General features: G+C 35.1%; 3 protein-coding genes across 6 annotated transcripts; 1 reads left to right on the top strand and 2 right to left on the bottom strand.

Moving 5' to 3' along the window:
* Positions 1 to 22,150: 22,150 nt before the first annotated feature.
* Positions 22,151 to 27,514, top strand: LOC132295101 (uncharacterized). Of its 2 annotated transcripts, none has more exons than XM_059793184.1 (2): positions 22,151 to 22,488; positions 27,047 to 27,180. In XM_059793184.1, the coding sequence occupies exons 1-2, from the start codon at positions 22,198 to 22,200 to the stop codon at positions 27,098 to 27,100; spliced, it is 345 nt and encodes a 114-aa protein (XP_059649167.1). In that variant the 5' UTR covers positions 22,151 to 22,197; the 3' UTR covers positions 27,101 to 27,180. The 2 variants fall into 2 exon arrangements, with proteins under 2 accessions (XP_059649167.1, XP_059649166.1); XM_059793183.1 differs by having other exon boundaries at positions 22,157 to 22,488; positions 27,176 to 27,514.
* A 1,750-nt stretch (positions 27,515 to 29,264) lies between these two features.
* LOC132295098 (pentatricopeptide repeat-containing protein At4g20740) lies at positions 29,265 to 34,489 on the bottom strand. Of its 2 annotated transcripts, XR_009478308.1 has the most exons (3): positions 32,199 to 34,489; positions 30,817 to 31,011; positions 29,265 to 30,636 (listed from the first exon to the last, which is right to left on the bottom strand). XR_009478308.1 is itself a non-coding variant. In XM_059793181.1 (2 exons), the coding sequence occupies exon 1, from the start codon at positions 34,391 to 34,393 to the stop codon at positions 32,213 to 32,215; it is 2,181 nt and encodes a 726-aa protein (XP_059649164.1). In that variant the 5' UTR covers positions 34,394 to 34,489; the 3' UTR covers positions 29,265 to 30,636; positions 32,199 to 32,212. The 2 variants fall into 2 exon arrangements, 1 of the variants encoding a protein (XP_059649164.1); XM_059793181.1 differs by lacking the exon at positions 30,817 to 31,011.
* A 14,674-nt stretch (positions 34,490 to 49,163) lies between these two features.
* LOC132295099 (uncharacterized) lies at positions 49,164 to 59,738 on the bottom strand. Of its 2 annotated transcripts, XR_009478309.1 has the most exons (3): positions 59,387 to 59,738; positions 54,196 to 55,607; positions 49,164 to 50,101 (listed from the first exon to the last, which is right to left on the bottom strand). XR_009478309.1 is itself a non-coding variant. In XM_059793182.1 (2 exons), exons 1-2 carry the CDS (start codon positions 59,487 to 59,489, stop codon positions 54,532 to 54,534), a joined length of 1,179 nt encoding a protein of 392 aa, XP_059649165.1. In that variant the 5' UTR covers positions 59,490 to 59,738; the 3' UTR covers positions 49,164 to 54,531. The 2 variants fall into 2 exon arrangements, 1 of the variants encoding a protein (XP_059649165.1); XM_059793182.1 differs by having other exon boundaries at positions 49,164 to 55,607.
* Between the last annotated feature and the right edge of the window lie 6,132 nt (positions 59,739 to 65,870).

The raw sequence follows: 65,870 nt of genomic DNA, 5'->3' as shown, positions 1-65,870 counted from the left end.
ATTAAATGATTAAATGTTTTATTTTATTTTATTTTATGGTTATGGTTAGTGGTAATGGGCTAACTAATTAGGTCCCATGAATTACTTGGATAGGAGGTTGGATGGGTATGGATAATTACCCATGGATAGTTGTATATGTATATATATAGATATATATGTATATATATATATATATATATATAAAGGAAAGTAATTTATTAATATTATAGTAACTTTAATATTAATAAATAATCTGATGTAGATATTTTATATATTTATATAATAAGGATATACATATATTTTATACGTAACATATTTTAAGTTACCTTTTTAATATTATGGTAACTTTAATATAAATAAATAATCTGATGTATATATTTTATTTATTTAATGAGGATACAGATAGATTATATACGTAATATGTTTTAAGTTACTTTTTAATATTATGGTAACTTTAGTATAAATAAATAATCTGATGTATATATTTTATTTATTTAATGAGGATATAGATAGATTATATACGTAACATGTTTTAAGTTACCTTTTAATATTATGGTAACTTTAGTATTAATAAATAATCTAATGTATATATTTTATTTAATTAATAAGGATATACATAGATTATATACGTAACATATTTTAAATTATCTTTTTAATATTTTTATTTTTTTATTTTTCTTTATTAAGTTGACTTAGATTGGAAAAAGGAATAGGGTTATTATTTAGCCTATAAATACACAACTATAGGTTGAAAAAGGAGTGAAAATATATCACGTAATATATTTTAGAGAGAAAGAGTTAGAGAGAGAAGGAGAAAGAGGAAGGAATGAGGAGAAAACCCTTTAGAGAGAAGATCAAGGAAGAAGAAGTTTAACTTTTAATCTGAAAGTTTAAGGCAAGTTCTTCTTCTATCTCTTTCCCTCTGATTCGTGTTTCTATACATGCCTAGAAAATTTCAGGATTTATTAAACACATAAAATTAAATAATTATGCATGTTTAATTGGATTAGAACATAAGTTTTATGAATTTGGTTCATATCTATTTTGTTTTATGAATTGATAAATGCATGATTTTGATTTGATTTCCGGTGTGAATTTTTACATGTTTAAATTATGTATATTTCATATCTGTGGAATGATAGAACGTAGAAACATGCCTAGGATTCCTGAACATTAAATAGGAACTAGGTTTGGGTTTAAATAAATTTAAATAGACTTAATCATAATGATGCTTACTATTTGAATGTTTTAAACAAACGAATTAATTTAATCTTTTAATATGTTTTAACAATTGAGATTAAATGTGTAGGATGAATTGGATATGGAGAATGCTTATTTGACAGTATAATAAAATATCATCATATGTATAAGATTCAGTTTATGTAGGATATATGATATAGGAAACTTAAATAAATAATAAGTCATTCCTATTTTGTGATAACTTGATATCATATTATCATAGTTATTTTTGGATTGTTTGATGTATTTCTTTAATCGTTACATCAATTGTTGAATTGTGTGATTTAATGCACCGGTATGGGACGGTGGCATTCTAAGAACGGATTAACTTATCAGTTAAGTCCTACCTATTTTATATAAGGGAATGAATTAACTAAAATGTTAAGTCCTACTTATATTCAAGTCAGGTCAGCTGAACAAGTTGAATGACTTATGGATGATTAATTTATTATATAAGGGAATGGATTAACTAAAATGTTAAGTCCTACTTATATTCAAGTCAGGTCAGCTGAACAAGTTGAATGACTTATGGAGGATTAATTTATACCAGATAGGATGGTTACTAGATTATATATATATAAGTATGGTGCCATGATATGAGCTTGAGTCTCAGGATCAGTGGTTAGGGTACGTATATCGCCAGGGATGTGTAGCTAGATATAGTGTTGTTATGTACCCTGGTAGGTCTAGGTATTCATGCTCACTATATGTGCGTTTTGCATGTTGCCTACTATTCAGGTTGAGACAACCCTATAGTTTAGTAAGGTTCCTTTAATGTGTATATATATATATATACGGACTACTAGTTAATGTTGGATTGACTAGGATGTATACGTGTATCGGATTTCTGCTTGGACTGTAGTAGAGTAGAACTTGTTTGTGGGCCTGACCCACCATTATTTTTCAGGTGTTTGTCAGGAGTAGAGGTTGTTCGTGCTGAGCAGGGATCAGTCTACTTCATTCTTCCGATGCTACATAGGAGTTCCTTTATGATTCAGTTTCCTGATTTAGACAGTTATTGCTGTCATTTGTTTAGTTTGGATTTTCTAGGGGTCCACACAGTATGGATTCCCGAGTTGTATTTTGGAGGATCAGTTGTATCAGAAGAGTTTATTAATTAATGGAAATATATTCTGAGGTTTATTATTAGATTATCATTTTAGTTTCTTGTCAGCATTTTATTTATTCTTCTTTATTCTTTTGTACTCTGTGTTCGTTTATTATCAATTTGTTTTGATATCCTCGGGTATTCGGGCGTGGGCCTAGCCAATCCGCATTCGGAAATCCGGGGGGGGGGGGGGTATCGCATTGTAATTGTGGAATCAATTAGGAATTATTACTCTTTTGATCGTGTCTTTACTTGTTTCATTTTTCTTTTGGTTACTTATTGTGTTTGTTCATATTTGACAAGGAGCAGTGAGTAAGAAGGCAAGCAAAGGAACATCCAAGTAAAGAAGCTAAGCAAAGAAAGGAAAAATGCTAAAAACTTAAAAATTGCCAAGATAAGCTTTAAATTTAGAGTTGAAGTGCTTAAGGACCTTTGTGAGATTTTCTTTACTCAATCCCTTAGTTAAATCGTCGGCCCGCGTAGAGGCAAGTTTTTAAATTCTTAGATAAATCGTGAGCCCGCGTAGAGGCAATTTACTTTTCTTTGCATGTTGTTCAAGCATGGGAGTGTGGGTACAATGTATATGGAGGAAATTTGTTGATGGTTGATTTGTTGCAAAGGGGGAGTGCTTGCTTGTTTTGTGGTGATTTGTGTGTCATTTGTAGTTTTGTGTAAACCTCGCCATACCATTCATACTAGGCATTCACATGGAAAATCTAGAGGGTAATCGTGGCTACTTAGACACACGTTTCATGCAAAACCCACCACTTAATCAACATGGCCCCGGAGTCCAAGCTCCAATTCCTCCAATGGTCCTTCGTGATCATTATAATCTTCATGCATACCATACACCTACTTGCATCGTGTTGCCTAATTTTGAGGCTAATCAATAAAAATCAAGCCCGAGACCATTCAAATGTGTCCACTCTTTTATGGCTTAGATGAAGAGGAACCATATAGGCATCTTAATGAATTTCTTGAACTATGTTCCACCGTGAGGTACATGAATGTCCCGGAGGAAGTTCTTAAACTACTCTTCTTCCCTTTCACACTTAAAAACAAAGCAAAGCATTGGTTCAATATTTTAAGGGTAAATTCAATCACATCTTGGGCGCAAATGCAAAATGAGTTTTTAAAAAAAATTTAACCCATAAGTTTAACCAATGTGATGTGTACTTCAATTAGAGAATTTTCTCAAAGGGAAGGAGAGTTGTTGCATGAGGCTTGGGAGAGATTGAATGACTTGCTAAGAAAATGTCCACATCATGGCACTCCAAAATGGCAAGTGGACCAATACTTCTATGAAAGCCTATCTGATATGTAAAAGGACATTGTTGATACCTCATGTGGAGGCTCATATTTTGGGAAACATGAAGACGACATTTGGCACCTCTTTGAGAAAATGAGTGAGAATTCTTTGTACAAACATTACATTTCTCGGTTCGATCATCATTCTAAGGAGGAAAGTGAAAAAGTTTGTCAAATTGAAAGTTCAAGGGAAATTGTAGCCGAAGTTAAAACTCTTTCTCAAAAACTTGATCAATTCTTGTTAAGTCAAAGACCGGCTACCAATTCATTCCCTCTTCATCATTTTTCTCAATCTTGTGAGCCTTGCATGACATGTCCAAGTGTTCTACATACTACTTCCAATTGTCCCCATGGATATGTGTTTAATGAACATTTTGAACAAGTCAATGCTACATTTGCTCGACCTTATTCAAGTGCATATGTTCCAAAGTGGAATGAGAGTCCCAGTCCTTACCCAATCAAAAATTTTTAAAGCAAATACATCCCATCTCATAAGAGGAATGGAGGGTCCCAAGGAATTGTTTCTTCTTCTCATCACCAAAGAATGAACCACTTTTCACATCCTCAAATGTATGATTCCCAAATTGACAATCATTATCCTCATGCATTCTCTAGCAATTCAACATTTGAAGAAAAGGTTTTGGTAGCTTTGGATAGCTTAGAAATGAATACCAACTTGTTGCATTCCCATTCTCAATCAATTTCAAAGCTTGAATCCCAAATCGGGACCATAGCTAATGCATTGAATGCAAGAGAGGTTAGGAAATTACCTAGTCAACCTGAGAGGAATCCAAAGGCCCAATTTTGTGTGGAAGCAAACCCTACATCGGGGTGTTCTTCCCAAGCTCAAGCGCAAGCCATCACCACTTTGAGAAGTGGCAAGCAAGTGGATAATAGGGTTGAACTACCGAAGGAAGATAGTGAATCGGTGCAACCTAAAGTTGTCACCCATCCAATTCCCAATCTCACTCCTACTTCCTTGGATGAAACTGTTCCTAACCGGAATTCTCAATCTTCTCCATCATCTTCTCAAATTACAAAGTCTTGTGAGCCAAAAGCTCTATTCCCTTATGTTTTAAAAGAAACTTCACCTTTAGGGAGGTAAGAAGGGAAAACACATGACATGATGGAATTTTTTAAGCAAGTCAAGATTAATCTTCCTTTTTTGGATGCCATTAAGCAAATCCCACCTTATGCAAAATTCTTGAAGGATCTTTGCACACAAAAGAGGAAGAGCAAGGGTCCAAGCCCTAAAAAAGTGTTCCTCACGGAGCAAGTGAGCGTCATTCTTCAACAAAACACTCCATTTAAGTTCAAAGATCCCGGTGCTCCGACTATTTCTTATGTAATTGGAACATATGAAATTCGTAGAGCTCTTCTTGACTTAGGTGCAAGTGTCAACTTGATTCCTTACTCCGTATATGTCCAATTAGGGTTAAACGATTTGAAGCCAACCTCGGTGGTACTTCAAATGGCTGATAGATCCGTCAAAACACCTAGGGGCATGGTAGAGAACATCCTTGTAAAAGTGGATAAATTCTACTTTTTTGTTTATTTTGTAGTTCTTGATACCGAGTCGGTTACCAATCCTTCCACCCACATCCCAATCATCTTGGGAAGACCATTCCTTGCCACCGCAAATGCAACAATTAATTGTAGATCTGGGATCATGGATCTTTCTTTTGGCAATATAATGGTTAAACTCAATATTTTCCATGCAAGTCGACATCCCACAGATGAAGAAGAGTGTTGTCTTGTTGATGTGTTAGATGAGGTTGTTGCGGAGTCAATTCCAACAATGATTATAAAGCAACCAATTGAGGATAGTCTTTCATCTCTTTTATCCGATGATCCTCTTGCTTCTTGTCTTCTTGAAATGTATGGAAATTGTGGATTTGATGATGAAAAATCAATGAATAAAGTAAACAATTTCATGGAATCGGTTGCAAGTTTAGATTGTCCATCTTGGAGAACTCCAATAGAATCCCTTCCTCCACTCTCTAACACTCCACCGGTCTCATCTTTAATCTTTCCACCAACTCTTGAGCTTAAAACTCTTCCTTCCAATCTCAAGTATGCATTCTTAGGTCCAAAAGAGACTCTTCCGGTTATCATTTCTTCAAGTCTTGAAAAAGATCAAAAAGAGGCACTCTTAAGTGTGCTTAAAGAAAATAAGGAAGCCATAGGATAGAGTGTGGCGGATCTTAAGGGAATTGACCCTTCTATTTGCATGCATCGCATGCTTATGGAAGATAAGACAAAACCCTTAAGGGACACCCAAAGGAGACTTAATCCAAACATGAAGGAGGTAGTCAAGAAGGAAGTAGTCAAACTCTTAGATGCCGGAATCATTTATCCAATCTCCGATAGCAAGTGGGTGAGTCCAACTCAAGTAGTTCCCAAAAAATCGGGGATTACGGTGGTTGAAAATGCAAAGGGCGAGGAAATCTCTAAGCGTACCACCAATTCATGGCGTGTATGCATTGATTACTGTAAATTGAATACCGCCACTAGAAATGATCACTTTCCTTTGCCATTCATTGATCAAATTCTAGAAAGATTGGCCGGACAACAATATTATTGCTTCCTGATGGCTATTCGGGGTACAATCAAGTAACCCTTGACCCATTAGACCAGGAGAAAATCACATTTACATGTCCATTCGGCATATTTGCTTATAGACGGATGCCTTTTGGTTTGTGCAATGCACCTGCCACATTCCAAAGGTGTATGATGTCAATTTTCTCGGACATGGTGGAAGAGTATCTAGAAGTCTTCATGGATGATTTTTCTGTTTTTGGGTCCTCATTTGATGCATGCCTTAAAAATCTAGATTTGGTGCTTAAAAGATGTCGAGAGACAAACCTTGTTCTTAGTTAGCAAAATAGTCATTTCATGGTTCAATAAGGCATTATTTTAGGTCATGTCATCTCTGAGAGCGGGATTGAGGTAGATAAGGCGAAAGTTGAGCTCATTTCTGAATTACCTCCACCTTCAACGGTGAGAGAAGTTCGCTCATTTCTAGGTCATGCCGGCTTTTATCGCCATTTCATCAAGGACTTTAGCAAAATTGTTCGACCTTTGTGCAATCTTCTTGCTAAGGAAACTCCTTTCGTCTTTGATCAAGCATGCCTAGACGCTTTTCATAAATTGCGTGAATTATTATCATCTGCTCCTATCATGCAACCTCCCAATTGGTTATTGCCATTTGAAATCATGTGTGATGCTTCTGATTATGCCATGGGGGCAATTTTGGGACAAAGAGTGGGTAAGCTTCCTTGTGCCATATACTATGCAAGTAAAACTTTCTCGGGAGCTTAATTGAATTACTCCACTACCGAGAAAGAGTTACGTGCCGTGGTATATGCCCTTGATAAATTTTGATCCTACCTCTTAGGGTCAAAAGTTGTTGTTTATTCTGATCATGCTGCTTTGAGGCATCTTTTGACAAAAAGAGAAACAAAACCTAGGTTGATTAGATGGATTCTGCTTCTTCAGGAATTTGACTTTGAAATCAAGGACAAGAAAGGCACCGAGAATATGGTTGCCGATCATCTTTCTAGGTTATCGATAGAGCCTTTCCCTAGTCTACCAATTTGTGACTCATTTCTGGATGAACAACTTTTTCAAATTTCCAATAGGAAAATGCCTTGGTTTGCCGACATTGTGAATTATTTGGCAGTGGGCAAGCTACCAACTTCTTGGTCGAAGAATGAGAAAAATCGTTTCTTTGCCAACATCCGGAATTACTATTGGGAAGACCCTGTCTTATACCGATATTGTCCGGATCAAATTGTGAGAAGATGCATTCCAGAGAGTGAGGTTCCAAGTGTCCTACTGTTTTGTCACACTCTCGCATGTGGTGGACATTTTAGTGCAAAGAAGACCGCCTTGAAGGTTCTTCAAAGTGGGCTCTTTTGGCCCACTATTCATAGAGATGCCTACAATTTTTGCAAATCATGTGAGAGATGTCAAAAGATGGGAACAATGTCTAGAAGAGATATGATGCCCTTGATCAATATACTTGTTGTTGAGATATTTGATATATGGGGCATTGATTTTATGGATCCATTTCCTATGTCCTATGGTTTTCAATACATTCTTCTTGCCGTTGATTATGTTTCTAAATGGGTGGAAGCATGTGCTACCAAAACAAATGACCACTCCGTGGTCATTCAATTTATCAAATACAATATCTTTGCTCGTTTTGGTATGCCAAGGGCTATAATAAGTAATGAGGGAAAACATTTTTGCAATCAATTCTTGAGGCACTTATTTCTTAAGTACTCCGTCACTCATAAGGTAGCCACTCCCTACCATCCTCAAACAAGTGGGCAAGTTGAAGTGTCTAACCAGGAAATTATGCATATTCTTAAGAAAACGGTTAACACTACCCGAAAGGATTGGTCAAGGAAGTTAAATGATGCTTTGTGGGCTTATCGGACGGCATATAAGACCCCCATTGGCATGTCTCCTTATAGGCTTGTATATGGGAAGCCTTGTCATCTCCCGGTTGAGTTAGAACACAAAGCCTTTTGGGCGGTTAAAAAGCTCAATTTTGACCTTGATAAAGCCGGAGAGAATAGGCTTCTTCAATTGAGTGACTTAGAAGAATTGAGACACAATGCCTATGACAATGCCAAACTCTACAAAGAGAGAACCAAAACCTTTCATGACAAGCATATTGTGAAAAAGACTTTGGAACCCGGTAAAAAAGCTTGGCTTTTCAACTCTAGACTTAAACTCTTTCCGGGGAAATTGAGAACTAAATGGGAAGGTCCTTATGAAATCATCTTTGTTGCACCTTATAGGGCGGTTGAAATCAAAAATTTGAAAAAGGGAAACATTTTTAAGGTTAATGGGCAGAGGTTGAAACCTTTCATCGAGGGTCAAGTCTTTCAAAGATATCTTGAAGCTGCACATTTAGTTGACCCGGTGTATGAGCACATAGAACATTACATTGACAAGGAACCAAAGACTCCTTTTGAACTTAATCCAACGAGTTCTTCAAAGAACCGTTTGTTGGGAAAAATTCAAAGCATTTATCACCCCAACAAGGAGGGGATGCATCACAAGATCTTTGATCCGGGCTAAGAGAGCCCAACGTCTTGCTAGAGACGTTAAAGACTAGCAAAGACATTCGTAGGGTGTCAGAACCCTATTCCTCTCCCATTTCTTTCTTTCATTCTATTCCTTGTGAAGTCTAGATACCTGTTTTTGGTTCTCACATGTATTGCAAGGAACTTTGGTGAGGATTGCATGAGCTTTTATGTCATAATTGAGCATTTGGCAAAGTTCGATCGATCTCACATCGGAGTTCGATCGATCGAACTGTGGATTGCACTCAACACTTAGAAAATTTTTTGACCTGCATCCACCTGCATCCAAAATCAGCTCTCTGTCCCATCGTTCGAACTCATTCTTAGATCGATCAGATATCTTCGATCGATCCAACTTCCAGGTTCGATCGATCTTAGGATTCAGCACTTAGAAAAATTTTGAGCCTGCATCCACCTGCATCCAAAATCAGCTCTCTGTCCCATCCTTCGAACTCATTCTTAGATCGATCAGATATCTTCGATCGATCCAACTTCCAGGTTCGATCGATCTCAGGATTCAGCACTTAGAAAAATTTTGAGCCTGCATCCACCTGCATCCAAAATCAGCTCTCGATCTCATCGTTCGAACTCATTTCATGATCGATCTAAAAAAATCTTCGATCAATCCAACTTTAAGGTTAGATCGATCTCAAGTTCCAACACTTAGCCATTTTCTGAACCAAAAACCTGCATACTCTTGCCTCTGTTGGATTGATCAAATTATTGTTTCGATCGATCTCGGTTTTGCATTTCATTATTCTGACTTTATTTTGACTTTATTTTGAGAGAGAGAAAGTTCGATCGATGCAGAACTACCTTTCGATCGATCGAACTAATGAGCAATAGTCTTTAAACAGAATTAATGATACTATTTCATTTTCTCTCTTCTTGGATCTTCCTCCTTTTCACAGTCCATCCCTCATCTCTTCGATTCACACCTTGCTTTGTTAATAATATGCTTTCAGTGTCTGATTTGTTCAAATTTTCATGAAGATTAGTGGCCATGGATGAAGCTTTAAGTCTTTCGTATACATATGTCTATATCCATCTTTATGCCATGTCCATTGTCATGAGTTTTTCTGATTTTTGGGAGTGTGGACCATTCCAGGTTTGTTGTGTACCTGGGCCCTCGAACATTTTCATGCGGGTCCCTTGCTTCCACAGTCACAGATCTGTGACTCCTTGTTTTTCACAGAACACAGTTCTATCGATCGAACTTGTGTTTTCGATCGATCGAATCTATGAGATCGATTTCACTTCTTTTCTGATCGATCGAATTTCATATACACACTTCATTCATTTGGTATTCACTTCATCCTATCATATCTATGCCCAATGCCTGTGATATTCCACATTGGAAGCAATTCATACTTATATCGCCTAGCATGCTTCACATCCCATCACTTGCATAGATTCGTGTCATCTCTATTTTGTTTATCTTATTTGACATATATGTTTCTATTGTGCTTTCAATTATTTATTCTAGCACTTAATCCCATTGCAAGATTTCCTTTTTGCAGACCATGACTAAGAATAACAATTCTTCCACTTCAGCCACACCTGAGGCTCATGACCAGATATGTCGCTTAGAGGAGCACCTCCAGAGTTTAAAGGATATGTTGGTTACTCTTAGAGCTGACATTAGTACCCTTCGTTTGAATATGATGGCTGCCATTCGAACTGACATTTCTCGCCTCCGTACAGAGATCTTGACTACCATGATGACTTAGCCAGGGAGATCCGTGGAGCTCCCTCTGCCTGAGACATATAGTCTCTTTATCTTTTTATGCTCTCTATCTATGTTTTGTGTCTGCTACACTTGTGATACTATTATTTTTGCAACCGGGTCTGTCGGCTTTGACAATCGATGTATTACACTTTATTGTTGTTTTTATCTATGATGGATGTTGTATGCTTTTATTGATACATCTGCCTTTTTAACTCCATTAGGTGCATCACAGTGACTTCAGTGAGAGAGCGCTACCCAATTTCTAGGACCACCCTTATACCTCTCTCATTTCGTTATCTGTTTATCCCATTTACACTTGTATGTTCACTGTGCACATGATTATCCCATTTTGTTATCTGATAAGTTTATCCAAGTGCCAATTTTCAGGACCACAGTTCATCCCAAGTTTGGGGGGCAATGCCACCCACTTCGGATACTTCAGTCCCGATCATGCTTGCTCAGTGGCACTGGTATACTCTTTCCTTTGTTCTCTTTGCACATTGAGGACACTATGCAATTTAAGTTTGAGGGGAATGGTGCTCTACAGTGATAGTTTTAAATTCAAACTTTTAGCATGACTCGTGTATTTGAGGGATATTTCTATGATTGGTCCATACCTAGTTATGATTTTGATCTTTTGAGGACTATATTGCTTAAAATTTAAAAATTGCTTGACTTGAGAATCCAATACTCCTTGTATGCCTTATGAATGCCATTTAGGAGTAAATTTTTCAAAAGATTGATATCTTGTTTGCATTTGTGGTCCACATCATCCTGATTTTGTGATTGTTTTGAGATTCATTCTAGGATTTTACACTAGCACAGGCGCACACTAGTATTCATTTGTGAGGTACATGCTTTATTGATTATTGAATTGGTTATATCCTAATTGGGCTAGTAGTGCATTGAAAGCTTTCATTCTTGATAAAGGTGGATAATAACCCCTTTTCATAAATAGCAAGGATTCTAGCCTCATCAAGCACTGAACTTCTCGCCCCGAAAGGTGGAGGGCCCAAACTCTAGGTTAATAATTGTTTGATTTAAAAAAAATAAAATAAAATAAAATAAAAAAAGGCAACAAAAGTGAGGACTTCTCTCAAAAATTGAGAAGTGGGAAATGATTAGATGGTTGTTGTCTTGATTTGTAGCCTAGTTGATTTGAGCTTGTAAGTTCGTAGGGGTGTTTGAACACCTAGTGCCCTAAAGCCATCTGGTTTGGGAGTCATTGACCTAACGCTCGACCTCATGAATCGCTAGAAAGCTTAATAGGTCAATACATTGTACTATGCTTCCATCTTTGATCCTCTAAAAAAAAAAAATCAAAAAAAAAAAAAATGAGTGAAAAGAATAAGCACACCTAGAACAATAAAGCTTTAATAAAAGGTCCACTTTTTGTCTTGATGATCGGTACTAGATTTGTGTGCTTGTTTGAGGGTAAGGATGTGATTAATTCTTTAGTTGGCTAAGATAGCAACACATTGATGCCGGTCTACTCAAAAGAATTTTAGAATTGTTTTGATTTGTATGATTATTTTCTTGATGTGTGGAGGACCATACTTGCTTGCTTGATGTTAAGATTTTGGGAGATTGCTTGAAAGGTTGAAAAATTGCATACTTGAGGTAGTTTTCTCCCAATACTTGTTTGCAATATTGGTACCTCTTTTGAAAAAATGAGCTTAATGTTTGTGGGTACCATTTCTGGAAACCCTCACGAGACTTCACTCGTCCACGAGGGGTAACCTAGGGGTTTAAAAGGCTTGTTGCATATGCTAAATGCAATCGTGCTCCCTACGAAAGTGGCGTTATCCATTTATTATTTTCTAGTTTATAGTTATATAGTTATTCATTTCATTCCTTTACTTTCTAGTTCATTGCTAGGGACTAGCAATATTTAAGTTTGGGGGTGTGATGAGCACTGAAAAATGCGTATTTAAACCCCTTAAGCTTAGGCATTCTAGTACCTTTATCTATCTTACTTTACCGTTTTAGATTGATTTCGTATTATTTCCATTTTCAGGCACTTATCCCGAAAATAAGCTAACTTAGCCAAATAAGAGCTTAATTGAAGCAATTCTTAGATTAAACAAAGAAAGAAGTAAAGTGGAGAAAAAAAGAAATAAAATGAAGCAAAGTAGCAAGTTCGATCGATCCAAGTCCAAGGTTCGATCGATCGAACAATGATCGATCTCAGCACTTCAAGACAGATCCAAGCCTTGACCCAAAGCACTTAAGTCCAAAAGTTCGATCGATCCAACATCATTCTTCGATCGATCGAACACCTTTGTCCTTATCCAAATGATTGATCCTATCCACAGCTGTATCACCCACTAACCACTTTTGTCCTTTTCCCATAAATATTTCCCATAAATATCCCGGATTTGTCTTTTTCCAAAAAGCTCAGCCAGTGGGATCGATCCCGCCTAAGTTCAATCGATCTCACTTACTTTCGATCGATCTTACTTCCTCTAGTGCGAAAAAGTTAAAATTCCATCTCATTGAAAGTTGTCCTTTATCCAATCATTAGGGAATATTGTGTGCACGACCCCAGCTCACTTTGGGTGTCATTTTGACTTACCTATATAAGGATAAGGATTGCTTTTTCAAGGGGAGGAGGCCAATATTATCATTTTCATATCATCTCTTGGAGAGGAAGTTTAGAGGAGGAAGAGGCTAGAGACACCATTGGAGATCTTCATCAACAAGGAGTAAACCTCTTCCATGGAGTTAGCCCTTGAGGGTTGGAGCATCATCACCATGAGTGACTAGACATCCTCTTGGGGCTAGAGTTAGCCCCAAACATGCTTTCTATATCTTAATCTTGTGTATTATTGAGGGATTAATGTTGTAATTAATGTTTTGACACTTTGATATATATAGATCTTGTTTAATCAATTATTTATTTAGTTTAATGCTTCCAATTGATCATTTCATTCTATCCATATGTCTATGTATGTTAGAATAGATTATTTATGTATGTGCTTATTTCTAGATTTTGTGTTGTTGATGCATGTCTATGTGTATTAATGCCATAAATTTAGAGGTTGTCAAAACATAGTGCTTAAAGGAATGTTCTTGTGATTCTCTAGATGGTTCATGCTCATATCTTGATGGATTGTGTCTCCTTCTTAGCTAAATTAGTTTAATTTCAATGGCTTAATTATAGTTTAGTGATAGTATAATATTAGATGGGAAGATAATCCATGCTAGTTGTTTGATGCTCCATACTTTTGAATGCAAATAGCATATGTCTCTAATTTTGTGTTATGCATGGTTTTGAGTTAAATGAAAAGGATCAATGATTTGCTAGATATATTGTGCTTTTCGCATGCTATTTAGACATTATATACTTAATTGCTAGATATATTGTGCTTTTCACATGTTGGTTAGACAATGTATGCTTAATTAGTCATCCTTGCTTGTTGAATCAACCAAATACACACACACCAATATTGCAACACCCTAATTGCCCTCATTAATCGCTTGTCAATAATATAGAAATGCATTTCTTGGTGGTGATCTATAAACTCCAAGACTTTTCTCGCTCTCTTACTTACTCTCCATTGCATTCAATTACTTAGTCTAATTTAGTTGCTCTCTAATCTAATCAACTAACCAATCAATTGTTTGATCACTCGACCTGCTAACCCTAATAGCGATTCCACAATCAACTCCAACTCCAATCCCTTTGGACGATCCCTACTCGCCCTAACTATATTTATAGTGAAAGGTAGTAGTGACTTTTACAAATGTAAAACTTGGCCCTGGGCTAAATTACACGCTTCTCCAAGCTTGTGGTCACCGCGACCTACACTATTGGAATGACCAATAGTATTGAAAATGCAATACCCCTTTCTTAGCATGAGGATATCTAACGAAAATACCAATTTGCCTCTTTGATCGAATTTACTTTTGATGTTAACATTATGGCTAAAACATAAACAACCGAAAACTCGAAGGTTTTTATAATTTGGCGGTGTGTGAAAGAGGATTTCATGTAGTGAGATGACTTGCCACCTAACAAAGGGGTGCGAAGTTTGTTAATTATATTGGCTAAAGTTAAAACACATTCACCCTAAAAGGATAATGGGGGATAAGCTTGAAAACGTATGGCATGTGCAACATTGAGTAGGTGATGGTGTTTTCTCTCTACTACATCATTTTGTTGTGGTGTAGCAACGCAATTGTGCTGATGGATGACTCCATGGGTAGTGAAATTTTTTTGCATGGTGTAGGATAAGAAATCGGTTCCATTGTTGAAGCGAAGAATTTTAATATCATTGAAGTGTTCATCTATATCACCAATTCCAGAAAATGAGCAAATTAATTTTTGAACTAAAATGAGTGCAAAACATGACAAAAACGATTGTAAGATTTTCATAGTTTCAGATTTAATATTCACTAAATATATCCATGTAGCATGCACGACTATAGTCATCAACTATATTTAAAAACAATCCAGCATTAGAATGAGATGGTAAAGAAAATGGGCCCCAAATATTGTAGTGAATCATTTGAAATGGTCTACTAGTTTTGATTAAGCTATTTGGAAAACATAAACATGTTTGCTTAGCTTGTGGAGATATAATGCAAGTGGTATTATTTGGGCAACTAATAAGATGGAATTGCTTAGTTAACATTTGCAAATAATTGATATATGCATGTCCTAATTGACAATGCCATAAATTATTGGTGGTGAAAATTTGAAATGAGAAAATGGAGGCTAATTGAAGGTAATATAGTCCGTCATGTAGGTTTCCCAATCCAATCTTCCTCTTTAATAACCGGTCCTAAAAAATACAAGAATCGTTACTGAATGTGTTAGAGACGGTTTGGGACTTGACTAATTCACTATCAGAATTCAAATTAAATTGAAAGGTGGTGACAAAATAGACAATATCAAGACACATCAATGGTAATAGAATGTCACTACCAACGTGGATATCAAATAATATGTTCCATCCAGAAGCTTAAAAGTGGAATGCTTGGAACAAATAGTATAAGTTGAAAAAAAATGTAACGATGAACTGACATAATTTGTAGCATTAAAAGATCCACAAAGAATTAGATGAGCATGAAAGAGATATGCCTGTCAAATTTTCTTGTGGTGTAGGGCTACCTAACTCAAGCATGCTCAAGATCTTGTTATATTGTTCGATAGAGAAAACAAGAAGGGTGGCCAAATAGTGAGATGTGTTAGCTCAAACAACATTAGCTTGGATTTTTTATTAGAGTGTCCATAAAGCTTGTAACATGTACCCCTATAATGTCCTACACGATTTCAATTATCGCAAAATGGGCGCAGTCTCCCACCACGCTAAATCTACTCTTGTTGTGAATTGTCGTTGTGGTTTCTAAAGAATTTGCCATTGTTTTGTGGCTCAAAATTGTGTTGAGTTGCCTTTGCACCGAAGCCTAGTTGTTAGTTCTATTATCAATGAATCGAGCACTCAAGATTGTAGCTTTAAGAACGAGATTTGAAAATGCATATATTTCATGCTGCTCCTCTTTCTGTCTAACAAGAGAGTAAATTTTGGTAACGATAGGAAAAGAGTTCATTAGTAAAATTTGACTTCGAAAAGCTAAAAAACGATAATGACCTTGCAAAAAATCCATTGCACGGTCTTCTTAAAGCAAGTTGCATTGGTGATGGATTTGTTACAAGTAAAAACAGGAACGGTAGATGAAGAGTTTAATTCATTCCATAGGGATTTAAGTAAAGTAAAATAGATAGATACCGTAGTGTTGTCTTGCTTGATCTAGGAGATTGATTGCTTGAGTTGGTAGATCTTGGTTGCATTAGTCTGAGAGAATTGATCTTAGAAGTCCTTCCAAATGTCATGAGCAGAATCCGCATAGAGAATACCATCGCATAACTCCAACATAATTGAATTGAGAATCCACGAGGCAACAAAATCGTCACATCTAGACTACATGGATTTTTCATTGGGATTAATAGGGATTTTGATTGAGCCATCTATAAAAATTATTTTATTTTTGGCTCGAAGTGCCCTTGAAATATATCGTAACCACGTATTGTAGTTGTCATCGGACAACATTGGAGAAACAAGGATGGTCTTGGGACTATCCGAGTGATAAACGAAGAAAGGATCCTCTTGCCCTGAAGTTCAGAATTATGAATATCTATTGAATCAACCATTGTAAATGGATTGAGGAATTAAGAATAGACAGATTGATAGAGAATACTAATTCAGAGTTGTGAGTAGAGGCATTTTTATCCCATGATAAACAACAGTAAGAGAGAAGAGTTGGGAAATATTTGATGTATATTTAACTTGTTACAAGAAAGAATATATAGACTTTATAAGAGAGTATCTCTCAATTACTTCCTCTATCTAAGGAAACAAATAACCACTTGAGATAGTCATGGTCAACTAATTGATTTGAGGAAACAAGTAACAACAACTTTGAATGGAAAAATCCTATGTATTGTTGGCATGTGATTTGGTGGAGTTAATATAGTGACACACAAAAATGGAACACTATCCTTTGAAAAAAATTATTCCTAATGCTTTATTGTTTCATAGTGAGGACTTAGATAGGCACCATCCATTTTACATTCAATGTTTTCTTTAAACTTATATACGCGTGCTACTTAAATATTTTAGGTTCTTAAACTATATTTGATCTAATTTTCTAATATTATGTGTTTATATGGTAGTGTATATTGGAGACTAGTGTATATGAATGAGAGCCAAAGCTTTTCAAGGAGCTGAAGAATGCTACTACATAACACCCATTATAATTGTTCTCTTTCTAACTCCAATATGCAATTGACTATTATTAATTATTCTTGTCCTTCATGTTGATGATCCCTAGTTCATATTTCATAATATTGAGTTCTGGGAAAGAGAGAAATCAAATCTTGATATGATAGTTTTATCAATTAACTTAGGAGCGAGATTAACTAAAAAGGTCTTGACTAAGATAGTACATTAAAAATCAAGAACATTGTGTGTAAGATCAAATGATCACGATTAGCCTACGACAGACATAGAGGGAGGTGCATAGGTCTACAGCAGAAACTTACGTAATTTTAATATTCAAGCAATATTTTAAACAATTTAACATTTTTAATATCACTTGTTAAGATGACATTCACTCCTATACCAATTCATAGATTTATTTGGTTCTATATATCGCCAATTTTAAATATGATATAATTCTATATCAACTTGTAAAACAATAAACAAATAAACAAATAAACTTAACAACTGAAGTTTGACTAATCTGGTAAATTATGTAAACAAACAAAAACTTATGCAGATTGATATCGATATGATAATCACATTTGAAGCATTATATCATCCATGCATAAATATAAAGTAATTTGAAGTGCAATAAAAGTAAATAGAGTTTGAGACATGCACATCAAAATATATTGTTGTGGCTAACGTTAGATGTTTGGCCTAAATTGGTCATATGATGCATGTGCACCCTAATTTTTCTCGCAACATCCTCGCATGGAGAATAGTTATGTAAATAATATGAATGAGGGTGCTATTGAGAAAATAAGACTTTAAATGCGATAAAATATAAATAAGGCCTAAAGAATGGATTAGCCACCAAACTTTGAGTTTTACTATGGTAAGTCACCTAAAGTATGCGAATGTGAGTTAAATGAGATAGCCATATCGATGACATTCATATGTTCACCTAAAGTATGTGAATATAAGTTAAATGAGATAGCCCTATGTGATGACATCCATATGGTCTAACGAACTAGATTAGTGGTTTCAAAAGTCTTATTATATACGGGGAAGGTATTAGTCACCCCATATATTCATACATATGTATGGTTGCCAATATTTTATGTGATTCTCTAAGTTTTTTTTTTTGTTGTGTAAGTGCATGTAGAACCCTGTGAGGTTCTTTATTATCTTAGCCTTATTTGATATGAGATTAGACCTATTATGAAGACCGAATCCAATTGCACTATGACATAATGAATGTGACTTGTTAGCCTAAACCTCAACTTAGACAGTTTGACAATATGAACTAACCAATTCAAAATGACCTATGTTACACACGTTACGATGAAACTAATACTAAATCAAATTGAAACAAACCTAAGTTGTTTCCTTGATGGATTCAAACCAAGTGTGGCCTTAGGTTACCTACATATCATTCCTCTGAAAATGAATGATTCAGATCCAACGTAATTCGAAAAAGACATGTTTTGACATAATGGTACTTATCTCAATTTCGACAAAGTTTTGTTTTAAAAAATGAGTATTTGAACACCTTGAAAAGAATTATTTTGAATGTATAAATGAGTTAAGAATATCAATGAACTTTTAAAAGAATTTATGAAAATTCTAAAAGTTTTGAAAATGATGCATTACTATGCATTGAGAAGCATTTGACGAAATTTCGACAGAATACCAACATAGGTTAATGTCTTAAGGACCTAAGAATAAAATTTTAATGATATCATCAAAACCTAAATAATCTATAGATGCTTAAGAATATGTCCTAAACATACACCTAAAGATTGGTTGCAATTATGCAATAATATGCCCATTATGTTAAACAATATCACTTCCAAAATTCTCATTTTTGAAAAAAAAATTTGTAAATTTGAAAAGGGCTATAAAAATAATTTTTTCATAATCAAAATAAATTTTAAAATGTTGGAAAATTGTGAAAAAAATTATTTGATTTCGAAAAGATTTCAAAAATAAAACTTTATTGGTAAAAAAAGGAGCCTTTTCGGGATTTCGACAGCATTTTCACTTAACATATGTACATATGAATGTGATGAAACTATTTTTTTTTATATAATATAAATGAACCCTAAATGATTAGTTATGATGCTAAAATATGAATAAACTTGAAGGATGAAAAATGATTATTAAAAAAAAAAATAGTGTAAAACATTGACATTGCCACAATTCCACAAAAAACTCGAATTGAACCTATGATTAAAAGACTTTTTTGAAGTGATAAAACATCATTTTCAGAATGTTCTTAAGTTGAACAAGTGATGGAAATTTTACTAAAATAATATGTTATTTGGAAATTTCAAAAAACAAAATTTGACAATTTTTTTTGGCAGTTATAACTTTTTTTTGGCAAAAATGATTTAAAATAATGTTATGGGGCTTTCATTTGAACTAAAACTAAAATAAAAAATTGATATTTTACTTACAAGGTTCATTAAAACCCTTAATTTGAAAAACATGTTTTTAAATAGTTATACAAAACTGTCAAGTTTTAGGTTCCATCAAAAGTTCGGCAGAATAACGGCATCTACCCTTGGGCTAATCCTAATGAATGGGACTTAAAAGTGAATGATACCAATGATTATATTAACTTTACATTCTATCAAATTCGTGAAAATCATGGTTTTGACCAATGCTTAACTATAAACTATTTTAAAACAAAATTGGCTAAGAGTTTTTTCCTTATTTTATGAATTATTATTTTTTAACATGCTAAATGGACTAATTATGATTTTTAACAACAGAATTAGACTATTCATGAATGAATGCACAAGTACAATTATTTATTTATTTATTTATTATTATTATTATTATTTTGATGAAAAAGCCTAAAAGGTTTTACGATTGAAAAGTTAGTTGGTTAAGGGAGGTGCTTACTAGTTACCACTCTTTTCGTTTTGACACGTGTTGTAATCCTTTAGTGTTCCCATCAGTGAGATTACAGCACTCCAGTCAAACTCAGAGAGATTGGCAAGCAAGATATTTGGACATAAATATGGGCTCAAAAGATGTAAAGAGAGAGAGAGAAAAAAATCAAAAAGACAATCATATTAATGCATCTACAGAAGGGGGAGTGCATACAAGAAGAAGGTTTGGAAACCCTACCTTGGGTCTTCTAAAAATAAAAATAAGAGTAAGAGACTGCCTTTGATCAGATTTGCTCGTTTGCTCGTTTTAACTCAAATCTTCAAGTGTTGGAAACTCCCTCTTAAAAAAAAAAAAAAAAAAAGAAGAAGAAGATTTTTATGTCTTCAATAGAGGATTATCCCAAGCTGATTTAATAAAAGAGAAGATTGGTTTTAAGCTTTGGTGGGATTAGAAAGGAGTTGGAGAGGTTTAGAGGATGTTTGGAGGCATATAACACTTTTAGGATGCTAAAAAGAACTAAAAAATGTCCTTTTCAAAATTAGGTGGACCAAAAATCAGTAATTATCTGAAAAAAATAAATTAAATAAGAATTTTATAATTTTTTATTTATCATGATCTAAGTCACGTAAAGCGGGAACGAGAACAAGAGCGAGAGCGAATTCGAAAGCGAGAGCGTAAAAGCGGTAAAATTATGTCATAAATAATGAAAATTTGAGCGAGAGCGTGCGCGAAGTATAAGAGCGGAATCGCGCTCGGAGCGTGAGAGCGACACCTGTTGAGGAAGATTGTGTGACTTAGATCGTGATCGGACAGTCCGGAGGCCTGAGTGAAATTTTGAGTGCTGAAATTATCAATTTGGTGATTTGATAATGGCAACATGAAGATCGAAGAATTTGGGAATTGTAGTCACGATTAGACGACTCAGATGGTTTGAATTCGATTCAAAAGTAAAAGTAACTCGAACGAGAGGAGAACTTGAGGGTTTTTGGATAAAATGAGATAAATTGCATCATGGAATTATCAATTTGAGTGTTTGATGATAGGAAAATAGATATTTGAAAAATAAAAAATGGGTAATGCGGGTCCAAAAGCCCTACTTTTCTGATTTCACAAAATTGGCTTAATTGAGTAGGCTAATTTGAATGGATTATGATTCAAATTAACATTTTGAACCAATTAATTGACTTTGATAAGGGATTACCACCCTCCAATGTCGGCTGAATCGAAATTAAGGTACTAAAACCCTAATTTAGGCCCAGTTTGCACTCAATTCCACGATCCAACAATGGGAATAATTCAAAATGTAGGAAAATGGTAAAATTCACCCTTGGGGCAGATGTTGAGTCTTTGGACTCCATAATTTAACGGATTGATGGACCATTTGAAGTTCGATTAACAACAAATAAGCGTAATATGGGAGGGGACCAAAATATGGTGTTTACAATATATGCTCTACCACACACAAATTAATACGGTAAAATGGTATAAAATTACTTTCATTTCCAATTCTTTTTTACATCCAAATATAAGAAAGTAATTCATTTTTATTTAAATTTCACATCCAAACGTGTAAATGAAATTCTATTTACCTCCATCCCAATTCCTTTTTCAATTTCAAATCCAAATTCCAAAAGGATGATCATGTCATTATTATCTCATTTCATAATTTTCAAATATGAAAGGGACCATTTCATTTTTACACAATTCTTGTGCAATCTCACTTTATTTCATTCATGTGTGCCAAACTGTTCATTCAAATCATCTTTAATAATTTTTCTTGATGTTACCTTAGGTGCAATTTCATCATTTTTATTTTAAAAATTCAGCACTTTTAACGGTAAATTTCTCATAAACTCCACCATTTTGAATTTGAATAATTTAAATATTTAAATATATCATTTTTATGGATTTTAATTAACATAAAGAATTTTACCATTTAAAATTTAAATGATAAAATTTATTATTTTTATGGCCATGAAAATAAATAAATAATTTATTAGAGACGATTTTGATTCCCAACCCAGCCTATAATTTGAAAATATTTTGTAACAACGGGGCCTTTATATATACACAAAAGTTTAATATTTATGGGATTGAAGCACCAGCCTTAGGCCCACCGAAACAATGGCGACACTAATCATCTCAAACCCTTCCTCTTCCACTCTCGCGCTAACTCACCACCACAAACTAGCACCACGAACTCTATTCAACACCCCCTATGTATCCAACTCGCGGTCGCTTCGCTTCACCGTCGATTTGGGTCGCCGAAGAAGACACTTGTCGCTTGTGACACGCGCAGGCCCCACCACCAGCAACTACATCTTTGCTTTCGTCTTGCCACTCTCTCTTCTCGCTATCACAATCTTTACTTCTATCAGAATCGCCGATAGGCTCGACAAAAAATTTCTCGAGGAGGTATTTGGTTTGTGCTATTAACTAGTTTTTGCAATTATTTATGTTTAGTTTTTATATACCCAGTTCAATTTTTTAATTGAATTGCTATAATAGAATGATTATGGTTGTTTTTGGTTTGGTTGAAATGAGGTCACTTTGAATATCTTGGTTGATTTGATGGTTGTAATGTGGAAACTATTTGGGTTTTAGTACAAGGCTACTAGATGTTTGATGAAATGCACAAATGATAATATACCAACATGTTTGCCTAATCGAATTTTTTTTTTTAAGAAATAGTTGAGCTATCTATCTTATTTTTGTGTTACATAAGATTTTATCAGAGGGATTAGATTAGAAATGTTGACTCAAACATCTAATACTAGCAATTTGCTGTTGGAGTGCAGATAACACATTTGTCTGTCTGTAATTTGAAGATACAAGTTTACTATATATAATGTGGTGGGCCTGGTGGCATTGATAGGTATTACAGAGAGTGTTGATGTGTTGACTTAGCATTATATCCATACACCATAGTCCTTGCTTAAAGGTTTTTCTATTTGTCAAATATGAATAATTTGATGCTAAATGAACCTTTCCCTATTTTTTTCTTAAGCATGTGTTTTTTTGCTTGGATACTGTTTAAGCATGTTTATGTCAAACATGAATAATTTGATACCTCACGTAATTGAACCTTTCCCTAATTTTTTTTTATTACAGATGCTAATTCTATGAAACTGTGGTCTCCATGGTCTAAAAATAAAATTTATTGCATTGGACACTTGGTAGAAGCATCCCAGATATATAGTCGACACATCCCAGACCCTTGCCCCAAATAAGTCTTATGTAGCACAAGCACATCTAAGAGTAGCTACATAGCCTACATTAAACATTCATGACCTATACTTGATTGCTACCCATTTTTGTGTGCTCTATGTCAGTTTTACTTATAAAAGAAAAAAAACAAATTTAAGAAACCTAATGACGTGGGGGTAATGGAGACAAAGCCAAAGAAAAAAAAACTATTTGATCTCTAGTCACAAACTATTTAGGCAAATTATCTACAACCTGGTTAGCTTTGTGATAGTGGTGAATAACAGTCCGTTTGTGACTGGAAGCTTAAATTACAGTAATTTATTAGCAATTTCCCATGGATCCGCAACATCTACTATAATAAACAGGGGACTGAGAATTGATGCAATGATGGCTGGATGGTCCAAGTAGAAGACTGGACCATCATGGAGAACTTTTCATTTTGCTACCATTTTGGTACTATGAAAAGAACGCATAGGGTCATGATTCATGCCTCCAGCTGCAAGGTTTAAATGTCCACAAGCACAACTAGATTTCAGAGAAAAAAAAAGAAAAGAAAAGTAAGATTAAATGTAGACGGCAAAAGATCCAATAGTACTTGAGAATTTTAGTTTGTGCAAACTGGCTATAGAATCACTTGTGATATAAGGACTCTTCTAAATGGGTGAAGTACCCATGTCTAACACAAATACTTATGGGATGTGTTTAAAATGTATAATTGGACATGGATCTACTAAGTATATCCGTAATTCAAATTCATTACACATTGTATGTAAAACTCTCTTATAAATTTTCCATTTGCTGTATTATTGTCGAAAACTGTTCTCTTTAATAATTTGGAGTTGCTGTGCCTTGAACAATTATTTGAAATGGAAAATAAAAAAAAAATTAACCAGACACGTCTTCATTTTTCAACCAAAAATGAAAATAAAAATTAAAAATCGTTTCAAAAACGGAAACCTTGTAGGCCTTAAATATTTTATTGAAATCAAATTTATCTTTTGAAATTTGTTTGAAGCTTAAACATATCCATACTAGAAGAAATTATAATCATCCTTGCCTTAAACCCATATGAATGGATTCCGCAACATGAACTCTATTTAACTTTTCTATCACAATCCATTTCTCATATTATAGTTAACTTTTTAAAAATCGTTTCTAATAACTACATCCCATGTTAGTTTTGGTCAGCCTCTGTCTCTTGCCTTTATGCCAACTGATTTTTCTCTTCATATAATATAGGTCTTTGTTATATATGTTCATATTAAATGAGTCTAGTTTCTCTTATTTTATCACTAATAGGTGTCACTCCTAATTTCACCCTCATATTTTGATTAGTAATTTTATCTTTTCTAGTCACTCCTACCAGCTATCTTAACATTCTCATTTGAGTTACATAACTGTGTTCATGTGTTATTTCTTTTTTAAAGTCCAACACTCTGCTTTGTATTAGATAGTTGACCTAATAGCAGTCTTAGAATTTTCCTTTTAGCTTATTTGATTTTTTTTTTTTTAATACCACAAAATACCATTAGTTTTTCTCAATTTTGTCCAATATGACCAATTCTAGTATTTATGTCATCCTTTATCTCTCCATCCTTTTGTACTATTGATCCCAAATATTGATTTTTATTTTTATATTTTATTTTTATTTTTATTTTTTTTCTATAATCCAGTGGTTTTGAAATGTTATCATTATAATAGCATTTCTGACACTTTATTAAATTTGCATTCCATATATTATGTTTTAGTTATATTAATTTTCTAGCCTTCTAACTCTAATGCCTTTCTTTATATTCATAACTTTATTGCTAAGTTTTTCTTAGAAGTATCCAGTGATACACCATCATCATCAAACAAAATGCATCATGAAATATTGTTTTGTAAGCCTTTCGTTATTTCATCTAAAATCATTGTAAATAGATATGGGCTTAGAACTGATCCTTGGTGCAATCCTACATACATAGAAAAGTCTACAGTCTCGCCGCATGTAGAACGAACTTCAGTCTCTCTCTTTCTATAACTATCCAGAATAATCTTTCTAAGTTCTATAAAGAATTGTTTTCTTTGTAAAGTCCACTAAATTATATCTCTCAGTACCCCATCATATGTGTTTCATATGTAAATATTTTTGTTTATTCCGACAATCTTCAACAAATTGTCTTATTAAGTAAATGGCGTCGTCCATTGCAGATCTTCTTGGCATAAACCCAAATTAGTTATGAGACACTGCCTCCTTTCTTATTCTTAATATTTATTCCATCACCTTTTTTAATAGTTTCATTGTATACCTCATTAATTTAATTCCTTGATAATTGCTGTGTACATTCCCCTATTTTTATAAATTAGTACTAAAGTATTTCTCCTTCATTCATTTGGCATTCCTGGAAAAAAATATTGGATGAATTATTGTTATTTTCATGCTTATCATTGTAGTCGTCGTCTCGTCGAAGAACTATTGAAATGACAGTTCTTCGCACAATGAGAATCATTAAGATAATGAGTGATACGGTACGGTTATCTCAAGGTAGTTTTTTCATTAGTGGAAATAATCAAGCTAATAGCCTAATATAGCAAGCTAAATCATAAATTATTATAAGTTGTGCTGTTTTATGAAGCCAGAGAGGTGTTGAACTCCTGATGAAGCATTTAACTTGATGAATGTCAAAGCACTATAAAGATATATGAAATAGTGTGGTTTCTAGACAACAGGGTTAGGTTTTTTTTTTTTTTTTGGTGATAAATTTTTTGTTTTAAATTATTTTTTATTCATGTTTTGTGTGACAACATAACAAGGGTGCTAAATGGGATGACTGGCAAGGTCAGCCAAGAAATGCTATTAAACAAGGAGGTTTAAATGAGATATTTTGTCCATTTGCAACTAAGAACGGTATTATAAGTGTATTGGCAATAATGAGTGTATAGGTCTAATTTGCATAGTGTATTAGCAAGTGTAAGTGAAGAGGTGTACTTCTATTGTCAGTTGGCAGCTGCTTTTCCAATGCATTGGTATGCTTTGATTTTGATTTTGTACTTCTAGGGCAAAAAGTGTGATTATAGATTATAGGATTAATCAACTGATCGAAGAAGAAAATGGTTAACCTGGAAAATAGAATCCTATGGACACTGTGTATTTTATTGAAATCAGTTTGTCTTTTTAGATGTATGTGGGGGATTTAACATACCACACTAAAAAGAATTGCATCATTCATATAGTGGTATTGACATACAGCTTAGTGGTTGTAATTGTAGGTATTCATAGAAGGGAAGTACATTTAAGGATATTTGAAGATATGTATTATGAAGGAGATTCAGAAAAAGAAATAAATAAATGAAAAGGAAATATTTGATATTAGTTTGCAAGACTCATATTTTCTTTATGAATTCTCTTACACTCGTATACTTCAGGCCATCAGTCCTGGCCGTTATGGTGAGATTGAGCTTCTACCTCTTACTTAGTATTTAAATCCTTCATTTGACAAATTTATTTAGAGTTTTGGGAATATTTGGAACATTTGCAATACTAGTGATAGCCTGAATGTTATTTGAACTATCGAATACTACAACTAATCAACTCAGCAGATCTTAGCTCCTCAGTGTCATTTATTAAATACCTTATAGCCCTTAGCAAATATATATATTAAATACTTTATAGCCATTTGTTCTGCATGAATTTGAGCTGAGTACTGTTTAAATCGCAGAAGATCTTTTCTTTTATCATAGTCATGACTGGTTCTTTTGTGTGGGGTTGTATTCTTTGTCGTCTCAGTCCGGTGCAATTTGGAATACTCTTGAGCTTTGGAGAGTGTCACGATGCATCTGAGAAAGAACTTTTTATTTTTGTTAAATGATTCTTCCACTCAACGGCTGTTCTTGACTTTAGTTTTGGACGTAACAGATTGCAATTAATCAAGAATTATTGGAAGCAGATGATGAGGAGGATGGTGATGTTGGCCTTTCTTTAGACAAAGAACCTGCACTTCCACGCACTCGTAATCGGCCCAAACGGGAAGCTTAGACTTGATCAATGTAACTTCATTATTTTAGTTGATTCAATATAAGGGAAGCAACTAGAGTTCAGTTGTGGTAATATATTGTTTATATAACTTGGATTTTGAATCGAAATGTTTGTGTATTTTATAAGGAATTAAATTTTTTAATTGTTGTAAGCGCTCGTTACTATTAGAATGATTAATGTAACCATTTGATTCTTTCTAAGGGAGTTCATGGCAGATCAGTTCTTGGAATCCTACTTTATTGGAAGTATAAAGCTGACAATTCTGTGTCAGTTTTTCTGAAGATTTTTATATGCTTGATTGCAATCCTGTTAAATTGAAGTTTTTCTTCATAAAAAAAAAACACAACTCAGGCTTAGAGATGTTTCTTCCCAAAGCCCAATTTTTTTTTATTTTTTTTTTCCTTCTCTCTCGTAAGTAAGATTAGGTTGAAAATTAACAAGGGTATGTGAACCACTATACAAATTGCAAGGGTATTACCTCCGTGCTCAGGCTATACATTTTGTTCGAAAAACCCTAATACCACCGGACCTTGTGAATAAACCAAAAATCTGCACGGAGATTTGAGGACAAGAAAACAAACAAAAAACTGAAATTTATTTGAAGAGTATAAAAATGAATAGAGTAATCTTCCATAGATTCTTTAGCTATCAGTGCTCGAGCAACTAAATCCAAGCTCTTTGGTCAGTAGGCAACCTCCAAAACATGTCTTAGTTCAGGGATGCACTGTTAAAATTTTCGAACTCTCTTCAGATGCTGCAGTGTCCTGATTTTTTCGAACTCTCTTTCTCAATATTACGGGCAACTGAACAAGTGGCGGTGTTGCCTGAGGACCAGACCTAAAGTGCTCCCACCCTATTAATTCTAGGTCATGTCTCGTATTTAAGTATTTGTTTTCAAAGACACCCAAATGAGAATGTTATCCAGAAGATTAATTAGAAGATGCTTCAATCTCCACATAATTTCTTGTAAAATTGATTCTCCTCATGGCTGAAGTTAGGGTTCAGGCAACTCAAGCTGTTAATGACGGTGGAATGAATTTTGATTTCATCGTGGGCTGTTGGTTTCCAATATCACTTGCAATGTGGACCCAATTCTCTTGGGACCATGTCCATCGGGGCCCACTTTTAAAACCTTTGGATCCATCAATTACACCCGTTGGGCTCCTCCTTATATACTTTTCATTGGTGAAAAGAGAAATTATCACCTTCCCAAAAAAAAAAAGGGAAATTATTATATGATGCCGACCATTCACTATTTAACATGAGTAAAAAGATGAATAAAGATTATTCGACACATTTGCTCAAGTGTCAAATTATGATTGTAGGACCATGCAATAATTTCTCCCGTAAAAGATCATAAGGCAGGTGTTGCACCACCATTGCCCCCCTTATCTACTTTGCACCGGTGAGAAAGCTAGCAGATGCTTAGAGAGAAAACTCCTAGAGAGGGCTTGAAACTTATATTTCTAGAAAGTATTTCGATTAGGAACTCATAACAAGTGAATGAGAATTAAAATGACTTGAAGCTTGGACATGTAATAAGAAAAAGAAAAACCCTATTAAACATCCAAACAGGAGTCTCTTCTTCTTCAAAGGATCTCATATTCCTCTCATGTCATAAAAACCCCCACAGAGGGGAAAAACCCTTCAAGCATCTCGAGCTTGCTTTCCCACCATACACCCTCTCCTAGCTCCAAGTATGCTCAACGGCATGCCCCATCACAAACCAAACGAGGATAAAAGCAAATGCCATCGAGAAATTTAAGGGTTACAGAATTTAACTGAAGATACTTCAAGAAACATAGTACGTAACAAGATATCCAACCGAACAGAGGTTTCTGAGACTCAGACATTTACACATACCTTATTCAATGTCTTACCTCAAAACTTCCAAATTATTCAACATTCGTAATGAACAAAAATTATGTGACTTAAGCTACTTTGAATTCAATAACCAACTTCCAAATGCTAATATTTCAAGAACTTCAAAGCTTTTCCCAAGAAGTGTGGTTCCTTACAACCAATGCTTTTCTCAAGTGGTATTCTCCTCCTCTCACAAGATTGAGGGCTCAAGTCTACCAGAAAGATGAAAATAAGTTATGAGTTTCATCGCCATCGGTAGGAATAAATGAGTAAAACTACATATTACCATGAAGCTTGAACGGATAGCAACCAAAAGTTCCGTTACTGGCTGGGCTTTGACTACAAAAATGTTAACAAGAGGACGAGGTTCCCCATGCTAGAAGAATAAGTTGATCCACTATCTACAACGTACACGATAGGTGCTTAGTATATATCTTCGGCAGAGCAGGCAGATTCATCAAGGCAGCAAATACGTTATGTACAAAATAAGGAAGCGTACAGCATATATATCTTTAGCGCGACGGGTGGGATCACCGAGGCAGCAAACGACAAATTCAGCTTCAAGCAAATTCTGCAACCCTCACACAGTTGAACTGCATTTCCCTGTCCAGCATCACACTACTTTAAAAGTCCCTCAAGTTTTTTGACCCTTATGGTTCTTTGCCACAGTTTATTTCACTTCAGAAGTACGTCTACATGAAGCAGGAGTTGTGACAAGAATGGGGATCTGAACTTTCACAATGAAAAATTATCCGTGAGAATTGTCCTGACCTGATGATGTCCAAAAGCCACTAAAGCCAACCACAACTCAAATAAATTCTCATTCCAGCCTGATAAGCATATAGGGGATCTATACAAATCCTCTGAAGCTGAATTTTGGTGTTTCCTCTCAAACTTGGTCATGAATCTAGAAACCATATAGCTTCTAGTGAGGCAGTGAACTGTAACAAATGAATCCCAGTTCTTCGCATATCTTGTGCAGTAAAAATGAAATCACGGATGGTTCCCATTTCTACATATTGCAATTAACAACCATGACATTACTTCTGACTATTGGTGTGTTGTGGTGGTCTCATTAATTATCTCATCCTCTTATGGTGCCAAAATGCTCTACAACATAGAGGAAGCAGAGTGAATGCATGATCGAGGCAAAAATCAGCCTATTTAGGGAGCGAAGCTGCAGTGGCAAACCAAAATACCCCATAAGTGTAATAAGTCCATCGGGCAAGAAGTGTCCATCTCGTGTATGGGGAACCTGTGGCTTGATTTCATCCTTTTCGGTAAGACCTCGTAGTAGTATGCAGATATAACAGCTGAAGTGACCACAGGAGCAGGAGAGATCAACCTACTCATTTAGAGAACCTAAAGCAATGGTGAAACAATCAACATTTCTGATTCTTTAAAAAACTGAATCAGCAGCTGGATCTTCCTTCAACCACAACAAGTGCGCCAGCTTTTTGAAGATGAACATAATAAACCTGCAAAGACCAATAGGCAAGTCTAAACTCATGAAATATAAATAAATTTAACATAAGAAACAATCTGTAAGACAGAACAAAATGCTTTACTCATTTTTTTTTTTTTTTTTTGGTGAGGAAAATGCATTCCTTTTATTTTTTAAGATTTTAAGATTCAATTCAACATTTTGATTTACTCACCCTGAATATTAAGAAAGGAGCAAGCAAAGACTAGTTTGGTTTAATTTACTGCAAGGAAACACAAGGCATTTGATGCTGTTGCTAAAGCACACTCAAGGGAGTTGCTTGATATAGACATATCGCAAGAAACGCATGGACCACTTCTTTCACTTCTATCTTTTGCCCGAGTTGAACTCACCCTTTCTCAGGTACACCCTTCATCCATTGTAATAAAGTTTTTATTTGCAATAAAAAACAACAAAAATAATAGTTGAAGAAAACATAGATAAAAATAAAGCATGCGAAACTGGCATATCATTTGCCTATACATGCAAGTTCCCAACAGAGATCTCAAAATCAACTTTCCTACATGACAAAAGAGCTCACAAATGAGTATTGTGTGACGGATATCCACCGTCCCTGATTCCCTGTGATTGGTCATACTAGTTCAGCATCCAAAGTTATAAATTTCAAGTTCATTGGATAGCCAAGCAAATACAATTTTCAGAACACCCTTAATCACGTTTAAAATACTTTACTCCAATAACAAAAATTTGGGCATTATAATAATAGAAGGATTTAGAGCAACGCAGCACCACGAATACAAGCATATACCCTACTAAAACTGCAAAAATATCCAAGCCCTATCAAATCTATTAAAATTGATTTTAATCCAACCACAACTACTGTCAGAATTTGGTCTCAAATGATAAGATCCAATTGGCCAGTGAAACTTCATGGATACTCTCAGACAATTGACCTGCACCTTGTGGATGTGTGTGTGTGTGTATATATATATATGGGGATAAGTATGGATGTATCTATAATTCAAAATAATTTTTATTATGTTTGCATATTTAGATGAAACATCTACGAATTCCCCAGCATATGACTTGAGTTTTTTTTTTTTTTTTTTGATAACTAGAATATGGCTTAAGAAATGAAAACACATCTTATTGGAATTACGCCTGACATTCCTAAAAATACACAAAGCAACAATAATTCAAGAAAGCAATACTTTTAAATAGAGTTTAAGAATATAATTGCAAAGATATAAATATATTAAGACAGTAGTGTATTGTAAAGATAAAATTATAAAGAGTAGAAGTATATTAATATACTATAATTTCTACAGATATTTACATTATAAATGTATATAATTAAAAAAAATTATAATTATATTTGTATGCTACCATGTCCTCACTGGGATTTGTTCGTGTCCATGTACTCAAATTGTTTTGCAAATATGTCTGTATCTATGCAAAATTATTTAAAATATGATATGATCCATCTGGTTCAGGCAAGACCCAAAATCAATTATATTACGCTCATATATAACGGAACACTTACTTTGTATATACATTAAAAGATCTTAGCAACAAACCAGTTTAATGATTTAGAACCTGGATTCGCATTTTCAACTAGAGAGCAATGTACACCCCTTCGATTTCAACTTGGATTCCAGACCAAAAAACTTCAATCCTGACAGCACCAAATCTGCTGTTTTTTTCTTCATGTGATCAATAAGTATCTCGTCATAAACAATCAAATTGGACTCCGTTAGAAGTTTGCACTCTCTCATATTTGAAAACACTTTTCTTGCCTCTTCCATTGTTCCATGTTTGCACATGCCAGAGATAATAGCAGAATATATAATTTCATCAGGAGGACAACCTTGCTGTATCATCTCATCTAAAACTTCAATTACCTTCGCAGCATCATTTGATTTACAAACATGTAGAATGGTGAGAGTATATTTAAACTCCATGGGCCCACTTGTAACATTTGCTAGACAGTCACGAATGAGTATCATAGCTGCATCAATTTCTCCGATTTTGCAGAGCCCTTTAACAAGAGAATAATAGGAAGCAACAGAGGGAACCGAAGACATCTCTTTTATTTTATTATAGCATGCACATGCATCTTGGATCTTTCCAATTTCAACAAAACATGTAATTGCATTACTGTAAGTCGAGGAATCAGGTTCGAAATTCGAGTCCTTTAATTCATGGAACAGTGATACTGCCTTGTTCACCTCCCCCATCTTTTGGAAAGCACCCATAAGGATATTGTAAATTGAAACACTGCAATAACCTTTCACCTTTAACGTTTCAAAAATCTCTAAAGCCATCATAGTTCGACCCTCCTTACCCACCATTAATGAGAAGAATCTGGAAAGATCATAAATGACACTAAACCCCAAATTCTGCATCTGCAAAAGCAAATTGCAGAAGTCGTCCATTCTTCTCAATTCTGCGTAACAAACCAACATTGGATTCACAGTCATAAAATCTGGCTCGAGATCCTCTTGAACTGTAATTTGGAAAAGCTTATAAGCCTTATCAACCCAGTTTGCATTACATAAACCTTCTATAAGAGAATTATATATGGACAAATCAGCCCTATACCCCGAATCCATCAAATCCTTCAGCAAATCACAAGCTGAACCAACCTTCCCATCCACCACAAAGGCATCAATCAGTGACCCATACACTGCCCTATCTATCAAATATCCTTTCTGTTTCATCTCCTTAAACAGCTCGTAACCCTTCTCAACCCGGTTCCCATTGCATAAACCGATAATCAAAGTAGTGAAAGCCATAGCATCAGGCTCAACCGCATCCCTCCGCATTTCCTCCCAAACCCTCAAACACCCATCCAAATCCCCCTCCGAAACCAACACTCGTACCATTGCCGTGTATGCAAATACATCTGGTTTACACAAGTTCCCCCTCATTCTACTCAAAAGATCCAACACTTCATCAATCCTTCCTGCCTTACACAAACCTTTAACTAAAATCATATAAGTAATACTCTCTTCAACCAATCCACCTTCTTTAAAATCACCATAAACGGACATTGCCAAATCCAAATGACCCGTTTTCACAAGTGCATCCATTATCCTATTGAACAAAAATACCCTTGGTTTCACTCCAAATTTCTTCATTTTCTCATACACATAGTACACCCTAAGACCCCTACTAGCATCTGAGTGCATTCTAATCAAAATTTCAAATTGTTTCTCACTAGGTGGCTTCCCCTGCATGTGCATTAACTCGAGCACCTGGTCGGCAGCTCTAAACTGATTTGTTCGATTCAAGCAATAAGCAAATGCATTGTAACAAGCGAAATCGTGTCTATAGCCTTTTTGCTTACCTGCCCAGTGGAAGAACTTGGAAGAGAATCTTGGGTCGGTCTGGACTTTGAGGACCTCGGCGACGAGCTTCGGCGTGACACGACGGAGCTTGTTGAGGTCGGCGACGACCAGGGGACCCCAATTCTTGTGCTTCCGGAAGGAATCGACAATGTATCGGGCGATCGGAGAGAGGTTTTGCGCCATGGAGAAGAATTTCTCCGATGGAGTCATGGTGGGTGGAGCTGATAGGGAGGTGGGTGAGTCTGGGTCCCATTTTCGGATATCAAAATCGGTGCATTGATCGAATTGGTGCTTATGGTTTTGGGTTTGGGGGTTGTTAGGATTAGGGTTTATGGTTTTACGGTTGGAGAAGAGACCGCCGTGAACGGTGGGGCGGTTCTGGGACGGTCGCCGGTGGCCGTAGTAGAAGTAGATTTTGTTGGGTTGGGACTGAGGTGGCATTTTGGGTTTTGTTGGACCTCTTTTTCTGAGATGGTATCAAGTCTTCTTCTCATAAGTTTCTACGTTAACTACTTGCATCTACCGTTAACTACTTATTCTATATAATATATATATATATAATATATTACCTGTATTTTGTTCATGTCAGTTTCAAATTTGAGTTTCTAAGATGATTATTATTTTTTTTTTTTCCTTTCCTTTTCTAATCTACCGTAGATTTATGCATCTAATATATTTATTTACTGTAACTGTTTTCTTTTGTGTTTTTTTTTTCCTAAAGGAACAAAGGCTACAACAAGGCAACATCAACTGAAGCCCCAAGAACTGACAAAGCAACCAAACAGGCCACACTGACCAGAGAAAATCATTACACTTTTTAGACAAAGTCCATTTACTCAATAAATGGACAACTCTATTGCAAGAACGAGGAGCCCATCCTAAGGAGAACCCCAAGTTGGAACCCAGCAAACTTCCAATATCCTCAACCAAAATGGCCGAACGGCAATTCAAGGGAGAAAGGTTTGAAACATTGAGACAATCGCTCTCCACCTCCACATCTTGATACCCCCAGAGAGAAAGCAAGTAGAGGCCTTCACGCACAACCATTAATCTTGCGCTTAGTATTGATAGACCATAACTCCCTCCAGTGAGGTTTAAACTCTTGAACATGGCTGCAAGAGGTCAAAGATGGAGACGGCTCAAGAGGGTGAACCATGCTTAGAGCCACATCGTAAGCACTCTTAACTGAAAAGGAGCCATTAGAAGAAGCACCCCAAATAAGTTTGTCCACTCCCCGAGACCGCCGCAACGGAGTATGAAGAATTAAATCCCGATCCCGAGGGTTGAAAACATGATTGATAAGGTTAATATTCCATTGCATTGTCCCTTGATAAAATAAGTCCGCCGTAATTGTTTTCTTTTGTATTCCATATTAAGTGAGAATTGTATTGTGCCTATGTAAGAGAGAGATTGTAAGGAAATTTTGCATTGTAATCTTTCATTTTTTTATTTTTTTTTTTAATTTTTTTTTATAGTAGTTCTCTGTGGATGTATCCCTTAAGCTGGGTGAACCACTTATATCATATGTTGTTGTGTGATTGTATTTATTCTTCGTGATTGTTTGTGTATTTTATTCCTTGGACATCGTTGTTTATGATTTCTTCCACAACAATTGGTATTACAGCCTTGGTTTGAGAACCTTGAGCACAAAAGGTGTTTGACGAATTTTTGGTGAAATCTTTCGTATTCTGACCTGTTCATTTGAGTGGGAGTAATGACATCAAAAGCTAATGCATCCATTGTTAAGGAAATGGAGATTTTGAAAACTTTTTTTTGAGGGCACTTGATCATTAAACTTTGATTCATGTACAGAGACAAGTTTTGTGCAAAGAAGAATATGATGTTTCATACATTTAGAGTTAGAATACTCACATCAAGGGATTGAGAAAGCTTCAAATTCCTCCTCCAAAGTGAATGTTCTCACTTATATTAAAGATCCCTCGAGTTAGATCCTTCTTCTTTGGACCTCATTCTTGAAGGTGATGGTCTTGCCTTTAAGATTCACTCATATGCCTCTATGAAAGACCTTGGTGGATAAGCTTGTGGGAGTTCCTTAAAGATGAGAACACTAAACCTTAATTTGTAGTATATTCCTCACACACAAATAGTGTTCCAAGACTTACTAACAATACAAGGTCATCATGTTGAGAATCCCTTAGGCATACTATTTTCTTGACTCTAATAAATCAATAATTGACCTGGTCCAATTACCATGAACCCAATTCAATTAATTCATAAATTAGTTTTTATTCCATTAAAACAAATTAATTTACCTCCAATCAAATAGTAAATAATCACTAAGTCAATATTGCACTTTGACCCCTCTATGCATAATTAGCTATAAGAAAATTAAAGGCATCAATTTGACAGCATAATTAATATATTTATTTTGATTCCTTGATTATTTTTAATTTGATCACAATAAAATATTTGTTTGACAAAAATAATAATTTAGTATTTAAATACATAAAATAAAAAACTATTTTGTCTAAAACACATGAAGACGTTCGAATTTACTTTGTGATCAATCATAATCAATACAAAATAAATACAAATAGTATCGATGCGAATATTGAGAATATAACCCTCTAACTATTAATTTGATAATTACCCAAAGAATTGGTCAAATGATCCTGAATATCCACCGAACAAATCAAAGTAATTATTAATAAATAAAATAGTCTATACTTATTTCATGCTTGAGAGTCAAATGTCATGACAGTGACGGGGAACAATTTCATACGACAGTTTTCGTAATATATCTCATCCCATCACAAATCCGGGTTATATCTTAGTTAATTAAGAATCCATCTTTAATTACCAACTACGAACTATTTATGATTACTTTTTTATACTCATGTATTGACCTTCATCATATACATATAAATATCTCTTGCAATTAAGTAGACATATTTAATTCCCTTATGAATCGGAACATAATATATATACATTCATCAATTGTACAACGCATAAATATCATTTCAGATAAGAAATAGTGTACTTATAATCCATATAAAAAATCACTTACAAATCCCAACATCCATATCCATGACCGAGAAGTTCGCTGGCACAAACTTTGGTTTTTCTAGAAGATGCAAATTGAGGATTTCTTATTTCAGAAGAATCTATATCAACATCTGGGAGAGAAACTAGAGGATCTTAAGGATTCGAATTGGGAATTACTTGATTGGAAAGCTCTTGGCACCATCATATTGATGTTGTGTAAGTCAGTTGCCTTCAACATCAACAACAAGAATACAATGATCTCTCATGATAGTTCTTTCTTGCATGTATGAACAGTTCTCTATAGCCAATAAAGGTATACTTGATTAAGAAGTTGTTCAACTTAAAAATGGGCAAAGGTGGAAGATTCAATGAGTATCTAAATGTGTTCAACAAGATTGTGAGCCAATTAGAGTCTCTTAATATCAATTTCAAAGATGAGGTGCGAGCACTACTAATTTTAAGGTAATTACCCGAGAGTTGGGTGGCATAGTTATTGTGATTAATAACTCTATAGCAAAGTCTAAGTTGAAAATCGACGATGTTGTGAGCATGATTGACTAAGGAGATTAGAAGGCAAACAGCAGGGATTTTTACTAGTGATTCGACTTTGAATGTTAAAAATAGAGGCAAAGATTCTAATAAGAATAAAGGCAATGGAAATGAAAAAAGAGGCATATATCCAAGTCAAAGAATGGAAGATCACAGTCTTAAAATCCCAAGAATTCCACAGATCAAAGTGAAGATAAATGTTATAATTATGGCAAGGTAGGTCACTACCAAAGAGATTGCATATTTATGAGGAAAGAAACCGAAGGGAAAATATAAGCAAATATGGTCTCAGAAGAATCTAGATGATGCACTGACGTGCTTTTTGGAAAGTAAGGCAGAGTTATTGGTATTGGATTCCGGTGCCTCGTTTTATGCTACTTCAAGTAGTGAGCTATTAGATAACTATATACCGGGTAACCTTGGGAAGGTGTCTCTTGGGAACGATCAGCCCTGCAACGTTGTTAGCGATGGTGAAGTGCGGAGGTGAATGGGTCTATTTGCAAATTGAAGGATGAGGCACATTCCTAACTTGAGGAAGAATCTGATTTTGGTAGAACAATTGTCATAGGAAGGTTTTGTTATAACCTTCAATGGAGACCCGTGTAAGGTTTTAGAGGTGTTATGATCATTCTACGTCATAGGAAGAGTGGTCCTCTCTACTCAACTACCAATGTTTGTTGGTTGATATCAATTGCAGAAAACAATGAGGATCACAACCTATAATGACCCAAACTTGGAGGTCCGGATCATTAACCAAGTCCTAACTGTGAGTTGTGCACAGCGGAATGGTTGTGTAATATAATAGGAATAAATAACCTATAACCTAGAAGGGTGGTATAACCTAGGAGGGTGGTAAATAGGTTTTACTTGCTCCATTATTCAATTTTTACTTATTTTAATTTTACAGAAATAAAACTAAAATCAAACCCATAAAACAAAAATAAAGATGCAAGTAAAGTAAATAAAGTTTGAGAGATGACGCCAGGATTTTTAGTGAGGAAATCCCAATTGGTAGAATAAACCAATTGTTATGGGAAAAACCTCGTAGACTGTGCAGTCCACAGCAAAACGATCCACTATGTTTGAAGTAAAGTGCACTAAACTTTGACTCAGGCTCACAACCTATCGTTCTACCAAAATCTAATCGCTGACAATCCCTGGCTTTGGGACTCCCCCGTCCAACAACTCTCGACCTCAGGCTTACTCTTGATCTCTGTAGAAGAGTTGCAGGTAAATCAAACAACGCTCCACGAATGCTTTGACCCCTTCAAAATGTGATCGCTTCACCCATTTTCTTCAAGATCTAAATTTGATGAAAAAAGAATGAATTTTGCTTTTCAAAATTTCTAAATTTTCAATTATGCTCCAATTCCGATGAGATAGAGAACAACACTCCTAAATCACTCTTGTGTTTATATGTGTGCTCTCAAAAATAAAATTAAAAAAAATCAGATTGATTTTCTAAATAAAAATCTCTTTCAAACAATTCTCTCAATTAGAAAAATATATATTTTCAAGCCTTAAAAGTTTAAGAGAGAAAACATATATTTATAGACTTTTGAAAGCCTAATTATACTTGGAAAACAAGTCAATTTCATGCATAGGATTTTGGAATGAAATCTATACCAAATAGGAAGTTTAGACGAACATGAAACTAAAATTCTAAACTGTAAGGGAAGGCTTAAAAGTTTGGAAATTTTGAAAAAACATACCATATATGTATAGTGTCCTAAGTGGGAAACAACTTCCTAAAGTATTGTTCATACTTTTTTCGTAGATCATAGTTTATTAAACTTGAACAACTTTCCAATTCCATAACCGATCTCGATCTTGATATTGTAACTTGAAAATTACAACTCGATCGTACTTATTTTGACACTGAAATTAGCCAATTACAAAAATGATATCTCACACTAACCCAACCCAAAGTCACCCGAGGGTATTATGGTCATCCTCGTTGATGGAACAAGATTAATACATCTTACTAAGTCCCATGGCGCATGATAGGGTCATTGGATAGATAAAGAATGGGCAAAATAGGAAAAGAAGTAAGAACTACAAAGGTTTAGGAGCCAGTTGACGTCTGGCCTCTTCACATTTACCGAAAGTCCTAACTCGGTCAACGTGAAGCCCTATGGCATCGATCAATTGGGCTTTGCACAGTAAAAATGTATACTGCCTAAAATATTGAGATACCGGTCGATGTGTGGGGATTTACACGTCGACTGAAAGTCCCCAGAAAATTACTCCAAGGCATTTTGGCCTACCCTATGTAATTGGTAATCCATTTAGTCCATTTGGATGCTTATATGTGATTCAAAAACCTATTGGAACATATATATAGTGACCAAAATGAAATACGAGCATTGACAACAAGAAAAGACATAAATGCCCCTAATCATGCATTTAATTCCCATTCATTCCTTACAAAAGAATATCTACGGTTGATAATTACATGCCCCAAATGAAATACGGTTGATATCCCATTCATTGTTGGAAGATGGGTGTTGACACTTGAGATGTTACTTAGCACCGAAAATCCGACTGACATGTTAACTAAGACAATGACTATGGAGAAACTAAAGCTGTGCGTAGCTTCAGTCGATCTTTTTGCATGAAGACAGACATGAGTGCATCGACATGTATCGAACATATATTGAAGATGATGGAATGGGTTTATAAGTGCTACAGCCTCCAAATGGAAGATTGTTAAGGTTTATGAAGGCTAATCATTGTTGTGGATTTGTTGACGCTAAAATCGGCCGGCTAGAGCCGATCTTAAATTGATGTAGTGCGGGCGTGCCAGAACCAATTATATGGTTCGAGTATGAGTTGTCAATGCTAGTCTCTTTGAGAATATTGACTATCAGGCGATTCGAGGAGAAAGAGAACAAATATAACTCCTCTTTGAGTTCTAATTACCTTAATTAAAAGGACTTTATCAGTGGATAATATATAGTAATAATATGAGAATAAAAAGGGGAAAAAACATAGATATAGAAAGTGATAGGGAGAAGAGATAGAGAAACAGAGATATAGGGAGAGAAATAGAATGAGACTAAAATAGATAAGGAGAGAGATAGAGATAGCAAGGATGCTATTTAGGGAAAATGTTTGAGAAAGCAAACAAATAAATATAATGATTCTGAGGGTGCTGGACTTCTTACAAAGCATGCTTATAGCATTATTTATAGAAAACTACGTAAAACAAACTCCTATATACAAGTATTTTACCTGCATTATAACTCTATCACTTAATCAACTATTAATTTAAAATAAACTAATCCTATAGATAACATAATAATGCAACTAAAACTAATTAAAAGATAAGTCTTAAAACAATGATCTTTATTCACAACTTATTCAAAATACTCTTCCCATCTTTGCATGCAATTTCAACTTCAATCTATGTGGAATATCACCCTTCTCTACTGCCAGGTCATCAATACAAAATTTACCAAAATGAGTGTCAACAATGCCCCCCATTTTAAATGTCTTATCAGCTGTCCGCCGCTCAAGCTGATAAGATATTTGAAATTTTAAAATACATTGGAAGGAAATTTTGAGTTAATCAATTGGAATAAGATTGGAAATCAACGAGTTCCAAAACTTTACTTCTTCTGAATAACCCTAAGATGATCTTTATTTAGCAAAATCTACCGATTTAGGCTTCTTCCTAGATTTTTAGAAAGTTTGCTGATATCACTTGCCCAGAAACCCAGGAAGGACTTGCCCACCATGTGTTTTCTAACTCCACTAACAAATCATGATCATGATCGGCAGGAATTAAATTATTGTGAAGCGTCATTCTAGCCGATCTGCCTATTATCTCTACTAGATGAATGACATTGTGCCAATAAGGAGTTGTCTTAGCTGATTTCCTTCTAGCCGATTTCATTTTAGCCGATTGTCTTTTAGCCGATTTTACCTTCAGCTCAATCGGCAGGATTGCATTATACCCAAAAGTCTATTGATCGGCAAACATGACCTCACTATAATCGGCAGGCTGAAATAGAGGGTATGAATCAACTAACTTTTGTTGGGGGTTTGCAATCACATGCCCCTCGGCAGTCGTTGGTAGTGCTGGTGGACCTTGCTGAACTACCTTGGCCTGGATTAGGACTAAAGCCTGAGCCATCATTGCTTTAATCTCCTGATTCTCCTGCCGATAATCGGCAAATGCTTCATTAAATTCTCCCATTTAGAGATTTAGTTGGGATCTTATTTCTCCCATTTGTTGATTTACCACCTGCAGATAATCGGCAAATGCCTCTTTAAATTCTCCTATTTGGAGATTTAGTTGGGATCTTATTTCTCCTACTTGTTGATTTACCACTTGTCGATAATCGACTGCTGGAACATGTTGATAATCGGCTGTTGGAAGATTCTGATAATTGGCTGCTGGAAGATGCCGATAATCAGCGGCTGTTGGCGTTTGCTGATAATCGACTGCTGAAACATGTTGATAATCAACTGTTGGAATATGCCGATAATCAGTTGCTGGAACATGCCGATAATCAGCGACTGTTGGCGTCTGCCGATAATCAACTGCTGGAACATGCAGATAATCGGCGGCTGCTGGAACATGCCGATAATTAGTTGCTGGAATATGCCGATAATCGGCGGCTGTTAGAACATACCGATAATCGACTGTTGTTGGAACATGCTGATAATTGATTGTTATTGGCGTCTGTCGATAATCATCTAGCCAACCATATGGCTTATTAGAATACTAGTACATCGGCTTAGAAGCCGATGGTGTGGTGCTATAGCGGTGTACCCCAAATTGCAATGAAGTGTGGCCAAGTTTAAATTTATAAAGTGCCACTACTACCTGTAACTACTAAATATAGCTAGGGTGAGTAGGGATCGTTCCAAGGGATTAGTTGCGTATTTAAAATGGAAACAAGGTTAGATTAGTAGGTCGAGTGATCAAAAAAATGGTTTGATTGGTTAATTAAGCTACTATGTAAATAAATTCAATACAAAGCAATTAAAGTAACTAAAGGAAAGAAAATAATAGAGAGAGGTCTTAGGATCTAGAGGTCACCACTAAACATTACCTTTCTAGATACTCAATGTGTAATGAATGAGGGGAAATATGTGTTGCAATACAAAGAAGTGTGAATGATTGAATCAACAAACATGGATGACTAATTTAGTATACATTATCTAGATAACCTAGTGAATAGCACAATATATCAAACTAAGCCATTATTCCTTCATTTAAGTTTACAATCATCACACTAATAAGTTAGAGAAATATACTACTTGCATTCATAAACATGGAATATCAAACAACAAGTATGGATTGTCCTCAAATCTAATAAAGTAAAGCAACTACACTGCATCTAAGCTAAGTACATGAAAATTAAACTAATTAAACTAAGGTAGAGGCACAATCCATCAAGAAATGAGTATGAACCATCAAACAAACCACAAGAGTATTCTATTTAAGCACTATGCCTTGACAATCTCTAGATTCATAGAATCAATACACATAGATATGCATCAATAACACAAAACCTAGAGATAAATACATGAACATTTATTCTAGCATACATAGACATATGAGTAGAATGAAATGATCAATTGGAAGTATTAAACAACACAGATCATTGTAAAAACAAAATTCATATATAAATCAAATGTCAAGACAAAATTATAACACAAATCCCCTCAAAATACAAAACATCAAGATCTAGAAGGCATGTTTAGGGTTAACTCTAGCCCCAGGAAGATGTTTAGCCACTCATTGATGTAGTCATCCAACCCTCAAGGGCTATCTCCATGGTAGGAATGATCTTCTTCTTGATGAAAACCTTTGATGAATGGAAGAACTCCCAAATGGTGTATAGCTCTCTAATCTCTAGCCTCCTCTCCAAGATTTCTAAAATTATATATGATTCTTTATAATTGTATATGTGTAAAATGGCTCAAAATCCTTATATAGGTAGCTCAAGTGTCACACCCAATAGTCAGGTCTCGTGCACTAGGGCCCTTCCAATGATTGCACCACGAGCCATCTTTTAATGAACTAGACTCTGTTTTATTTTGGACTTGAGGAGGTTCGATCGATCGAATTCTGATGAGATCGATCGAACTGTGGCCAAATCCATCGAAGTATGGCCGGATTGATCAATCCTTGGCGGCGCCTTTTTGGAATACGACAAATCTCTGAGATATTTTGGGAAAAAGACAAAAGTGGTAGGTGAGAATAAGATCAAGGAAGTTCGATCGATCGAAAGAATGGTAAGATCGATCGAAGATGGAAATTCTTGAGGATAAGGATAAGGGGTTTGATCCATCTTGATGATGCTGGATCGATCACTGTGAGATTTGGTCAGATCGATCAAAACTTGCTGTTTTCACCACTTTGCATCCACTTTGCTCCTTTCTTCCATTCAGCTTGAGATAGCTTCTTTAATGTTCTAATTTGGCTGAATTGACTTATTTTGGGGATAAGCGTCTGAAAAGAGCAATAACATGAATTAGTCTAAGACGAAAAAATAAGATAGATAAAGATTCTAGAATACTCAAGCTTAAGGGATTTAAATGCGCACTTTTCAGCGCTCATCAGCCGACTGCATATTTTTTACTATAAATCACTCACCTAGTGGAGTCCCACTGGGCGTGCCAAGAATGTTGACGCTAAAATCGGCCAGCTAGATCCGATCTTAAATTGATGTAGTACGGGCGTGCCAGAACCAATTATATGGTTCGAGTGTGAGTTGTCAACGCTAGTCTCTTTGAGAATATTGACTATCAGGCGATTCGAGGAAAAAGAGAACATAATATAACTCCTCTTTGAGTTGTAATTGTCTTAATTAAAAGGAATTTATTAGTGGATAATATATAGTAATAATATGAGTATAGAAAGGGGAGAAAATATAGATATCGAAAGTGTTAGGGAGAAGAGATAGAGAGACAAAGATATATGGAGAGAAATAAAACGAGACTAAAATAGATAGGGAGAGAGATAAAGATAGCAAGGATGCTATTTGGGGAAAATGCTTGAGAAATCAAACAAATAAATATAATGATTCTGATAGTACTGGACCTCTTACAAAGCATGCTTATAGCATTATTTATAGAAAACTACGTAAAACAAACTCCTATATGCAAGTAGTTTACTTGCATTACAACTCTATCACTTAATCAACTATTAATATAGATAACATAACTATGCAACTAAAACTAACTAAAAGATAAGTCTTAAAACAATGATCTTTATGCACAACTTATTCAAAATACTCTTCCCATCTTTGCTTGCAATTTCAACTTCAATCTACGTGGAAGATCACCATTCTCTACTGCCAGGTCATCACTACAAAATTTACCAAAATGGGTGTCAACAGGATTACAATTCAAGAGACTTGAACTTGTCTGTCCAACTTGGCTCTCTTGAATTTTTTTTGGCTACTGACCAAATGTCTAACTTATAGCAAATCGGTTCAAGTTTGGCAAAAAGGTTGAGACCAATGATTTCATCAAGTTAAACCAGTTCAACATATCTTGGAAGTGCAAAAATTAGTTACGCTGTCCAATTTGGAGACTCCGGAAGGCCTAGACTTGTGGGCAAGTTGGTTTCCTTTGAATTGGGCAATTTATATGAACTCTAATCAAATTTTAGGTTGTGTGCTACAATTGAGTGAGAATTATGGTGGATTGAGGCCAAGGAGGAAGATGAGGGTGTAATGAATAGTCAAACTGGGTAGAGTATTTTAATGTGTAATCTAATTTTTATCAAAAATATACATACCCATTTTCAAACCACTCGTCCCTTTCATTGCACCTCTTTCAAATGTTTAGCCTAATTATTTATCAAAAATATACACACCAATTGTCACCATACATGCTATGTCCACTCTCCCCTCCAAGAGGTCTCTTGTTATAAGGAGTGTCTTGTCTCACATTAGATTCAGAAAGGAAAGTAATTGGGTATATTTGGACTGGATGTTAGCACCACCTAATAGTTTAAGTTTCTGAGTAAGAATGTGAGACATCCGGCCTGTTATAGTTTGTATCATATCCAGACCAGTTTTTAATCTGACATCATGCCAAAGACCCACCCGAAAAGTGTCCAAGTCACCAGCTAGGTCGGTGACTGACCGTACCGAAGGCGTTGTTCAATTGAATCACTACACATTTAAGTAGCAACTTTTTGACTTTGCCTTGCTATTAAAAATATGTAATATTGTTCAGTTGGATTCTTCTCTCTATTTCTCATTCTAATTTCCCGTTCTCTCTTCTGCCTCTTTAGCAATATATAAATGCAAAATTAGCCCCACTGTTGCTCATATTACTTCTGAGTGCCTTTTCAATTGTTCTGAAGACAAATGTATGAATGCAAACTCGGCTCCACTGTTGCTCATATCATTTGTTAATACTTTTTCAATTGTCCACTGATCCATATTTACAAACAAATATGAAGCGAATCACAAAACAATACAAAGTGAGGTCTTACAAAATTTGCAAAAGGCCTAGGAATTGAACTAAGAAGGTTCCAAGTATTATAACAAAATGGAACTACTTAATCATCCAACTCTTGAATTTACACAATTTATCTTTTGCTTCCTTACCAAAAATAGTCCCTAGCATACCTTAGTCACCTTACCATGTGCTCTGCACACACCCTTTGTACTACATGTATGTAGTAGCTTCTCTTGGCAGTAACTTTCTTAGCTCAGTCATACTTTTAGTCCCTAACATATCTCATGTTCTCTGCACATGACCCGGATATTCTCCTGTACAAAGGGAGGAGGATTCAGTAACTTTCAGAGCATCAAAACGGCATCATTTTGATGCAAATGCAATACCATTACATCAGAATGCAAGACCTGTTGCTACATAAGCAACGCATGCAACACCATTACATCAATATGAAACATCGTTAAATCAAGAATATCCTTTGTTTCCAAAGATCATGCTAGAAAGTAATCATCATCGAAACAATCAAACATGAAGGGTAATCCCTAACCTCTAATATCTATCTAACCATCAAGATACCAAGACCACTACAGTCACCATTTATAATTCCTTATTCCATAACAAAGTTGCGTCCACATCAACTCAACCATACACAAGGCCAGAAATACTGGCTAGCAAACAGTTAGCTACACCTCTCGCTTTAACTGTCTCTCCATCCACACAAGCAGCAGTAACCAAAAACAAAACAAAAACGAAAAAAGAAGTGAATAAGTAGAACAAGTCTCAAATGCAAAAGACAACTGCAAGAGAAGCTACAGCACTCGATACAAGAACTGAGAAATCTCAATCACTTGTGATGCCATATTATTAAAGAAGCTACCAGGCTCATGTATGTGTGTTGATGAAACAAGGAAAAGATAGTGGCATGTGTCTTCCTGAAGAAATATACATATCAGAACCAGATGAATATAACAAAATCAGAATCCATAATGGCCTTGTTTAATTGGAATCAGAAGCCTTTTGTTGACTTTGCTCATTGATAACATATATCACATTTGCAACAATGCTAAGTGACATCCAACAATCTGGCATCTTTGCAGACAACTGGTTGCTTCTCCGGATCCAAGAATAATGCATGAATGACAGGATAAATTTCAAACTTCAAAATTTTAAATGGCCTGTTACCATCACAAGCCACTCAAATGGAATCTTTGTCACTCCATCTTCGTCCACCTTTCAGACGCATTATACATTTCAGTTGTTACCTTGAAACACCGAGCTTGTACTGTAACGACCCAAAACTCCACCACTTGGTACGAAACTGTCCCTCCTTGAGGCACAGCAAAAGAAAACCTTGTTGAGCTCAGCCATTCATCGTAATTCCCAAGTTTCAAACCGAAACCAAGTCCTGTATCTCCACATTGTTTCATTGTCACAACCTCAAGCATAATCATACAAGCTGGGAATGGTCTAAACAAAACTTAAAAGGACATTTGCTTTCAGGTCATACAAGAATGGATCCTCCAAAAGCACATGGTTGGTTCAATAAAATATCAACAATTGACATAATAACCTCAATTACATTCAAATCCACAGGGGCAACTAGCAATCACCAACACTTGAATACAAATCAGGACATTCTCCACAAAACAAATCAACCATAAACAACTTCCGTAATCTCCTAAGGAACTTTGGTACCTGAAAATGTAAAGGGGGAGACAACGCCCAGTAGGAAATCACTAACAAGAGTTCCTAGGTTTTGTGCACATGATGAGCATGTTTAACAAAAAATATAGTCATGTTCATCACATAACAGCATTTAGTGAAAGAAAAGCAGCCAAGAAGGAAATTCCCTATGCAATGGGAAGACAATTTCATGAGAAATCAAGTAATTAATTCTGCACGACATGAATTTCCCAACATATCAATCACGTAACATTCCAATCTTATCGAGATACACTTAAGCATAGAACAAACATGTAAAATTGAAATAACCCATTCAAGTGGCGCTGCCATATGTAATCCACTAACTCCAACTTCTCTTAATTACACAAACATCCCCCACTAACTAAGCATTGACATAAAGGACCCATAGAACCAATAAATGACCACAAGGCCATACGAAATTTACTTAAATCTCCCAATCTTAATTAAAATCATACAAGACACCACATAAATAGACATGATCAAAACCTAGGGTGTTACATGAACACATCAAAATATAATGCCAGAACCCCATTTCTTCCTGCAATTACATTTTCAGGATTCCAACCAACACCTCCTACTGCAGATCCCAAGGGACATGTCGAAAATCAATCTAAACTCATTTTTATCCCCATGATATAATCATTTTGTTTGCTGCAGCTCCCAGAAATCACCAACGTCCCCACAAACAGTCAACATATCTGGACTCCTGGCACACTAGGGACTGCCATTAAGTTGTTAATCTCTATTTGTGCCCTCAGCATCATCAAAGCGATAAATGAAATAATGAGATCCAAAATGAAACTCAACCGTACCAACTTTATGGTACTCAATAATTAGCCATGAGATATTCATCCAAACTGAATAGCAGTATATGACAAGTTGACGTTCCAGGTCAGGCAGGGAGATCTAGCCAAGGTAGACCATCAATATCTACAAAATATATATATATATATATCAAACAGCATTATTCCCACTGATGAATGCTTAGTCAGATTCGCTCTGACATTTTCATTGTTGTGGTTTACTTGCTGATTTCCTTGAGCTGCAAAATTTGAACTTACAAACATCCTGACTCTGTTTCCCCATCAAGCATGGTGGTTTGCCAAGTTCCTGTTAAAAGAACAAGTTTACAATTTCAAGCCCTCAAAAGCATGCTATTAATAATACAACTTAACAAAGCAAGCACATTTTAATCAAAAAGCAGGAATTCAGAAGAAAGAATTGGAGATATAATCAAAAGAATGATGTGATTTTCCTTTTCTTTTTTTTCCAGTAGAGCTCAGAGCGTTAGAGATGAGGCTTGCTCTGAGCTAGTCAATGTTGAGCGTAAGATCTGAACCGAACGATAGATATTCATCACTCAACATAGCGAACTTCCTGCCAAGAGACCAAGGTAACCAAAAGAATGACATGATTTTCCTTCTTTTTTTCTTTTTTTTTTTTCTCCTGGTAAGCTACATGAAGATTTAACAACTACGAGTTAGACATTTAGCTTATATCATATCACATCCTACGCCAATTGGAAATACAACCAATTTGCAAAACAACACATGAAAACATGAAAAGATATTTAAACAGAATTCACAGAATAAAACAATGCAATCTTAATTTTCTTACAGCTATCCATGGTGGGAATCATCACCCATATACATATAGTTGTTCAGAATTTCATCTTTGTTTTTTTATATTCTGTTGACAGGTTCCTTTTCCTTTCATAGGACACAGCAGGGTTGTGTGATAAGACACCCCATCACCAAGGGCTGTAGCCCAGTGGTACTTCCTCACCTTTCCAAAGTAGAAGATCAACGGTTCAAGTCCCCACAGGGACAATAAGGGTGTGTGAGTTTCTTGCAAGCATAATAATAATAAATAAATGAATAAATAAAGATAAGACAGCCCATCATGGAATGAGGGGCCAATGATAAGGAGCACACCCAATAAAAAAAGATCTTTTAATAGAACAGAATAAAAAAGTTAATTGCCATAGAATTTTTTTTTGATAAACAAGAAATTGAACAACAATCCATATATAGCTTCAAGCCTTCAACAAATAAATACTAAATTTATTGTAACCTATAAGGATATTGTGTATTTAAGCATAGTTTATGTATCGATATAGCATCAAGAAATGCAACAGTCTGGATCCTCTATCAACCTCCTGCAGCAAAAAGCTATTGAACTATTCACACAATCATCTCCTCATTGAAAAACAAAAGATAGAAAGAAGGTTAACAGTGTACAAGTCTACAAAAGTTAACAAACCAATCAAGAAAAGCCTAATAATATAAAGAACATTACCAATTCTGATCCCATCATGTAAGGGTCCAGGGGAGGGAGGATTCGAGACAGACCTAACTTTTGATATTTCACAAAGTGGCCCCTCCGGGGCTCGAGCTTGTTCCAGTTGCACCAATGCTCAAGTGTTTTACCATGGAACCGGTAACAGCCCTCAAAAGCCTAATGATACATGAAACAATAAAACCATATTGTTGATTGATCTTAAATGCAACCGAGTATACAATCGGCAGTTCACCATCTAGTCAATTGAAGTTGTACCATGACTTGAGAAAATGCCATAACTACATTAATTAGTGAAAAGTTTTTGAATGAAATACTTAGAAAATATGAAACAAATAGATTTTTTTTAAATGTATATTTTACCACATACTATAAAAGATTTGAACATTTTCTAGAAATAATCTGATATCCAACTGCCTACATTCAAAAATAGATGGAAAAGAATTAACTACGTTGTATTGAATTCACAACTTATTAAGAATTTTAACAATACAGACCCTTGTGCATACACGTGTATATAGACATACAAAAGTATATTCTTATATATCCTTCTGAGATTGTGTACAACCAATACACCCATTTGACTTTTGTTCACCCACAATGGAGCTTGATTAATTTATGAAATACATCAAGGGAAGACCATATTAACTCAATTTGCATCAATTCACATAAAAAAGTTGTCATCTGAAGCAATTAAGATAGGTCAAGAGCTTCAATCACTAATATTGTTCTGAACTTCCACCTACTAATCAAAATTTAAGACTAGATAATTACTCACTAAAATCATCAGAAGTCCACAAAGAATAAGCATTAAGAATATCAATCAGTGAAGCATCAGAAAAATAAAATCCCTAGTTTACACGGATACTTCATTGTGATATAAAAAATAAAAAATAAAATAAAAAAAAGTTACATTGCAAAGAGAGAAACGGAAAACTTATTAGCAGAGATGATAAATGAACAGATTAATACATTTTTGTCATAAAGAAAATTTGCAATCCTTTTAACAAACTTCTCCATGTAGAATAAGGCACCACTAAACCACACCAGATAAAAGAATCCCTTAGCTTTTAGTGCTTCCCATATTTATAAGGCAAACAAGCTACATTACAACGAGAGAAGTGGAAAACTTAGCATAGATGATAAATGTCCTCTGGACATGAGGCAAGCAAAATGATATGATAATAAATAAATAAAAAACAAAGAAAAACAAAGAAAGAAGGGAAAATAAAAAATAAATCAGAGAGAGATCAAATAGCCTTTTTTTCTATAAGTAAAGATTTCATAGAAAAGCGCTCAAGCGAGGAGCTCATCCCATAAACAACTAAAGAGAAATATATATATATATATATGAGCTCAAACTATCAAAAAAATACATGAGATCAAAAAGCCCTAAAACTGTTCCAAAAAGTTTGGCACATTTCCACGTGCAACCAAGAAAACTTAACCAGCCCATTTAATTACACTATAAAGTTCATCTTCAATAAAAAATTTGGGAATTTTCCTTTGGCCTCCTCCAGCCAATCAAGCAGTGGCTCCAATATTATCTCAATTAGATTCATCTTTAGCTACAGAAGAGAGAACAAGTATTACCCTGCCTATGTGAAACCTCAAACTCCCCATTCAAATCCAGGGAACCAAAGAACAATCAAATTAACGAATAATACATTTGCAGAGATATAAAATGCATCAGCCATTCCATATGATGAATTTCCACAAGTAAATAGAGACCTAGGGTAAAATGACATTTTTATTATCATATAATTTTCAAAAATCACAGCCTCGTATGTAGGAAATAACTCAAAATATTCCAATCATTTGACCTACATAAGCTAACCCCTACCATGTTGAATACCACATTGCATTTTGATTTTGCATATTAAAGCTATTTGCAGTCCGGTATCATTACATTGATCCCTCCACATTTTGTTGGTTATTTTCATGTTTATGTTCTCAACTCAACTCAACTCAAGTCATTTCTCAACTATTTAGGATTCAATATATAGGTTAATATAAAACATTGGGTGTCTTTAGAAAGTGTATTTAATATGATAATATGTAACACATGGAAACATATGTCAACACAAAAGGTAAGGATTTTTTGGAATATAGTAGAATTTTAGGAGCACTATATATATTTATAGAATGCTTGTTGTGAAGTTGAAGGCCTTGCCTCTTTCTTTAATTAGCTGAATGACAAGATCAGATTTGAGTTGAGAGCCTCCAGGTTCCCTATTTTTGCACATCACTCAAACAGCAAGAGTTGATTGAAGTTCAAAACTTCTAAGTATAAATCAGGGAAGAGAGGACCAAATTAAAATTGATAATATCTAAAGCAAAGTTGAGTAAAAAGATGATGACATCACCAACAATTCTCTCTCTCTCTCTCTCTCTCTCTCCTCTCTCTCTGAGTGTGTGTGTGTGTGAGAGAGAGAGAGAGTATACATTTAGTTTATAAATAAGACTTTATGCTGACAAGTATCTTCTGAAACTGAACTATTTATCGGTTGACTAGTATCTTCTAAAACTAAACTATTTATCGGAACTAACACTGAACTGGACAATTAATTTGTAGCCACGCAATTTGCTCAGGAGTTTAAGGGATTGCCTTCTACTGCTAGCATCTTGGTGGTGGGTGCCTTGTTAAATCGAGGATGGCAACCAAGCCCATAAGTTAGGCTCAAGGTTAAATTAGATTATTCAAATTGGGGGAAGAGAGGATAAACTAGAGTAAAAGTACAGCTTTTTATCAAAATATATTTTCAGAATAATGCCAAAATAAATTATACCTATAAACTTATAGGAACTGCTATAGCAAATTTTTCTATGTTATATAAAAAATTCATCATGTATAAACTAATTTATTACAAAAATATGATTTTGTAATTACCAAGTAGGTTCATGCTGGTTCCCGTTCGAGATTGTTGGGAGGGGCGTATTGGGTACAAATCAAACATTAGCCATTCTATGCAAAAATTGGTTCCCGCTTTCTCCTACTTGGCAGGCCGAACTTCTACCGCTACACAAGCAATAACCACTAAATTACCAAGGAAGAAGAGATAGAAATAGAAAGATAATGGAAAGAAGTGGATAGAGAAGGAAAAGAGATTTTGTATCCCAGCAAGATATTCAGCATTAGATATGTCAACTCATATTCTAATTCATGCAAGGTTTTCTCCATGCACAAAAGAAATATAAGCAGATCAAACATTTTCCATCAGGGACAGAAATCAGTCGACTAATTAGCCCACCCCAACTGGAATAGGTTTTGAAGCACATGACTGGGGTAGGGGAGGGTTTGGGAAATATTTTCATAATCAAGTTGGGATTGGCATTTTAAGTGCCCCACCCCACAGTGGTATCCTTTATTATAAATAAATAACCTTTCTATAATTCGTTGGCTGCCTCTTGGTAAAGTTGAATATGTATTGAAGCCAAAAAACTGTTACTCAAACAGACTTCCATTTATAAATCCTCTTTCCCCCTCCCCTGTGTATATATGTGTGTAACAAACATATATAGATTGACTTGTAAAAGTTTGATCCATGCAAGTAAGGCAAGCCTCATCAGATGGAATTTCTCATGAAATTTATCTGACGTGATTGGTGCAGAAACACTCTTGTAAATCCAATGGACAAAAAGTCAAATTTTGTTCTGGCCTCGACTTAGGTCTGGGACGAGTTCTCTGCCAGAATCGCTATCCTAATCTTCATAAGATATGAATGAAATCATGTTGGAAATCGATCAAGATTCTAAGAAGAAAATTACATCACTATTTGATTATAAATAAACAGAGAAGCCATGTAGAAAGATAATCCTCTGCACTCATGTAGAGCAACTAAATATTCTTCACATCTTGTTCAAACAATTTCTAGAGTAAGACAGATAAAAAAAGAATTTAGAATGAGACGAAGTCCTTTTCACGCCAAGCGGTGATTGTGCAATGATTTTGGAAGTAACTTTTAAAGTCCTAGGTAGGATACTTGGATTCCTATCAGACACAGGGACCTATACAAATGCATCTTTTGCACTGAAAGAAACCCACCGTACCCAATAAAAATTTAAAGCCTCCATACACAGCATATAATTTTGAGTATGTGTCAGGTAGATCCCATGTCATAAAGAAATAAAACTAAAAAAAACAAAAGCAAATTACACTAAAATCCTCAACAATAATAATGTGGTGTCATGCAGAAGGTTGTTCGTTGCGGAAAGAAGAACATTTGGGGAACTAAGTTGCATAAGAATCATACCTTTGCCCAGTCAAATTTTAAGTTCTCGAACAAAGAGCCAACATATTCTGACGACAGATCTTGATGAATAGAAACTGGTCACCCAGTTCATATTCAGTACAATCATTTTGGCATGCAAGTTGCAACAGGCAAAAAGATTAAAAAATGCTCATTGCTGGATTATAGCCTTCCAAAAAGCTTCATGACAACAAAGAAAAGCAAATATAACACAAGTATAAAGATTACAAAGAAGATATTTTCTTGGTAAAAAGACAGACCAAAATTCTTGGCATTGGCAATTGAGATTGACCATGTTCCACTGCCCTGGAGCATCAAAGGCCTTTAATCCATAATTGGCTACTCAAATACATAACTGGACCTCTTCTGAGTTCCTCCTTTCCTCCAGTGATGACATGTACCATAATCATCACCTTGAAATCTCGAGCTTTTGTACCTCAATGGATACTGATTAGAACCTTCTCTCTTCCGGCAGCCACCATTGTTGGCCTGCCAACCTCCATTGGTTTTTCTAGAATCTATATACTTCTGCTCATTCTTTCCATTCTCCAACTGCTTCCAATGCCAGGAATTGTCCCTGCAATCTCTCCATCCCCTATCATTTGGAGCTCCACTATCCTGAAGAAAGTTGTTCTGCCAAGGATTGTCAACTTTAGTCATATTCCTTGATTCATGAACACCGACCTTCCAACGGTTCCCCCAAGAGTTATTTCCAACATTTACCGATCCATTTAGCTTCACTGATCCAACAGTTTGAAAGCCTCGTTCCCACGGATTGTCATAATTATTATCCAAATTGTTTGCTTGATTGATGCAGTTTAACCCAGGTTGGAATTCCCGCGATGTATCTGCACAACCCCCCCATGCATTGTCCTTGGAAGCTCCATTACCTTGAGAAGAGCCACGCTCCCAAGGATTGTCAACATTATCCAAATTCCTGGAGTTATCCCAGTTGTCCCAACCCTGTGCCGTACCCTGCACATAACCACATTCCCAAGGATTGCCACAATTACCCAGATTCTTAACATCCAATCCTAAAGAAGGGCCAGAAACCGAATTGTGTGCCTTTTGGATTGTGATCTCCACCTTGTCATTGTTTTTACCTTCGTCAGGATTGAAGTACTCCCTATCCACATCCAACATCAGTTCAGGATCAATTTTTGAATTCCAATCAATTTCATCAATATAAATGTTTGGATCAGGCAAAGTGATATCACAGGGAAGGCTATTGATCTCTGCCCAAAACCGTTTCTTCGCATTATGAAATGCTTCTTCCCCAGCAGAGTCATTCCAGTTGATCACATCGCTGTGGCAATGCATATACTTCTTAGCAACCACGACCTTCTGCCATGGAATTGATCCAACCAAAGTGCAAAATTTCCTTTCCCATGAAGGCACACTGTTTTGCCAGACCCCTGTAGTAGCAAAGAGAGAAGAACATTAGAGCTCATTATTTTCAGCCCCATTCAGACCCATTCTCCTTACATAAGAGAGTTCTACTACACAGCATAGAGAACAGCCTATTAAGATAAAAGCAGTGACAATTTCTATGAACTAGAAATGTCTAACAGAAAAAGAATTTAGAATAAGAAATCACATATATTAAGTCCAGAGGATATAACATCTACTAAGTACTATAACATATTTACCAAATGATGCAATATTCCTATCAATTACATAAGCATGGAGTTTAACTAGAATGGATACTTTAAAAACATGAACAATACCACATTGGTTGCCTGAGCTTGGCAAACATGAATATGCTGAGAGAGTCAAGTAAAGAGCTTTGTTGAGTTGAGTTGAGTTGAGTCCAGTAAAGTCAAGCGCTACATGAATTATATTTTTTATTCCGCTCCAAGGCAGGCCATAGCCTCATGTCAAACCACATGCTACCGTATCCTTACTAACTCTACCCACATTAACTCTGATATTCCCCTTCCCCTAGCATTACCCACAACGTGGACAATAATGGTCTTCTTTGCACATGTTCAAACCATCAACCATCAACCATCTCACAGGCGTTCATTTCTAATTCTACTATTTCTTGGTCTTACCACACATCCGTCTCAACATATGTTTTCCGCAACACACGCTTCATGCAGATACTGTTTCTTAGCTTCCCAACATTCTGTTCCACTAAGAAAGACTGGTCTAATAATTATCTTATAGAACTCCATTTTCAATCTGTGTGGGAGTTTGAAATAAATGAATTAAAAAAAGGTTACATTGTATTAAGTTTGAAGTAGCAATGATTAGGTAAAAGATTGAATTGGGAAGAACGTACAAAGAAGATAGGCAACACCACAACGAAGATAGGTAACACCAGCAAAGAACAATAAGATCCAAGTTGGAAGTATTGTTAAAAAAATGGAAAAGACTAAAAATAACTGGGATGAGGTTGTGAGAAAAACATTAGGTTATAGTTTAACACAAAGTATGGGCTCAAGTAGTGTGGAAAATAAAAAGAATCATGCAACTAACCTAAGGAATATGGACAATGACTTTACTGAAAATGCTTAAATCTAAAAGAGCCTTATAACCCATTCCACTGATACCGTAAATGCAAGTTCTATCAAGACCAGGATCAAAAAGAGAAGATTCAACTTCCATAATCCCAAGAAACATGATTCTTGAGAAGCTAAATTATAGAAAATCACTTTTAATTGCAAGTCAGTGCTTGATCATTCTAAGACTCCCTAGACTGGAATCAGAACTGGAGAGAAGCCCTTGCCACAAAGGGGATTAAGAAGGTGTTCAAGTGATGAACACCTTGAAAGTTGCACTATTAAAAAGCAAGGTCCAAGAATGAAAACTGGTAAGAATTAGTGAAGACCTGGAAATTTGGTAATAGGTTTGACCACTGTGTACATTCTCTGCTGGAGAACATAAAATTGCAAGAACAATTGCCTAAAGATGCAGCTTACTGTGTTGAAATCGCATCAAGGAGTATCAGAGCTGGATGGAAGCCATCACCCCAAAGGGAATTCAAAAGGCTTTATGTAGGAGACGGAGGAGGATTAAGAGTACCATAACAGTAACATAGCTTCCTTATCAAAGGTGTGCTTGCCTTTGAAAGTCTGTAGAAGCTCATCTCAGACAAAGGCGACAGAGAAGAATAGAGCCCAGGAAGACGGCACAGGCACTTAGGACAAGGAATATGTTTTGGTTCCTTTTTCGATATACTAATGAGTTCTATGATTTTTAGTGGAGATTATGCATCAGAAAGAACAAAAAGATTGGGTGAAGTGCAGTTAAGTTTATACTACCTTTTCAAATGCCATCTGCAAGAAATACCTTTCTTGTCCCTGACATTCAAATACTCTTTTTATGACTATAAATGGGATTAAAACCAAATGATCAAAAAAGCAAAATCTATACATATATATAGATATATATCATATTAGCCTGTGGTTATATTATTGATTTATTGCATCTGTCCTCGCATTGTGTAATTATATGATATTGTTTGGCATTAAATAGAATAGTTATAGCAGACTCATACAATTAGATTACTAAGTCTTAATGTTTGGTACCTAAAATAACAGGTTAAACAAAAAACAATATATTACGGAACAACCAAATACAAACAAAACCTCTCAAAATCCACTCAAAACAGAATTAATTTGTTCACAAGCTCGCTCCAGATCAAAAACTGAAGATAACCAAGACTCAAGAAACAAAGAACAAAATAAAAAGATTATATCTCCAAAAACTGAAACTTGAAGATATTTGTAGGCCTGAAAAAGATTCTCAACTCAACAAAGCTTTCTTTACCAACTACTTGGGTTCAGCTACATGAATCCTATTTTTTCTTACTAACTTTACCCACATTTTAATTTTGTCTTCCCCTCCCCTAGCATTACCTTTTATGTGTACTATGTCAATTTTCCTAACTGGCATACTTGGTGATCTTCTTTGTACGTAGTCAAAACCATCTTTAATCAATTTATCCCCAATTGGTGCTACTTCAACCATTTCACAAATATTTTCATTTATAATTCTATCTTCTTGTTTTGCCGCACATCCATCGCAACAATAAAAAAGAGATAAAGCAGAAAACTTAAAATTACTGCAAAAGGAATGTAAACGTTCGCATCACATTCAGACCACAAGTTGCAAAAAAAAATTAATTATTTCCAATAAACAATGGTAACAAGTAATTCCTTTTTCTATATATAACAATAAAACAGATCAATTAACTCTCATTTTTTATTTGATAGGCCAATTAATTTTTTTTTTTTTAAAAAGGTGAAAGGGATTCCATTTCCATCTGAATCTACAAATAAGGAATTCATCATCACTGAGCCAATTTTTATTTTTAAAAAGTTATGACGTAAACACTGCTTGTGACCACAAATTATCACCAAACTGTGTTAAATGACACAATTTTATAACTAGTTTATGTGGAACAACCTAAACCCCAAGTAATTGATCCTGTGCTAAACCTCTCTCTCTCTCTCTCTCTCTCTCTCTACACATATTCAGATTTTTTTACCAAACCGTCTGACCAGGAAAAAAGATGCATATGATCGATACAATATTAGTCATACTTTTTTGTTCCCAGACATCTTCAAAAGCATTTTCTCTCTTTTTCTTTCTTTCTTCTTTTTTCTTTCTTGATATACTTTCATTCTTTTCCTGACCCTAATTCAATGCCAAAAGTTGTGTGCACCCTTTAATTCCTTAGAATTGCTCAGGGAAAAGAATTAAATCTTCTTCATTTTAATTATTCAAGACCCAGGTAAATAACATCCTCCAATTTACTGATCCTAATTCAACCGTTTAGCTTACTGCAAGACTAGGGTTTCCTTCTTTCAGAAACCAAAATGGCATAAAAAAAAATACTATTTTCTTTTAATTTCCTCACTTTTCTAGCAACCAAGTACTATTAACAATATATCATAAAAACACAGAGAATGAAACAGTAACCCACGAGTTACAATCTAATTTCAACTTAAACCCATCAACCAAAATCTTTTTACAATCAACGCAACATAATTTAAATTTCTGATTCCAGTTTTTTATTTTAATTTCCTTTAAACAATTCTCTTCTAGCGTGACACTTCTTGAATCCTAATTCACTTCAATATCATATATATATATAATAGTTTATAATAAACGAAAACATGTTAAAAAAAAAAAAAAAAAAAAAACGATATTGAAAAACCCTATGATCAGAGAGATCTGGAAATACCAGGTGGATTGCGGGATTCATTGGTGTGCGGTCTAGGGGTAGACAATGGAGGTTCTTGATAATACTTCCTACGCGGTTGCCATCTCCGATTCCAATTGCCCATTTAGAGAGAGAAAGAAACAATTTAGAGAGAGAAAGAGATGTCCCAAGATCAGAACTCGCGTCACCTTAAAAAAGCAGTAAACAGAGAATTTAGAGTGAGAGTGCTTAGTTGAGTCGCTCGTGAGAGTCAAGACGGAACGTTCTATTCTCGATTTCGTCTGCCAAGTACGCTTATATGGAAACACGTTTGTTTGCCTAGAATGACGATTTTTCCTGTAGTATTTCTCAGTCGTGTCAATACACCAAATCTAAAAGGAAAAGTTGCCCTAAGTACTACCTTAATATACCTGTAAAAGACAATAATTTCTAAATAAAAAATAAATTGTAGAACTAATAAATTTTATTTTTTACATTTTTATTATATTTAAGTTCCAAATCACTCAACTTTTTAGAGAATTGTACTTAACTGCTCTTAACTTGTAATGTTTTGTAATGAACTCTCATTTATTATTATTTTTTCATACATTTTTATTATATTTAAGTTCCAAATCACTCAACTTTTAGAGAATTGTACTTAACTCCTCTTAACTTGTAATGTTTTGTAATGAACTCTCATTTATTATTTTTTTTTCAAAAAAAAAAAAAAAAACCTTCAACTAACTAAGTAGGTTACTTTTTAAATTTTTGTCAAAAATACCCCCACCAAGTCGAGAAGGGTTTTATTTCTCTTAATTGTGTGAATTTAGATAAATATTTTTTCTCTCTTGAATAATAACATTTGAACTTATATTTCCCGTTACATACATCATCATACTTTTAATTTAAGAAAAAACATTAAAAATAAATAAAATTTTAAAATAAAATTAATAATTATGAGTGCAGCTACATGTTATTTCATTTTTATCGATCTAATGATCAAATGTCCATCTCCTATACTTATATCATGCATTGTACAAAATCAAAAATATACTATAAATAATAAAATGATGGTATATATAATATATACTATGAATAAACATATAACATTTGAAATTATATATAGTCGCACTCATAACTATGAATTTTACTTGTTAATTTTTTTCTTATGTTTTCCTTTAATTAAAAATACGATGATGCATGTAACAGAAAATATAAGTTGAAATATTATTATTCAAGAAACAAAATAAAATAAAATCTTTTATCTAAATTTACATAATTGGACAAATTGCGTAAAGCTCCCTTGACTTGGTTGATGGTGGTATTTTTGGCAAAACTTCAAAAAGTAATTCCCTCGGTTAGTTGAAGGGGTTTTTTGACCAAAAATAAAAATAAACACAAAATAAAATAAATTTTTAAAAAAATAGTAACGGGGTTTAATGTAAAACGCTACAAGTCAAAGGGGGTTAAATATAGTTTACTTTAATTATTATCCAAAAATTGATATGTAAGTCAAATTGCTTCAATTTGTCAATTCTTGAATATTTGCATGGTATCAAAGCTACTATTCGCAAGCCCTATAACATGGTATCAGAGCTACCATTCACAACCCCTATAAACATGTCGGCCTTTTCATCTCAGAAAGAACTCCAGCTCTCAATCCACTCATTTCATCAATGTTCTAGCTTGAATTCTGTCAAGTTGGACAACACCAACTACCTCTTATGGCGTTCACATATCATCCGGTTTTCTTTATCATCATCTTATCAATGTTCTGGCTTGATTTCTGTAAAGCTGGACAACACCAACTACCTCTTATAGTGTTCACATATCATCCGCTTTTCTTTATCATCTTATCTCTTATGGCGTTCACATATCGTCAACAATCTGGTTCTTTATCATCATCTTATCAATGGTGATAAACCCACTGAAGAGATAGAGGATGAGAAGGGTAGCAAAAGTTCCAATCCGCTTTTCGAATCGTGGAGTATAAATGATGGCTTTCTTGTTTCATGGTTGCTTGGAACCATGAAAGAAAATGCGTAAAGTTCAATCTTTGGCTCTGAAACGGCATATCAAGTTTAAACCTCGCTCGAAGCACAACTTCTTCCTCTTATAGTCAAGAAAGAATGAAATTTAAAAGGCATGTTAATGACCATTCAGAAGGGGTCTCGATCCTTGGTGGAATACTTAAGGGAATTCAAATCCATTTACAATAATCTCGCTGCCATTAAGAAGCCGGTTGATGATTTAGACAAGGTGTTCCAATTCGATCGTGGGCTAGGTCCAAGTTATGAGAACTTTCGTATTTAATGCTCACCAAACCTCCACAACCATCCTTTTCTCAATTTGTTCTAGCTCTTCAAGGGTATGAACAATCTTTGATTGCAAGAAGAGACGAAGAGAAGATGTTTGTGGAACATGCTTAAGCCTTTTTCGAATAGCAAGGCCATGGTAGAAGCGGTCAAGGAGGCTACAGATAGTTCAATTCAAGAGGTCACTCCTGCTGGGCGGTACAACAATCAAATCAATTAAAACAATGGTCGAAATTTCAGCCAAAACAACAACGTAGGTCCACCGAAGGATAAGAATCTGACCAGATAGCAGCCATGTCCAAATAATTTTGAAAATAATAGTAAACTCTCTTGTCAGATTTGTGGAAGAGAAAATCACATCGCTATTGGTTGTTGGTACATGTTTGACTACTCATACTAATCTAAAGATTTTCATCAACAACTCACTGCTCATGCCCTTAATGACTCAAATTACAACTCTTTCTATGTTGACTCTGGTGCCACCTCACACATGACGAATGATGTAGGTAAATTATCTTGAATTCGGCCATACAATAGACGAGATGTTATTTATGATGGGGACGGTAATAGCGTACCAATCTCTCATACTGGTGATGTTAGTCTTATTACTAACAATAGAAAATTAGATTCGAAAGATGTTTTTGTTGTTCCCAATTTAACCAAAAATTTGCTGTGTGTAGGAAAGTTTACTTCGGATAATTTGTGCATCTTTGAATTCACAAATTGTGGTTTTGTTGTTAAGGACCGAAACCAAAGGACACTAGTGATGGGGCATAAGAAATGAAAACTTTATATGACGTATAAAGGTTCTCAGGAAGCGTTGAATGCAATAAAGAATGGTAGTTCCTCTATGGCTATTTGGTATCAACGGCTTAGGCATCCCAATTCAAATTTGTTATCTTTGTTGAAAGGAAAGAGAGTCATTGATGTCATCTATTGGGTAACTAAACCATGTAATACCCCTATATTTTAAAAGATTTATTTTATTATATTTAAATAGTTTATTTGTTTTATTTAGCTTTTGTGATACCCCCAGATTTCCGGATGCGGATTGGCCAGGCCCACGCCCGATTACCCGAGGATATCAAACCAATTAGCAGTTAACGAACACAGAATACAAATAAGAAAACAGGAATAAATAAAAATTTGTTGAAAAGAAACTAGAATGATAATTCAAATACTGAAACCTCATAATAAAATTAAATTAATAGAGAATTATTCGGATACATCCAAATTCTCCATTTCTAATACAACTTGGGAATCCATCTGGTGGACCCCTAAAAACTCCAACACTAAAATCATCAACTGAAGAACTTCACTGCTAAAACATGAAGAAGCTCCTATGTCGTCAGAAGATTGAGAAGCCGTCTCTGCTCAGCATGAACAAGATCTAAGACCTGGAACCGTCCGTTACCTGAAAAATAATAGTGGGTCAGGCCCACGAACAAGTTCTATCCTAACTACAATCCAAACAGAGACCCGATACGCAGATACATCGTAGATGTCTCAACCATATCTATATAGTCCGTAATTGATAAATATATATCCACACTACAGGACTCTCACTGAACTATGCTGAGGGTCTTAACCTGAATAGAAGGCAACATGCAATACGCACCTGAGTGGGCATGACTACCTAAGCCTAACAGGGTATACCTCAACCAACATAGCTAACTACGCATCCTACTTCATATACGCACCCTAACCGTCGACTATGAGACTCAAGCTCAGACCGCGGTACCATAATTTATATATATAAATTCCCATCCAAACCAATGTAGTGCCGCTCAACTGTTCGTTGCCATGACACAACATAAAATTAGGATTTAAATGTTTTAATTAAATCCATATCCCAATTATATATATAAGTTCCCTCCAAGTACAACGTTGTGCCGGTCAACAGTTCATTGCTCAAGACACAACATGTAATCAGGATTTAAACGTTCTAGTTAAAACCCTATCCGTCCTAATATAGAAATATAAACGATCATCTAGTATGCCGTTCAACTGTTTTAGTTGACAGGACATGAAATCATGTAGGATTTAACTGTTTTAGTTAATCCATTCCATATGTATGAATGGGTAGGAATTAGCGTTGTGACCTAATCCATCCCTCCGTATGACACCGTCCCATACCCGTGCATACATGCAAAAGATCCGTAAATGATGCAACATTATAAGCAGTACATCGAATAAAGTCCACAGTATTCCTATAGTTGATAAACACAGAATTTAAACAAGTCATCAACTACAAATCCAGAATCCATCCATGTAATTAAACGAGACAAAGTTTACTAATTCGTCAAGTTCAATTCCAGCATCCATCCAGGTAATTGACAGAAAATATATATTTAATTCTTCAATTAATTCCAGGCCAACATCCAATTAGATTGACAGAACCTAAGTACTAGTTCAGCAATTTAAGTCCAAACCCTAATCCAAGTAATTGCAGTGAAATGCTTAATGTTACCGCAATTAAGATTACAAGCTTAAATCCATGCATTCCAGAAAAAGTATTTAGTATTTCAACAATTAACATCCAAGATATGCCTAGATCAAACCTGTTAATTAAATAATCCTAGCATGCCACCCCAACAAGATTTATAAATATATACATATTCCGTTAAATTGCTAAAACTAATTTAGGCAATTAAACCCCCTTCATCCGTTAGCAGCCTACACCATTGTATACTTCTCTACGGTTAAATCCATGAGCACAAGGACACTAATTATGCATATTAGGCTCTAAAACAACCCATTATAATGTTTGGAGTCTACACTACAATCCGTTAAAATTTTAAAACAAGATTTAGCAAATTAGTCCTTTCTATCCGTTTGCAGCGTGCAAAGTTGTTTATTTTTACACTATTTATTCTAATTGCTCTATAAACCAAATTTCCTAATTAAAGAGTTTAAAATCCCTTGAAATTACTCTTAAAATTTTTATTTCAGTCCTTGCGACAATTTAAAATTCCAAACAGTGCCCAAACCATCAGATTTCACGCATAAAAGGGGAGCCTGCTCTTAGACTAGTTGAGCAGGCTCCAAAAAATGATGGAGCAGGCTCCAAAATTTATTGGAGCCGGCTCTAGAAGGGTAGAGCCTACTCCACTTTCGCTAGAGGCGGCTCCACTCTTGGGGGGAGCCGGCTCCCTCTTCCATGGAGCCGGCTCTCTCCCTCTCTGAGAACCGTTTGCGTTTCTGCCGCTTCTACGGCCTTCTGCATCGTCTCCGGCCGCTTCCACCTCCTCTGTTCTTTATTAAAACTGAACCTAAGGGTCTAAATTTTGACTTACATCATTCCAGTTATTTAGTTAAAACAATTTGCATTAAAAAGAACCATATAAACTATTACCGATTCAAACATGCTTACAAATCAACCACTGACCCAAACTTTCCAGAATGATTTCAGTTTAATTTCAACACATATAGCTATTTAATTTAACCTATATAAAGCATGTAAGATCCCTTTAATATCCGATTAAAATCCTAGATATATCTATGATGCACAGAACACAGGCCAACGGGAGAGAGAAAGGAGAGAACTTGCCTCTGTAGTTTTGGTTTGAAACCTTTAATCGTCCTCTGTCTAGACTTTCTGGCGACCTCTCAACTGTCATCCACTCCTTTGTTGCCCTAGGTTCATCCCACGAGCAACACCTCTTCTTCCTCTCCTTGGTTCAACCTTGGTTCTTGGCCAAAACCCTAATGCTCATTCTCTCTGTTTTCTCTCAAAAACTCACTGTTCGTGAAACAGAGTTCTACCACCCTCATACAGAATTATAACAGTATATATATAGGAAATACTAAAACCTAGGTCCAATTGTAATTAGAGACAGAAACCCTAATTAACCCCAGTCGGCCAAACCGTAATTCCTAAAAGAATATAACCCTAAGTTCATATTATAATCAATAACTTCTAATTTAATCCAATTAAATCATTTTTTTAAAAAACTAATAAACCAATAAACAATTTAAAACAATTAAAACAAGAAATTCAATTAAAATAAATAAAAATACTCTTAAATAACAGCACTAAACAAACCACCCAATTTAAATACAATAATTAAAACAAAATGTAATTTAAACAAATTAGTTAAACACACCTTTAATTAAATTCAACATAAACCATAAAATCATCTAAACACATAACCACATAAGCACCTCAAATTCAAATATATAAAAATTAAATCCCAATTATATCCTTTTGA

Source organism: Cornus florida, unplaced genomic scaffold (genome assembly GCF_030987335.1).
Source record: "Cornus florida cultivar Cherokee Brave unplaced genomic scaffold, ASM3098733v1 CherokeeBrave_3.0.0_Hap2_Chr02, whole genome shotgun sequence".
NCBI classification, from domain to species: domain Eukaryota; kingdom Viridiplantae; phylum Streptophyta; class Magnoliopsida; order Cornales; family Cornaceae; genus Cornus; species Cornus florida.
The sequence above is the reverse complement of the archived record's forward strand: the minus strand, read 5'-3'. Positions and strand labels throughout refer to the sequence as shown.

Coding starts and splice junctions, on each gene's coding strand:
- LOC132295101 (XM_059793183.1), top strand. CDS start 22,198: ATGGCGACACTAATCATCTCAAACCCTTCCTCTTCCACTCTCGCGCTA. Junction 22,489..27,175: donor ACAAAAAATTTCTCGAGGAG/GTATTTGGTTTG, acceptor TGGACGTAACAG/ATTGCAATTAATCAAGAATT.
- LOC132295098 (XM_059793181.1), bottom strand. CDS start 34,393: ATGCCACCTCAGTCCCAACCCAACAAAATCTACTTCTACTACGGCCAC.
- LOC132295099 (XM_059793182.1), bottom strand. CDS start 59,489: ATGGGCAATTGGAATCGGAGATGGCAACCGCGTAGGAAGTATTATCAA. Junction 55,608..59,386: donor TGAATCCCGCAATCCACCTG/GTATTTCCAGAT, acceptor TTGCTACTACAG/GGGTCTGGCAAAACAGTGTG.